This window comes from Heterodontus francisci, chromosome 6 (assembly GCF_036365525.1).
Source record: "Heterodontus francisci isolate sHetFra1 chromosome 6, sHetFra1.hap1, whole genome shotgun sequence".
NCBI classification, from domain to species: domain Eukaryota; kingdom Metazoa; phylum Chordata; class Chondrichthyes; order Heterodontiformes; family Heterodontidae; genus Heterodontus; species Heterodontus francisci.
In genome coordinates this window covers 47,876,365-47,937,312 of record NC_090376.1, presented here as the reverse complement: position 1 = coordinate 47,937,312, position 60,948 = coordinate 47,876,365, and the positions used below count along the sequence as shown (strand labels likewise).

Sequence of the window (60,948 nt, the reverse complement as noted above, 5' to 3'; positions counted from 1 at the left end):
AATTACGTGCTGTACCTGCATACTAACCTTTTGCAATTCATGCACTAGGACACCCAGATCCCTCTGCATCTCAGAGTTCCGCAATCTCTCACCATTTAAATAAATATGCTTCTTTGTTATTCTTCCTGCCAAAATAGACAACTTCGCATTTTCCCACATTATACTCCATCTACTAGATTTTTGCCCACTCACTTAACCTATTTATATCCTTTTGTAGCCTCCTTATGTCCTCTTCACAATCTACTTTCCTACCTATCTTTGTGTCATCAGCAAATTTAGCAACCATACCTTCAGTCCCTTCCTCTAAGTCATTTATATAAATTGTAAAAAATTGAGGCCCCAGCACAGATCCCAGTGGCACACCGCTCATTACATCTTGCCAACCAGAAAATTACCCATTTATGCCTACTCTCTGTTTCCTGTTAGCTAGCCAATCTTCTATTCATGGCGGATATTAATCTTCATATAGACTGGGAAAACTGATTTTGCAGTAATTGTGTTGAGGACAAGTTCATGGAATCAATACAAGATTGTTTTCTAGATCAGTATGTCAAGGAACCAACAAGGGAATTGGCTCTATTGGATCTAGTCTTGTGCAATGAGAAAGGGTTAATTAATAACCTTGTTGTAAAGGAGGCGTCAGGGCAGAAACACCATAATATGATAGAATTTTATACTGAGTTTGAAAGTGATTTAGTTAAGTCTGAAACTCGGTTCTTAAATCTAAACAAAAGCAAACTACGTAGGTGTGAGTGGCAAATTGGCTAAGGTAGATTGGAAAACTACATTAAAAGATATGACAGTCGACAAGCAATGGCATTTAAAGAATTAATACATAATTTGCAACAACATTCCTTTAAGGCACGAAAACCCTGCAGAAAAAGTGATCCAACCACAGTTAACAAGAGGAGTTAAAGATAGTATTAGATCAAAGGAAGAGGCTTATAATGTTGCCAAAAGACTATTAAGCCTGAGGATTGGAAGCATTTTAGAATTCATCAAAGGAGGAGCATGAAATTCATAAGGAAAGAGAAAAGAGAATATGAGAGTAGACTAGCAAGAGACATAAAAACAGATTGTAAATGTTTCTATAGGTAGGTAAATAGGAAGAGACAAATGAAAGTAAACATGGGCCCATCAGAGGCAGAAACAGGTGAAGTTATCATGGGGAATATGGAAATGGCAGAGACACTGAATAAATACTTTGTTTCCACCTTCACAGTAGAAGATACAAAAAATCATTTCTGAAATAATGAGTTTGAGGAACTTAAAGAAATCAGTATAAGTAAAGGAATAGTACTGGAGAAATTAATGCGACTAAGTAGCCACAAATCTGCTGGGCCTAACAACCTTAATCTTAGGGTTTTAAAAGTGGATGCATTGGTTTTGATCATCCAGAATTCCTTAGATTCTGGAACAGTTCCCAAAGATTGGAAGGTAGCAAACATAACCCCACTATTTAAGAAAGGAGGAGGAGAGAAGACAGAACTATAGGCCATTTAACCTAACAGCAGTAGTAGGTAAAATGCTAGAATCTATTATGAGGGAAATGATAACAGGGCACTTTATGATTAAGCAGAGACAGCACAGATTTATGAAAGGGAAATTGTGTTTAACAAAGCTATTAAAGTTTTTTGAGTCTTTAAATAATAGGATGAATAAGGGGGAACCAGTGAATGTAGTGTATTTGGATTTTCAAAAAAGCATTTGATAAGGTGCCACACAAGGGGTTGAATTTTATGAGCCCCTTGACGCCGTGGGTCACGGCGGGGGGGTCCCGTAAAATTCTGTGGGGAGAGGCCCACCTCGACACCCAACATTGAGAAGGGCCTGTCTCATATTACCAGCGGTGGGGGTTCTCGGTACGGCCCACGCCGCATGGCTTTGGGGCCTTCATCTACATATACAAATTAGCATAAACTAGATGCAAGTTCACTTACCTGCTGGCAGCGGACGTCCTGCGCCGATTTTATGGCCGCCGTGCGTCCCTCGCACACCTTTGGAACTCCGTACTGAGTTCTGAGGTGAGAACCTGGTGGGGAGGTGGGGGGAGGAATAAAATTTTCAGGGTAGGAGGGGTGGGGGAGTGGGGAAAACACTTTTGATTTATTGTGGGGATGATGGGAAGGGGTTGAAGGGCAAAAGTTAGAAGGTTGGGGGTAAAGTTCAGGAAGGGAAAAAGGCACGTTTTGGTTATCTCGGGCAATGAAATAACCATGGGGGGGTTGGGGAAGGGCCTCCATATCATTCTTATTTGCAATCAAAAAATAAATGCTTACTTTACCTTTAAAAATTAAAATTACTTATAAGGGCTTAAAACCTATTAAAAATGGCGCCAGCACCTGCGTGATGGTACCGGACGCCGTTGCTGGGGACGTGGCGACCGCCCCCTCTACATCATCAGGGGCAGCTGCTCCGCCCTCTCTATTTAAATCAGCCCCGTGCGCAATAGCGCAGGTGCTGTACAGCGGCCCTTCCATGTTGGAAGGCCGCCGAGTTCTAAGCACGCTGCCGCAGAGCACGGCACATGAATACAATCCAGCCCAAGAGGTTATTCCACAAAATTAGGACTCATGGGATTGGGGGTAATACATTAGCATGGATTGAGGACTGGTTAATGGACAGAAAACAGAGTAGAAATAACCGAGTAATTTTCAGATTGTCAGACTGTAACTAGTGGGATACTGCAAGGATCTTTACTTGGGCTTCACCTATTTACAATCTGTATTAATGATTTAGATGAGTGACTGAATGTCATGGATTCAAGTTCATGGACTATAAATATTAGGTGGGAAAGTAAGCAGTGAGGAGGATACAAATAAGGATATGCATTTAAATTGACGTAAGACTTCTTTACTCTTATACTCCAACTCCTTTGTAATAAAAGCTAACATAACATTTGTCTTCCTAATTGCATGCTGCCACCTGCCAAGAATGAGGCACATTAACTTCACCACATGGACATTAAATTTCAAATTGTTGCTGGGAGGAAGAGAAGGCCTGTGACAAGGGGTTGCCAGGCCTCTGGCTGGAAAGACATTTTTGTATATTAACAGACAGTGTTTGTAGACAAAAGACCATTCCCTGACACGCACATTACACAGAGAATAGACGTGGTCAAACCAGTTAGCCACATGACTAACCTGCTTGGCAGTCTGGGTTTTTCTGAATTGTAGAGTTTGAACAAAAAGTTGCAGAAAGCTGTTTCGCTCCTGGATTGAAAAGACCCCTCCTGGCTAGTTTGCCACAGCCTCTCCTGTCTGCTCCCATCTCTTTCTCACGTAACTCCAAAATCCGACTGAAGACACATGAACCCCAAGAGAGAAAAGTCTCTTACAGTGAGTAAGGTTTAAGAAGAATACTGGCCTCAAGGATAGGCAAGATCTACCTACAAAAGGATTCTACAGTGAGCTTGAAGAACCGTAACAACAACTCTTCAGATATTGCCTCAAATCCTTCCACTTGATTTTTTTTCCTGCTCTTTTCTGTCTCTATTTGGATGTGTGTATCACATATGCGTGCTAGCGTGGGCGCATCGTGAATCTGTAGGAGTCAACCGAATTAGAGTTTAAGTTTAATAAAATGTCACCTTTCTTCTTTAAACCTAAGAAAGCCTGTTTGTGCTTGTTTCTTTGCCTTATAATTGGAAAGCGGTGAACAAGGATTCACCAAAGGGGAGCTAAAAACACAGTGTGTTTAAAAATAAAACCCAGTTGCAGTAAGACCAGGTGAAGGCTGAAAGGGAACCCGAGACTTCTTTCTCACCTGGTACAATGCTGTACCTGAATGTTAATTTTCTGTGATTCATGTTCAAGGACACTCACTCTTTTCTCTTTCCTTATCAATTTCTTTGTCCTCCTTTGCTGAATTCTAAAATCCCTCCAATCATCAGGCTTGCTACTCTTTTGGCAACATTTTAAACCTCTTCCTTTAAATTAACACTATCTTTAACTCGTCTTGTTAGCCACGGTTGGACTACTTTTTCTGCGAGGTCTTTGTACCTTAAAAAAATATGTATTTGTTGCAAGTTATGCACTAATTCTCAAAATGCAGAGAGATATAGACAGGTTGGGCGAGTGGGTAAGAGCATGGCTGATGGAATACAATGTGGCAAAGTATGAAGTTACCCACTTTGGTAAGAAAAATTGAAAAAGAAGAATATTTTTTGAGTGGTGAGAGACTGGTAAATGTTTGCGTTCAGAGGGACCTGGGTGTCCTTGTACATGAATCACAGAAAGTTAGCATGCAGGTACAGCAAGAAACTAGGAAGGCAAATAGTATGTTAGCTTTTGTTAGAAAGGGATTGGAGTATAAGAGGAAAGAAGTCTGACTATAATCCTACAGGTGAGGCCACACCTGGAGTATTGTGTGCAGTTTTAGTCTCTTTACCTAAGGAAGGACAAACTTGCCCTAGAGGGAGTGCAACACAGGTTCACTAGACTGGTTCCTGAGATGAGGTGGTTGTCCTGTGAGGACAGATTGAGTAGAGTCAGTTTATGTACCCTGGAGTCTAGGAAAATGAGAGGTGATCTCATTGAAACATATAAAATTAGGGGCGGCACAGTGGTGCAGTGGTTAGCACCGCAGCCTCACATCTCCAGCGACCCGGGTTCAATTCTGGGTACTGCCTGTGTGGAGTTTGCAAGTTCTCCCTGTTTCTGCGTGGGTTTCCTCCGGGTGCTCCGGTTTCCTCCCACAGCCAAAAGACTTGCAGGTTGATAGGTAAATTGGCCATTATAAATTGCCCCTAGTATAGGTAGGTGGTAGGGGAATATAAGGACAGGTGAGGATGTGGTAGGAATATGGGATTAGTGTAGGATTAGTATAAATGGGTGGTTAATGGTCGGCACAGACTCGGTGGGCTGAAGGGCCTGTTTTAGTGCTGTATATCTAAATCTAAAATCTAAATCTAAAAATTCTTAAAGGGCTTGACTGGGTAGATACTGGGAGAATGTTTCCCTTGCTTTGGGATTCTTGAAGTAGGGGTCACAGTCTTAGAATAAGGGGATTGACCATTTAGAACTGAGCTGATGAGAAATTTCTTTACTCAAAGGGTTATGAATCTTTGGAATTCTCTACCCCAGAGAGCTGTGGTTGGTCAGTTGTTGTATATATTCAAGACAGAGGTTGATAGATTTTTGGGTCCACAGGGAACTAAGGGATATGGGGATAATGCATATACAATGTGGGCAGGTGGAGTTGAGGTCGAAGTTCAGCCATGATCTTATTAAGCGGAGCAGGCCTGAGGGGCTAAATAGCCTAGACCTGCTCCTATTTCTTTTGTTCTTATGTCCTACATCAGCACCATCCAGATTTAGCCCGGGGTTATGAGTGAGCTCGTGCTCTCTGATTGGATTCCCACTGGGCATCCTTCATGAATGCTTAATAAGCACCAACCAAGAAAACTAAGTTGGAGTCTTGGCAGGGTTAGGGAAGCAGTGGAAATGCCACCTAGACCCTGTATGGGGGATAAGAGGGGAATCCAGTACAAAATGACTACAAGTTTTGGCAAAATAAATTTTAACTTGAGCACTGCAAGGGAAAGGTATATTCAACTGTTCTGTGTAGAGGTGGAAAAAAGAGAGGAACTTGGTGAAATTACAAACACCGGGGAAGTAGCACTGACCAAACTAATGGAGCTGTGGACTGACAAGTCCTTGGGTCCTGATGGGCTTCATCCTAGGGTCTTAAAAGATGTGGCTAATGAGGTAGTAGATGCGTTGGTGTTAATTTTTCAAAATTCACTAGATTCTGGAAAGGTTCCATCAGACTGGAAAGTAGCAAATATAACCCCTCTATTCAAGAAGGGGGCGGGCTGGGGGAGGCAGAAAACAGGTAATTATAGGCCAGTTAGCTTAATGTCTGTCATGGGGAAGGTGTTAGAATCAATCATTAAGGAGGCTATAGCTGGGCACTTAAAAAAACTAAATGTAATCAGGAATAATCATCAGGAATAATCAGCATGGTTTTGTGAAAGGAAAATCATGTTTAGCCAATTTATTGGAGTTCTTTGAAGGAGTAACGTGCACTGTGGATAAAGGGGAGCCCATTGATGTACTGTACTTGGATTTACAGAAGGCATTTGACAAGGTGCCACGTAAAAGGTTATTGCGCAAAGTAGGAGCTCATGGTGTTGGGGGTAACATATTAGCATGGATAGAGGGTTGGCTGGCTGACAGAAAACTGAGAGTATGCATATATGGTTCCTTTTCTGTTTGGCAGGATTTGTCGTGGAGCCCCGCAGGGGTCTGTGCTGGGGCCTCAACTTTTTACAATTTATATCAATGACTTAGATGAGGGGAGCGAAGGCATGGTAGCCAAATTTGCAGATAACACAAAGATAGGTGGGAAAGTATGTTGTAAAGAGGACATAAGGAGCTTGCAAACCAATATAGATAGGTTGAGTGAGTGGGCGAAATGTGAAGTTGTTCACTTTAGCAGGAAGAATAAAAAAGCAGAGTATTTCTTTAACAGGGAACGACTGCAGAATTCTGAGGTGCAGAGGGATCTAGGTGCTCGAGTGCATGAGTCACAAAAGGTTAGTATGCAGGTACAGCAAGTAATAAAGAAGGCTAATGGCATGCTATCCTTCATTACGAGAGGAATTGAAAATAAAAGTAAGAATGTTATGCTACAGTTATACAGGACATTGGTGAGACCACATCTTGAATATTGCGTGTAGTTTTGGTCTCCTTATTTAAGGAAGGATGTGAATGCGTAGGAGGTGGTTCAGAGGAGGTTTACTAGATTGATACCTGGAATGAGCGGGTTGTCTTATGAGGAAAGGTTGGACAGATTGGGTTTGTTTTCACTGGAGTTTACAAGACTGAGGGGAGACTTGATTGAAGTTTATAAGATCCTGAATGGTCTTGACAGGGTGAATGTGGAGAGGATGTTTCCTCTTGTGGGTGAGTCAGAACTAGGAGCACTGTTTGAAAATTAGGGGTCACCCTTTTAGCACAGTGACGAGGAGAAATATTTTTCTCTCAGAGGGTTGTGCGACTTTGGAATTTTCTGCCTCAGAAGGTGGTGGGTGCGAGGTCATTGAATATTTTTAAGGTGGAGGCAGATAGATTCTTGTTAGGCAAGGGAATCAAAGATTATCAGGGATAGATGGGAGTGTGCAATTCAAGACAGTAACAGATCAACAATGATCTTATTAAATGGTGGAACAGGCTCGACAGGCTGAATGGCCTGCTTCTGCTCCTAATTCATATGGTCGTATCATCCATACACATAAACAAATCAACTATTAAAAAACTGGGTACACTTTTCAAACATCAACACCAGCAACAGTGTATGTGAAGAGGATAAAAGACTAGCACTTTCATGACTTCAGGACATCTTAAAGTGCTTTCAATCCCCTGAAGTGTAGTTACTGTTGTAATGTAGGAAGCAGGCCAATTTGTACACAGCAAGGTCTCACAAATAGCACTGAGACAATAACCAGATAATTTGTTCTTTCAGTGAGGTTGGTCTCCACACAAAATCTGAATAGCTACACTTCCAATGAAGAATGTCCAGTTTATTGCTTCTTTATTCAGTAAACAACAGAAACCCAGTAAAGACTGTATCATCATCAACGTCTGCAAACAGTCCATTAAAAGAATCCCCACCAATTACTTGAAGCCACACTTGATCCCCAGTTTGTAATTGCAACAATGTGCCTCCTGAGGCCTGATCCTCACTATTCTGATAACTATCAAATGTATTGAGAATCTGAATACCGTTCTTGTACAGGGACACTCTTACATGTTTGGCATAGACTGTGATATGATAAACAAAATAATAAACCCCAGAAAATTCACATGTAAATTTTCCTGTGGACAGATCATAGTGATTTTGGTTGTTGTATAGGATTTTTTCAAACTTGATTGGACTGCCTGAACGAGGCAACTTGGAAAATTCTGTCAAGCCAACACTAAATGCGCTATTCCTTATCATTGCATTCTCACCAGTGTTCCCTTTCTTCCCTATTTCTCCTTTACTTCCTCTTTCACCTTGAATTCCAGGATGCCCCCTGGGTCCTTCACCACCTACTTCTCCTTTGGGGCCTGGTATACCAGTAGGCCCAATGGGACCTGGTAAACCAATATTCCCCAGATGTCCAACAGCTCCCTTGTCCCCTTTTGGACCTCTAGGTCCTAAATTCCCTTTTACACCCTGCTGTCCTGGAAACCCTATTTCTCCCTTTTGGCCTTTGTGTCCAAGTGATCCAGGAATTCCTTTTGGTCCTATTTTGCCAGGTGTTCCTTTACTTCCTGGTTCACCTCGTCTTCCTTTTACACCAGGTGCACCAAAGGGCCCTAGAGTCATAAAAATAATGTAATTTTTAAAAATTTGTCATTTTTGCAGAACCAGAAATACATATTCATTTATTATAATTGACTTGTATATACAAATAATAAAAAGTATTATTATAATTGCATATTAAAGTTTTTATTTTAGTTCATGAATAGCATTTCTCCATCAAATTGACACATCTGGGTTTCCTTCAATCAAATTTATATCTCAAGATAATCTCACCTAGCAGCAAGTGGCCAATTAGCACTAATGCATATTGACAGACTTCTCAAGCAAGCAACATTAAACCTTAAACCAGCATCCGCAGTATTTTGCTTTTATTAAACCTTCTGAACAAGTTGTAAAAACAGAAAACCAAAATTCACAGGCATTGGTTGCTCATAACGGCCTAAGTTTTCCCAGTTTAGTTGCGATCATGACATTGGCCTCAATTCTGGGTTGGGAACCCAGACGTGGATGTGGCTGAACATAGATTGTGATCTTCTCAAGGGGGCCAATTAAGAAGCCAACTCCAGGAGGCCTGTCCAATTAGGGAAAGCAGGCAGACTGGGAAGCGGGAGGATGAATAGGAGGGTCTGCAGTGATGTCCGGCTGGCTGCCACACTAGGAGGCACTCTCTGCAGCATTGGGCAAAATTAAAAATCACGCATGACCACAGCTGTCATTGTGGAGGGGTGACTTGCGGCTGTGGCTGTCGTAACCCAGTGGTTCCATGCTGGGATGATTGAGTGGAGGTGTCGATGGCCCACCAGCCTGCCGCTGGGAGGCCACGTCCAGTTACCTGCTGGGCTCCGGCCTCACTGGGGGGGGGTCCATCTGCCATCGGGAAGCATGTGGCACCATCATTAATGTTCCCACAATTGGCCCATTAATGGGGCTAACTGGTTACCCACCACTGCCGGCAGGTAGCCTCTGTCACATTGAGCCCACCTCCGGCAAGATCGCTCAGAGATGAAAAAGCATGGGTAGCCAAGCCAACATGCTATTCTCCAACTTTGCTCTGGTTCCATTTCATAACCAATTCCACGGGACCAGAAAAATTCTGCCCAACATGTTAAAACAGCAATTCCCCCCTCCCCCCCCCCAACTGTTGTTGACAGGGCCTTCAACCGTGTCCGGCTCATTTCCCGCACCTCTACCCTCACCCCTTCCCCTCCCTCCCAGAACCGCTACAGGGCTCCCCATGTCCTCACTTTCCACCCCACCAACCTAGTCCAAAGACTTGCAGGTGATAGGTAAATTGGCCGTTGTAAATTGCCCCTAGTGTAGGGAGGTGATAGGGAATATGGGATTACTGTAGGGTTAGTATAAATGGGTGCTTGTTGGTCGGCACAGACTCGGTGGGCCGAAGGGCCTGTTTCAGTGCTGTATCTCTAAATAAAAAATAAAACCTCCACATCCAGTCGGTGACCTACTGCGGGTCCTCAGGCAGTGCAATGTTACAAATAAATTGGGGCAGATTCTGTATATATATATCTGTATATAACAGCTATATATAGTAAATTGATAGTAATTATAAGTCATTTCAGGCTTCCAAATTCAATTTTTTAGGAATCTAGAATTCACAGTGTAGACGTGTCAGCACAGGGTCACTGTTCTTTACTCTGATAGCATGTCTTGTAAATATAAATTATTAACTCCACCTGACAAGCAAATATCCATATACACCGGTATAAGCTCTTTACTAAAATATTGTCCAGCCCAAACAGCACTGATACTTTCTCTAAAGTCAATATATCCCAAGCATCCAGTGAACACAGGGATAATATTTTATTGGAAAACATCAGATGCTTACCTGGTTCTCCAGGTTCACCTTTTGATCCCTCGGGGCCTGGAGGTCCAACTTTCCCAAGTTCACCTATTGTTTTATCACAGAATCTTTACATTAGCTAAAAAGTTAGAATTCTGTGGGACTTAACACAACACTGAAGAACATTTTTCAACTTATTGAAAAGCTACTTTGTGGTGTTTATATGAGCAACTTTCTCCATATTAACACAGAGTTACATATCCACTTTCAGTGCTTGGGCAGTGATCACATTGCTCACCTCTTATAAAAACCATCTGATTTTCAGTCCTTTAATTTCAAAAGAAAGTTTATAGAAGGGGCAGCCAATCCTCTCCATGGGATTACCATGCTGGCAGTGAAGGTGTACATTTACTCAACTTTTGTTGTCCATGTATTTAGCTTCAAGTAAACAAATAGTGCTATATATATATATTTATATACACATCTAGGGCTGAATTTTACCGGCCCCTCGACGCCGTGGGTCGCGGCGCAGGAGCCGATACAATTCTGCAGGGAGAGACCTGCCTCGACCCACGACCTCGGTGTGGCACCCCCGCCACCTGGTAGCGGGCCCTTCATCTGCATATTTAAATTAATATTAATAATATGTAAATAAACTTACCTGCGGGCAGCGGCCGTCCAATGCCAATATTACAGCTGCCGTTCATGCTTCGCTCGCGTTCGGAATACGGAGTTCCGAGGCGGGAACCTGGTGGGGAGGGGGGGGGGAGGAATAAAATTTTCAGGGCAGGAGGGGTGGGGGAGTGGGGAAAACAATTTTGATTGGATGTGGGGATGGTGGGAAGGGGCTGAAGGGCAAAAGTTAGAAGGTTGGGGGGGCAAAGTTCGGGTAGGGAAAAAGGCATGTTTCAGTTCGCCTGGGCAATGAAACGATCATCGGGGGGTTGGGGAAGGGCCTCCATCACAAAAGTTTTTATTTAATAAAAATTTATAATGATGCACCTTTAAAAATTAAAATTCATTGTAAGGGCTTAAAGTCCTTTAAAAATGGCACCTGCGCCTACGTGGTGACGCCGTTGCCGGAGATGCGGCAGCCACCCCCAATGACGTAGAGGGGACGACCGCTCCGCCCCTCTATTTAAATGAGCCCCCACGCATAATATTGCGGAGGCTCAGGGACAGCGCCTCCGCGGGGATGCACACCACCATCAGAGTGCGACGTCGGGAACTGCAGTGCACTCGTAAAATTCAGCCCCTAGTGTTTACCCATAAAGGCACTATACTTTCTCACAGGTTGACTGGAAAATTTGGGAATAAATCTTCATTTTCACTGCATTGGCCATAATTTGGTGGAGCGGATGACATGCCAATAATAAAACTAAACCGAGATTCCATTGAAATCAATGGAATGAAAATTGGATGGGTTCCATAACAGGTGAACAATTCACTCCACCAGATTACCACCTATACAGTGAAGATGACCACAGTGTGTATTCTTCATATGAAGGAAATTGTAGGCAAGTCTGCATATTTGCGCCCTGTAATTAGAACATTACATCAAGTGGCTTACAAAAGTATTAAAATGTTGAAATTCCTTCATGTAATGCACTATGATCCCATCTTTTATAGTGTGTTATTGTAGAATGTAGTAAGGTCAACTGAAGTGATTACATTCAATATTTAATGTGTTACCGTGAATGGAGCATTTATTTTCATATTCAGACAATTGTTAGCTGTAAAAGGTAGATGAAAATAAAATCATGTAACTGAGACAGTGTTGGCAAAGTTGACTGATATCGAAAATATCATCATGATTTTCAGGAGCTTAAAAATCCTGATTCTTGATTCTGTAGGTGGTTATTCATAGATTTGAAGATTATATATTATAATGACTCGTTATACTGTGTACTGTTTCTTCAATTACAATTACAATACCGTCTTTAGTATATTGGCTGTAATTTACTAAAGAAATTCTGTCATTTTGCATCTGATATCAGCAGAGAAATCAGCACTGCAGAAAGGTCATCATTTCTGTTGAGAAAGCAGCTCAGTAAAACAGAGCTGTTCACATGTTACATAGTAAGTCATTTCTCTACCTAATATCGTGTTAATATGTTTATTTTATTTAATTAGGTTAACATTTCAGATGAGATTGATATCAGAATAGCTAGCTATAAAGAAATGTCTACGTTTGGTATTTCTAACTATGCAAAACAGTAAAAGTATGCCTTTAGATCACTCTACCTGTATCTCCTTTGTCACCCACAGAGCCATCTCTTCCATCCCTTCCAGGCATGCCATTATGACCAGGGTTTCCTGGAACTCCAGGATATCCACCCATGCACATCTCCTTTCTGAGCACCTCGGTGTTCACCAGAGTGACCAGCACAAATAGCGACCAAAGCTGCATTCTGGATTCAGATCCTCAGTATCAAGGTTTCACAGTATAATTCTAATGATATTAATCAGAACAATCTCATTACAGGGTACAGACCTAAAGAACCAACTGGAAGACTTAATAGAAATTATTATTGTAGAATTATTTTAAATGGCTTGCTATGTGAATAAAGGATTGTTGTGGGATTACTGAAATGCAAGGAGATATACTGAAACATATTTAATAGACCTAGTGATAGATGACAAAACCAGTTGCTAAACCAAGGAATGAAGTTGAGGCCAAACTGGGTGGGATCAACTGGGAAGGGAGCGCCTAAAGGTTTTGCTGGGATAAGGGCATCAAAAGTGGACATGAGGGGAAGGTTAAGCAGATCAATGGCTGCAGAGCTATTGTTGTGAATAGAGGACAAAGGGTAGGCAGTTGGGATTTAGAAAGTGCAGTTCTAAATAATTTAGGGGAAGATATTTCCAGAGGAGACATTGTAGGAAGTGAGGTTGGAAAGGGATAGGGGGATGTGGGTTTGAGGGTCACAAGGATCCAAGATCTTGTCCATCATAGAAACCATCGGAGTAGAGAGGCCATAGGAGATGGCAAGCTGGGAGGGGTGACCATGGCTATAGGTAGAGGATTTTTAAAAAATTCTTTCACGGGATGTGGCGTCACTGGCTGGGCCAACATTTATTGCTCATCCCTAATTGCCCTTGAGAAGATAGTGGTGAGACAGCATCTTGAATCACTGCAGTCCATGGAAGGAGAGGTTGAGGGAGGACGAGGAGTATAGAGAGCAGGGATACACTACCAATATCGTGTCCGTTTTGCGGTCTATATCGACAAACTCCCCCTTGGTGAGATAACTATTTAGCTAAAGGAAATTAATGACATTAAGCAGATAACTAAACTGACTGCATCTGTGTGTGTATAATGGAATTACTAATGGGTATTTAATTACCTAGATTATTTGCTTGTCTAAACTTTTTGGATAAGCAGTATCCAACAGTACTAGGCAATGACAATAGCTGAAAAATTGACTTGTTTCATTTATTGTTGTCGTCAGCTCTGGGCTCCATAATGTTTTGAAGAAAATACATTACAAAATGTGATTATATCCAGCTCCTAGAGTAATAAGTATCCATGGAGGAAGAAGTGTGTCACTGTTAAACCTATTCTGGCTTTGTGCTCTGTAACTGATAAATTGAAGCCTGCTGACCTCTGCTGGAGAACAGAGAAAACTGATCTAAGGTATAATCTAAAAATAACTACCAGACTTCTCATGGCATTACCACAGAATGAAAAAGAAAATGGTGTACAATTACTAACAGTTGTGTATGCATATAAACATTTATATATTATAAAATTTAAATCTATTTGGGCTATAAATTCCTGTTCCTTTATAGTGTTATTGGACATGGAGTAGGAATTTGTGATAGAACAAGTTCTCCAGCTCTTTCCGAACCTGATTGAAAAGGAGGAGAGTTGCTTTTTGATGATGACACTGGAAATTGAACGGGTAGGATGAAATCAGGCATTCTTAGGTCCACCAGTTCAATCTCAGTTGCCCCTGATGCACTGCACACATACAATAACCAAGTGTGTGCCGGGACACAATTCGTCTGGAAGTGGGCCTAGCAGTTTGTTTGATTGATGCTATCCACGTGACAATCAGTTGCTGCTTTCTAAAGACAAAAATTTAATTTATGTTCTGTGAACTTAATCTGTCTTGGCATTCCTCACACCTCCCCGCCACCCCAACCCCCAACCCCCCTCGCCCACAACCTACTCCCCGCACTTCCCTCCCCAACTTTTCCCCACCACCCCTTAGAATGGGTGACACATTTACACCAAAATGGAACATGCCAAAAATATGTTAATCACTGACCCCTATGCAGGGTCAGCATTAGGGACAGTTGCCAAAGCAGTCATGCCCTGCCACAATTCCAATAATGCAGCAGGAATTTCAGGACCAAAGTTTATATTTTTTATTATTCATTCTTGGGATATTGTCATTGTTGGCATGGCCCGGTGTTTATTGCCCGTGCCTAGTGGTCCATGAGGAGATAGTGATGGGCCTCCTTCTTGAATCACTGCAGTCTGTGTGGTGAAGGTGGTCCCACAGTGCTGTTAGGTAGAGAGTTGCAGAATTTTGACCCAGCAACAATGAAGGACCAGCCAAGTCAGGATGATGTATGGACGTGTCATAGCATTGATCTTAGGAAGTGGGAGGATGTAATATTAAGGAGGTGATTATAATGTTGTAATGGAGAATGAACTATTATAGTGGTACATTTCAGGTGTTGAGTATAAAGAGAATGCTGTTTAAAAATAGAAAATAACTTGAATGAAATGGTAAATGAATGTTTTTAGAAAATAAAATTAATGTAACTGAAAAATTCCATAAAACTGTCACTGGAAGATTTTATGATTTCTGAAATAATCGGAATCTGGACTATTTTCGGTCCTCCCATCACACGTCCACCAGAGTTGTTCTGGGAATATGTTTCTCTCCTTTGTCTCTCTCTCTCTGCCGTTCTACTTTCTTTTCCTTCACTTCTGTTTCTTTCTCTCTTCCTTGAACAACAACATTTTCATAGTCCTGCTCAACCAATAAAGACATTACAGGGTGAGGGAAAAACTGGTCACTGAGCAGGAGGAAAAAGGAGAAAATGGAAAAGTAGGGCCATCTAAAGGTAGAGTCAAAGACAAAGGTTTTTTTTAGGAGAGAGATGGCAAACTAGACAGATTTAGGGAGACAGTTCTAGAGGGTAAGGACATCATGGCTGTAAGAGCAGCCACCAATGGCAGAGCTGAGGGTTCAAAGAACGAGGAGCTACCGTATTTCAGAGGACCAGAATGTGGGTATGGAGACATATGGTGAAGCAGTGTGGGGCGAGGTCATGGAAGGATTTGAATATGAGGATGAGGGCTAGAAGTCAATTCACTAAGCATGGAAGAAACAGTGAGTTTGTGAAAGGGCAGGCAGAGCAGTGATTTGTGTGGGTGAAGATTCTGAATGAATTATAATCTGTGAAGGTGAAGGGCCAGCTAAGAAAGCATTAAGGAAGTGGAGTCATTAGGCAATAAAGACACGAATTGGAATTTAAGCAACACTGGGGAGGTATAGGTGGAGGGAAGTGATGTTACAAAGATGGAAAAAATCAGTTTTGTAATGGAATAGATGTGAAAAAGGCAGCTGAGCTCAGGATTGAGCAGTACACAATACTTTGCATTTCCAGACTTAGTCTGTGGTGGCAGCAGAATAAGTTGTTGGAGTCATGGTCAGAGGTACATAGATATTGGTGGAAGCCAAGCAAGATAGCTTCAATTTTAACGATATTAAGCTGAAGGAAAGTTGTCTCACCAAAATGTTGAAGTTGTCTTTATTATCTCCTTCCCTCTATTTCATTCTTTTGCTCTCTTTTTCTGTGTCTCTCCAACCAGGTTTCTTCCATAAACAAAAAAATTATCAGTTTATCAAAAAACAAGACTTATCCAGTAAAAAAGCAAAGCATTTACACACAGATTGAAATATGAAAGTTTCTTTTAAAATGCCCCACATCCAAATTCACACACACTGAAAAAAATGCAGAAATTCTCTCTGCAGAGCTCTGTTACAACAAAAAAAGGCAGAAAGGGATTACTTTGGTCAAATACTTGCTCATTCTTGAAGAAAAAAGAGAAGATATGGAAAGATGTCAGTTGTCCCTTTTGGTCTGGCATCCAGGTATACGGCGACGGGTCACTGGGATCTTTTCTGGAGCAGTTCTTTTCACGCGGTGTCGAGGATTAATCTGGCAGGCCTTCAAGGTGCATCTCAGGAGAAATGATGCTTCAGTTCTCTATTTCTTATGCTTGATTCTCAGGGCTTCTCAAAGAAATGGAAAAGGATGAGCTGGTGGTGGCTGCTGTCTGGTAGGCTTAGCTCCAATTGCTTTCAAAAACAGTTCACACCCCACCTGAACCAAAACAATATCCAAACCCCAAACAGTCAACCTCCTGACCTCCATAAACCTTGACATGTGGCTTCTCTGTAAACATCTCCCCTTAGTCCAAGGTTCCTGTTGTTTATTCATCTTAAGACAGGTGATCTCCAGTAAAGGTTGTTTTTAGCACTCCTTGATTCTTCCAGTAATTGTTTTCACAGTCAAGTGTCCTTTCAATGACACCAGTGAAAACAACAAAGTTCAGCATTTCTTCAGACTTCCAAATGTATCCATTTCCACAATTTAAATATGAGTCCATAAAAACATATTTTAACTAAAAAATAGAAGCACTCTCATAACACTTCCATCCTTGGAGAAATGAAACACCATTTTTAAATGTGCTTCATTACAAAGTGTGGAAAAAACAGAAGATGAAAAATATTAAAACACATTGACACACTCATTCTCATTCACTCTTTACCTGTAGCTAATATATTTCAGCTTTGTACCATCATTGCACTCAAATAAAGTTATATCCTAGACAAAGCATCCACAATTACATTATGTTGCCCTGCAATGTGGATAATCTTTAATCTAAGAAAAAAGTTGGAGCTAAGCCTACCAGACAGCAGCCACCACCAGCTCATCCTTTTTTATTCCATTGGAATAATCTGGCATTCTGGATTTTTAATTTTTCCACAAAGACTAGGGGGTAATGAGAGAGACCTCAAAATGCTTAAGAGCCATTAATAAGTCCAGGGTTTCTTTTCCCACTGTTTAATATCTTTTGGTGTCAATTTAGCTTTTTGTAAAAGTATCTCATTGGCCTTTCTATGCCTGATTCATCATCTTGTAACAGGACTTAGACCGGAGACAGACAGAGAGAGAGAGGAGCACAGTGGGAGCGGAGACCGGAAACAGAGAGAGAGAGAGCACAGCTGGAGTGGAGGTCTAAAAAGTGCGCCAGAAGCACAGAGTCGGCAACCGGAGACAGACAGAGAGAGAGAAGCAGGGGAAAAATCGAAAAGTCACATCAGAGTGGCGTCACAATTAACAGTGAGAGCAGGGAAACAGAAAGCAGGCGGGGTGAGTAAACAGGTAAGCTTTTAATTTAATTTAAATCAAACATGGCATAACACTTGATCGATTTATTAGTATATAAACTAAAAACTAAAGCATATTTAATAATTTATCATAGAGTGAGAGAGAGATAGAGACCAATAGGGAGTGTATTAGTTCAAATTAGGACAACGTAATACATAAGCTGTATTAAGTATTATTAGGGTTTATCATTATTTGTAAGGTTTACTAATAGTAGTAAGTTTTATTAGTATTGGCAAACTTTTATTATCATTGGTAAGGTCGATTAGATTCACAGAGTGCAGATTGCAAGCTGAGTGTGGAGATTCGAGTTTGGTGAGTGGCAAGTTCAGTGAAGGGGTGGAGGTGCTCCATTTTTCCTTTTTTTTGTGCTCTTTTAACTCTCCAGTATTTGGTTCTTTCTTTGGTGCAGTGGAAGAAGCTGGTTGGTGAGTACCTGGTAAGCTATTCTACTTATAATAAATAGTCTGTAAAGTTAAGGTATAGCAGGGCAGCTCGACTGAGTGGAATGTATAGCCTGCGGCATGTGGGAGGTCATAGATGCACCATGTGTCCTAGACGAACACAACTGCAGGAGGTGTCACCAGCTGCAGAAGCTTGAGTCTGGGTTTCAGAACTCGAGCGGCGGCTGGAGTCACTGTTGTGCATCTGTGAGGCAGAGGACTACGTGGATAGCACATTTAGGGAGGTGGTCACACCACAGGTTAGGAGCATGCAGGCAGATAGGAAATGGGTGACCACCAGGCAGTCTAAGAGAACCACGCAGGTAGTGCAGGAGTCCCCGATAGAGTTCACGCTAATCGCTTTTCCATTTTGAATACTGGCGAAGGTGATGGTTCCTCAGAGGAGTGCAGTCAGAGCCAAGTTTATGGCACCACAGGTGGCTCAGCTGCACAGGAGGGAAGGAAGAGGAATGGAAGAGCAGTAGTGATAGGGGATTCGATAGTCAGGGGAACAGACAGGCGTTTCTGCGGCACTAAGTGTGACTCCAGGATGGTGTGTTGCCTCCCTGGTGCCAGGGTCAAGGATGTCACTGAGAGGCTGCAGGACATTCTTCTGGGAGAGGGTGAACAGCCAGGGTCGTGGTCTACATTAGCACCAATGACATAGATAAGAAAGGGGTTGAGGACCTGAAAGCAGACTTAGGGGAGCTAGGAAAGAGTTTAAAAAGCAGGACTTTAAGAGCAGTAATCTCAGAAAGGGTGGTAAAAGGAGGAATGGGGCTGATTAGAGACCAGAAAGGGGATTTACACATGGAGGCAGAGGGAATAGCTGAGATATTAAATGAATAATTTTCATCAGTCTTTACCAAGGAAGAAGATGCAACCCAGGCAATGTTGAAAGAGGAACTAAGTCAGACACTAGAGAGGTTTAAAATTGATAAAAGAGGACGTATTAGATAGGCTGTCTGTACTTAAAGTGGATAAAGCACCAGGGCCGGAAGAGATGCATCCAAGGATACAGAGGGAAGTGAGGGTGGAAATTGCAGAGGCACTGACCATAATTTTTCAGCCTTCCTTAGGCTCAGGGGTGGTGCCAGAGGACTGGAGAATTGCAAACGTTACACCCTTGTTGAAAAAAGGGTGTAAAGATAAGCCCAGCAGGTCAGTCAGTTTAACTTCGGTGGTGGGTAAACTTCTAGAAAAAAGAATTCAGGACAAAATCAATAGTCACATGGACAAATGCGAGTTAATTAAGGAAAGCCAGCACAGATTCCATAAGGGAAAATCATGTTTAACTAACTTGCCAGAGCTGTTTGAGGAGGTAACAGAGAGAGTTGATGAGGACAATGCTGTTGATGTGGTGTACATGGACTTTCAAAAGGCATTTGATACAGTGCCACACAACAGACTTGTAAGCAAACTTGTAGTTCATGGAATAAAAGAGACGGTAGCAGCATGGATATGAAATTGGCTGAGTGACAGGAAACAAAGAGTAGTGGTTAATGGATGTTTTGCGGGCTGCAGGAAGGTTTGTAGTGGGGTTCCCCAGGGATCAGTGTTGGGACCCTTGCTTTTCCTGATATGTATTAATGACCTAGACCTTGGTGTACAGGGCAGAATTTCAAAGTTTGCAGATGATACAAAACTTGGAAGCATTGTGAATTGTGAGGAGGATCGTGTAGAACTTCAAAAGGACATAGACAAGTTAGTGGAATGCGCAAGAGAGGTGGCAGATGCAGTTCAATACAGAGAAATGTGAGGTGATTCATTTTGGTAGGAAGAACATGGAGAGACAATATAGAATAAAGGGGATAAAAACAAGAAATGCTGGAACCACTCAGCAGGTCTGGCAGCATCTGTGAAAAGAGAAGCAGAGTTAACATTTCGGGTCAGTGACCCTTCTTCGGAACTCATGTGACATAGAATAAAGGGGATGCAGGAGCAGAGGGACCTTGGTGTATATGTGCATAAGTCATTAAAGGTGACAGGACAGGTTAGAGAGTGGTTAATAAAGCATACAGTATCCTGGGCTTTATTAATAGGGGCATAGAGTACAAGAGCAAGGAAGTTATGTTGATCTTGTATAAGACAGCAGCTCAGCCTCACCTGGAGTATTGCATCCAATTCTGGGCGTCGCACTTGAGGAAAGACATGAGGGCATTGGAGAGAGTATAGAAGAGATTCACGAGAATGGTTCCAGGGATGAGCAATTTCAGTTATGAAGATAGATTGGAGAGGTTAGGACTGTTTTCCTTGGAAAAGAGGCTGAGAGGTGATTTGTAAGAGGTATTCAAAATCATGAGGGATCTGGGCAGAGTAGATAGAGAGAAACTGTTCCCACTCACGAAAGGATCGAGAATGAGAGGGCACAGATTTAAAATATTTGGTAAGAGAAGCAAAAGTGACGTGAAAATCTTTATCAAGCAGCAAGTGGTTAAGGTCTGGAATGCGCTGCCTGAGAGTGTGGTGGAAGCAGGTACAATTGAAGCATTCAAAAGGGAACTAGACAGTTATATGAAAAGGAAGAATGTGCAGGGTTATGGGGAGAAGGCAGGGGAATGGGCCTGAGGGAATTTCTCTTCCAGAGAGCTGGTGCGGACACGATGGGCAGAATGGCCTCCTTCTGTGTTATAACAATTCTGCGATTCTGTGACTGCACCAACCCTCAGGACATTAGCATCAATTGCTACCTTGAAGAGCTTAGTGAAATTTGGAGCAGCCAACATTGGTGCGTTGATCAAAATGGCTTTCAGCTTCTCAAAAGATGCTTGGCACTCTCCTGACCACACTATTTTGGCTTTCTTTCTTTGTAACAAATCCGTCAGTGGAGCAGTTATAGTACCAAAATTTGGTACAAACTTGCGATAGAAACCACACATTGCCAAAAACCTCATGATTTTTCTTTTAGTCTTAGGGGTAGGGAACTCCACCAATGCATGTACTTTTGCTGTTCTTGGCAACACGTGTCCTTGCCCTACTATATGCCCAAGGTAGGTTACCCTAGCTTTTGTAAATTCACTTTTGGCAAGGTTCATCACTAATCAGCCAATTGCAATTTTCTAAACAGAGCTTCTCGTTGTTCCAAGTGGTCCTTCCAAGTGTCACTGTATACAAGCACGTCATCAAGATTGGGCGGCACAGTGGCGCAGTGGTTAGCACCGCAGCCTCACAGCTCCAGCGACCCGGGTTCAATTCCGGGTACTGCCTGTGTGGAGTTTGCAAGTTCTCCCTGTGTCTGCGTGGGTTTCCTCCGGGTGCTCCGGTTTCCGACCACATGCCAAAAGACTTGCAGGTTGATAGGTAAATTGGCCATTATAAATTGCCCCTAGTATAGGTAGGTGGTAGGGAAATATAGGGACAGGTGGGGATGTAGTAGGAATATGGGATTAGTGTAGGATTAGTATAAATGGGTGGTTGATGGTCGGCACTGACTCGGTGGGCCGAAGGGCCTGTTTCAGTGCTGTATCTCTAGACTAGACTAGACATAAACCACACGGTTCAGAACACTAGGTACCACTGAGTTCATTAGTCTCTGAAAAGTGGCTGGGGCATTGGAAAAGACCGTCTGGTGTGACGAAGGCCGATATTTCCTTAGCTCGGGTGTTAAAGGAACCCGTCAGTATCCCTTTAACAAATCTATTTTTGTAAGAAACGTAGCACCGCCCACTCTGTCAATACAGTCTTCCAAGTGAGGAATTGGGTAAGAGTCTGCCTTTGTTACGCATTTCTGTAGTCTATGCAGAATCTAGATGAACCATCAGATTTAGGCTATAACACCACTGGGGAACCAATTGCTTTGACTGGGTTCAGTTAGGTGGTTTTCCAACATGTATTGGGATTTCTGCGTTTACCTGGGCCTGTTTCTCTGGACTTAAATGATAAGGATGCAGTTTTATAGGAACAGATTCCTCTATATCCACATCATGTGTGGCTAAGGTTGTACATCCTGGTTTGTCCCTACAGACTCCTTTAAATGCTGTGAGTAGTCTTGTTAGGTCTTCTCATTGTTCTATATCTAAATATCAAAGCATAGGGCTGAATTTTACAAACACCCCGACGTCAGGGGTCGTGGTGGGGAGCAGGCCCGAAAATGCTTCCAGGAGAGGCCCACCACAGACCTTGCGCTGGGAAGTCGCAGCCCCATATTGCGGTGGCAGTGATACCTCATGGCAGCCCACCCACCACTTAGCGACGGGAGCCCAATTTTAATATGTAAATACCTGAATTAATGACTGTCACACTCACGCTGTCCATCCCAGAGCAATATTGGTGCCTGTGGCTGGCACTCCCATGCCTTTTGGAGCCCTGTCCTGGGATCTGAGGTGGAATACTGGTGGGGAGGGGTGAGCAGGTAGGTTTTCCAGTGCGGGAGTGGGGGAGCAGGGACAAACTCATCTGATTGATGTAGGGGGTGGTGGGAAGGGTTACAGTGCAGTTTATGAATTTTGTTGGTGGGGGAAGGTCAGGTGGGCAGGGGAAGTGTTTTGGGGGGGAAGAGGGCAACTAATGCATTGCACGGTTATTGGGGGGGTGGGAGAGGGGCAAATTAAATGTTTAAAAAAATTTTTGTAACCTCTTTCTTTAAATATTTAAATTAAACGGAAGGGCTCGAAGCCCTTTAAAAATGGTGTCAGCGCCTGTGCACAAGCTGCCGGGGAGAGACAGCCCGCCCTCGGTATGTCATTGGGGTGGGTGGTCCACCCTGGCCATTTAAATGAGCCACCGCACTGAATATCACAGCGGCTCCATGACATATGGTCCACACGGACGGACGCCATTGTTTATGTCGGTGGCGGCACCAGAAATTTCAGCCCTTAGTGTCTAATCTCCCGAACAATTCAGTATTAGCTAACCAGATAGAAGGAGATTCAATTTGAGAATTGTGTAGGCCTTCCTCTGCCTCATCCTCACTCTCCCTTTCATCCTTCACTGTCCTTACTTCCTGACATGTCTGTGCTTGCTTATCCTCCTCCCGGCGATGATATTGTTTCAACATATTGATATGACACAGACGATTCTTTTCCCAGTGATCTGGGGTGTCAATCAAATAATTTGCTTTCCCAATTCTTTTGACCACTTTATGTGGACCACTGAACCATGCTTTCAATGATTCACCCTGTAAAGGCAGTAATACTAACACGTCATCCCCGGTTGAAATGTTCGGGTCTTGGCATGCTTGTCTGCCCATTTCTTCATGGTTGTTTAGGAAGCTTTCAGGTATTCCTGAGCCACTTTGCAGGCTCTCGTGAATTGCTCCTGGAACACAGATACATAATCTAACACAGGAGATTCATCCCTCTGTTCTAAAAACTTTTCTTTAATTAGTTTTAGAAGATTTCTTATCTCATGTCCATAAACTAATTCAAAAGGACTAAAACAGGTAGACTCATTAGGTGAACCCCTGGTGGCACAGTGGCGCAGTGGTTAGCACCGCAGCCTCACAGCTCCAGCGACCCAGGTTCAATTCCGGGTACTGCCTGTGTGGAGTTTGCAAGTTCTCCCTGTGTCTGTGTGGGTTTCCTCCGGGTGCTCTGGTTTCCTCCCACATGCCAAAGACTTGCAGGTTGATAGGTAAATTGGCCATTAGAAATTATCCCTAGGATAGGTAAGTGGTAGGGAAATATAGGGACTGTTGGGGATGTGGTAGGAATATGGAATTAGTATAGGATTAGTATAAATGTGTGGTTGATGGTCGGCACAGACTCGGTGGGCCGAAGGGCCTGTTTCAGTGCTGTATCTCTAAAAAAAAAAAGTCTCGCCCTTTATCCCAATCATGGGGATATTCATGACAGTATGCCCTGATCATCATTTTGAGGGTCTGATGGTACCTTTCTAAAGCCCCTTGTGTCTATGGGCGGTGTGCTGAAGACTTTAACTGTTATACCCAAATTACCCATAACTTCCTGAAAAATTTTAGACATAAAATTGGAACCTTGATCTGACTAAACCTCAATCAGTAATTTATATCTAGTGAAGAACTGGGTTAACTTCTCTACAACTACCTTAGCAGAAATTGTTCTCAAGGGAATGGCCTCTGGGAACCGAGTAGCCATATCCATAATAGTGAGTATATATTGGTGTCCCACTTCTGTTTTCTGTAAAGGTCCTACACAGTCTACCAACACCCTACTAAATGGTTCCCCAAAAACTGATATGGGAATTAGAGGTGCTGGTTTTATGGCAGGTTGCAGCTTTCCCACAATTTGACACGTATGGCAAGTTTTACAAAACTGCACTACGTCCTTACCTGACCAGTAAAAATGTCGACCTATGTGGAATTGGGTCTTCCGGATCCCCACATGTCCCGCCATAGGAATTACATGCGCTATCCTTAATATTTCCCGGCGATACTTTGGCGGTACTACTATCTGGTGAACAACCGTCCATTCTTTGTCTGCATGTGTGTGATGAGGTCTCCACTTCCTCATCAGAATCCCATTTTTAATATAGTAGCCTTCCGTAACTCCCTTTGTTTCAGCTTCCATTAGAACCGATTGTGCCACTTGATTTAACTCTGGACCAGCTTTCTGAGCCTTGATCAGAGGAGACTTGCTTAACGTTTCCTTCAGATTATCCAAATCCCCAAAGAAAGTTTTAGATATTAGGCTATCGGTCTGTGGTGCCAATTTGGCCGACAATGGAACTTGTTTAGTCATTGCTCGAGTCACTACACATGAGGGAAAAATTCTTGGAACCTTTTCCTGCAACTGTTCTGTCCCTTTAACATCACTTGGTTTTCCCATGACTACTGGAAAAGATATTACCTTTGCTCTGGCCAAATCATTCCCCAGGAGTAAGTCAACACAGTCTACAGACAAACTATGGACAACTCCTACAGTTATCATTCCAGACATTAGGTCACATTCCAGGTGCACCCGCTACAAAGGTACATACGACCATACGAATTAGGAGCAGGAGTAGGCCACTCGAGCCTGCTCCGCCATTCAATAAGTTCATTGCTGAACTGATTACTCCACATTTCCACCTACCCCCGATAACCTTCCACCCCCTTGCTTATCAAGAATCTATCTAGCTCTGCCTTAAAAATATTCAAAGACACTGCTTCCACCGCCTTTTGAGGAAGAGAATTCCAAAGACTCATGACCCTCTGAGAAAAAAATTCTCCTCATCTCTGTCTTAAATGGCGATTCCTTATTTTTAAAGAGTGACCCCCTAGTTTTAGAGTCTCCCACAAGGGGAGACATCCTTTTCACATCCACCCTGTCAAGACCCCTCAGGATCTTATATGTTTCAATCAGGTCGCCTCTTACTCTTCTAAATTCCAGTGGATACAAGCCTAGCCTGTCCAATCTTTCCTCATAAGACAGCCTGCCCATTCCAGGTATTAGTCTAGTAAACCTTCTCTGTACTGCCTCCAACGCATTTACATCCTTGCTTAAATAAGGAGACCAGTACTATACTAAACAGTACTCCAGATGTGGTCTCACCAATGCCCTGTATAGCTGAAGTATAACTTCCCTACGTTTGTATTCAATTCCCCTCATGATAAACAATAACATTCTATTAGCTTTCCTAATTACATGCTGTACCTGCATACTAACCTTTTGCGATTCATGCACTAGGACATCCAGATCCCTCTGCATCTCAGAGTTCTGCAATCTCTCACCATTTGGATATTATGCTTCTTTTTTATTCTTGCTGCCAAAATAGACAATTTCACACTTTCCCACATTATACTCCATTTGCCAGGTCTTTGCCCACTCACTTAATCTATCTATATCCCTTTGTAGCCTCCTTATGTCCTCTTCACAAGTTACTTTCCTACCTATCTTTGTGTCATCAGCAAATTTAGCAACCATACCTTCAGTCCCTTCATCTAAGTCATTTATATAAATTGTAAAAAATTGAGGCCCCAGCATTGAGCCCTGTGGCACATCATTCATGACATCTTGCCAACCAGAAAAGTTATGCCTACTCTCTGTTTTCTGTTAGCTAACCAATCTTCTATCCATGCCAACACCATGAGCTTTTAGTTTCTGCAATAACCTCTGATGTGAAACCTAAGTATAATACATCCACCATTTGGTTACCCTTTATCCACAGCACATGTAACTCCCTCAAAGAACTCCAATAAATTGGTTAAACATGATTTCCCTTTCACAAAACCATGTTGACTCTGCCTGATTACCTTAAATTTTTCTAAATGCCCTGCTATAACGTCTTTAATAATAGCTTCTAACATTTTCCCTAAGACAGATGTTAAGCTAACTGGCCTGTAGTTTCCTGCTTTCTGTCTCCCTCCCTTTTTGAATAAAGGAGTTACATTCACTATTTTCCAAACTAACGGAACCTCCCCCGAATCTAGGGAATTTTGGAAAATTAAAATTAACGCATCAACTATCTCACTAGCCACTTCTTTTAACACCCTACGATGAAGTCCAGGACCCGGGGACTTATCAGCCCGCAGCTCCAACAATTTGTTCAGTACCACTTCCCTGGTGGTTGTAATTTTCTTGAGTTCCTCCCTCCCTTCCATTTCCTGATTACAGCTAATACTGGGATGTTACTTGTATCCTCAATAGTGAAGACCGATGCAAAATATCTGTTCAATTCATCTGCCATCTCCTTATTATCCATTATTAATTCCCCAGACTCACTTTCCACAGGACCAACGCTCACTTTGTTAACTCACTTTGTTGACTTGGATGAGGAAGTGGAAGGCTGGGTTAGCAAGTTTGCCAATGACACGAAGGTTGCTGGAGTTGTGGATAGTGTGGAAGGCTGTTGTAGGTTGCAACGGGACATTGACAGGATGCAGAGCTGGGCTGAGAAGTGGCAGATGGAGTTCAACCTGGAAAAGTGTGAAGTGAGTCATTTTGGAAGGTCGAATTTGAATGCAGAATACAGGCTTAAAGACAGGATTCTTGGTAGTGTGGAGGAACAGAGGGATCTTGGGGTCCACGTCCATAGATCGCTCAAAGTTGCCACTCAAGTTGATAGGGTTGTTAAGAAGGCGTATGGTGTGTTGGCTTGCATTAACAGGGGGATTGAGTTTAAGAGCCGCGAGGTTATGCTGCAGCTCTATAAGGCCCTGGTTCGACCACACTTGGAATATTGTGTTCAGTTCTGGTCGCCTCATTATAGGAAGGATGTGCAAGCTTTAGAGAGGGTGCAGAGGAGATTTACCAGCATGCTGCCTGGACTGGAGGGCATGTCCTACGAAGAAAGATTGAGGGAGCTAGGGCTTTTCTCATTGGAGCGAAGAAGGATGAGAGGTGACTTGATAGAGGGGTACAAGATGATGAGAGGCATAGATAGAGTGGATAGCCAGAGACTTTTTCCCAGGGTGGAAAGGGCTATCACCAGGGGGCATAATTTTAAGGTGATTGGAGGAAGGTTTCGGGGAGATGTCAGAGGTAGGTTCTTTACACAGAGAGTGGTGGGTGCGTGGAATGTGCTGCCAGCGGTGGTAGTAGAAGCAGATACATTAGGGACATTTAAGCGACTCTTGGATAGGTACATGGAGGATAGTAGAATGAAGGGTAGGTAGTTAGTTTGATCTTAGAGTAGGTTAAAGGTTCGGCACAACATCGTGGGCCAAAGGGCCTGTACTGTGCTGTACTGTTCTATGTTCTATGTTCTTTTCTTTTTAAAATATCTATAGAAACTCTTACTATCTGTCTTTATATTCCTAGCCAGCTTTCTCTCGTACTCTAGTTTTACCTTCCTTATCAATCTTTTCGTCATTCTTTGCTGTTTTTTTATATTCAGTCCAATCTTCTGACCTGCATCCCATCTTTGCACAATTATAGACCTTTTCTTTAAATTTGAAACTATCTTTAACTGTTTTAGTTAACCACGGATGACGGGTCCCATCCTTGGAATTTTTCTTTCTCATTGAAGTGTATCTATTCTGTGTATTCTGAAATATCCCCTTAAATGTCTACCACTGCATCACTAATGACCTATCCCTTAACCTGATTCGCCAATTCACTTTAGCTAGCTCTGCTTTCATGCCCTCATAATTTCCCTTATTTAAGTTTAAAATATTAGTCTTGGACCCACTCTTTTCTCCCTCAAATTGAATGTAAAATTCAATCATATTATGATCGCTGCCACCTAGGGGTACCTTAACTATGAGGTCATTAATTAATCCTATCTCGTTGCACAACACCAGATCCAGTACAGCCTGCTCTCTGGTTGGCTCCAGAACGTAGTGTTCCAAGAAATTATCCTGCCGGTACCCACCAATACCATTCACTAAAACCTTGGCATTCAGTGTGCTCTCTGGTGGAAAAGTCATGCCTTTCCCCAGCAAAAGAGTTTGAGTGGCTCCTGTATCCCTCAGTACAACTATAGGTTTACCTGCCTCACTTGAGGGATAAGGAGTTACTTTTCCTTTTGACAAGAATTCCCTATAACTCTCAGGTATCTTATTCACAACCTCCGCACTCACAGCAGTTTTTGTACTTGGCCTTACAGCTGCAGTCAGAGCTATCTGTCATACACGCGGTCAGGGCCCCTTTCTCTACATTGGCTTTGTGTACCCCAGTAAGTCCAATGGGGATACCCTGCAACTTCCAGCATTCTGCATGAAGCCGTCCCACCTTGTGGCAGTGGTAACACTTAAGCTTTCGGACCTCATTTCCACTCTCAGCATCTTCCTTTCTGGCCTGAGGAGATCCCGGGGTGTTCCCAGCTGTCCCTTCTTGTCCCCGGCTACTTGCTTTCCTTTCACTCTCCCACCTTCTATCCTTCTTGCGTTTGTCGGGTGACGGCCAAAGGGTTTGGGCTTGTAAACAAGTTTGTAATCATCAGTGATTTCCGCTGCCTGTCTGGCTGTTGAAACCTTCTGGTTCTCTACATGGGTTCTTACTCATGGAGGGAGTGTATTTTTAGATTCTTCCAGGAGAATTAATTCCCTAAGGTTTTCATATGTAACCTCTTCCTTTGGTGCCCACATCCAACAATCAAGATTAATTTGCTTTACCCTCTGAAATTCTATATAAGTTTGCCCAGGCTGTCTCCTGAGGTTCTGAAATTTCTGCCGGTAAGCTTCAGAGACTAACTCATACGCACTGAGAATAGCCTTTTTAGCCATCTCATGATCTGCACAAGCCTCCTCAGAAAGCATGACATAAACTTCATGAGCTCTGCCCATCAACCTGCTGTGCATAAGCAGTGTCCAGCTTTCCTTCAGCCACTTAATCTGGCTGGCTATCTTTTCAAAAGAAATGAAAGATGCCTCTATGTCCCTCTTCTCAAACTTAGGGAGGGCTTGCAAAATTTAAACAGCTCTGCACTGGGTCCTCGGCTGCAGTCAGATCTTTCCTCACCAGAATCTTTACTGGAGTCAAGGCCACGCTTTTGTCTTAGTTCCAACTTTTTAATTTCAAATTCCCTTTCTTCTCTTTCTCTTTGAAATGTTGTCTCTTGCCCTTTCCTCTCTATCAAGTTCAAGTTTTTTTCATAGTCTTTCCTGTTCAAGCTTATGTTTTTCCAATTCTTTTCCCTGATCAAGCTCAAGCTTTTTTCAGTTCCAATTCTTTTTCTTTTTCCTATTCAAGTTCAACCTGCTTCATCTGAGACTGAATTTTAGCTAATTCAACTGCACTACCATCTGGTTCGCCTTTATCATCTTCCAGTTGCAAATGCTTTGCTATTACTCCAATTATGTTTGCTTTCTTACCACTGGTTTTAACTCCAACACCAGCTTTTCTGCCAATTTCTTTAGCCTAACCTTGGTTAAGTTTCTCAAATTATTCAGGGATAAAATCATCCCTCCCCAGATAGGTCGTAGCAACTGGCAAATACGTTCTGGTAATGCAAACTTTACTCCAATGCACAAGAAACCCAGCTTTTCCTTTTCCTTGTTATGACCAGGTGCAAGAGGTGTCTAGGGATCTCACACTACCTTCACCTGGCCTTATTGTAACAGGGTTTAATTTTAAACACACTGTGTTCTGAGCTCCCCTTTTTGTGAATCCTTGTTCACGGTTTTTCCAATTATAAGACAAAGAAACCAATTCACACAGGCTTTCTCAGGTTTAAAGAAGAAAGATAAAATTTTATTAAAATTTAAAACGTAAACTCTAATGCGGTTCATGCCTACAGAAATACGACGTGCCCACACTAGCATGCACATGCAATATGCACATGCAGATAGGAGAAGAAAAGATAAGGTGGAACAGTTTGAGGCAATATCTTGTTATGGTGCTTGGAGCTCACAGGTTAGTCCTTTTTGTAAGAAGTCTTGCTTTTGTCGGGGCCCAATAGTCTTCTTAAAACCTTGTTCACGTAGGAAACTTTTCTCTCTTTGAGTTTCACATGTATTCACAAGACTCGGTTCCCTGGGAAGGAGATGGAAACTGAAAGGAGAGAGTTCTGCTTCAGCTCCAACCGGGAGCACACGGCATTCTGATTTCAAAATCTGCTTTTCCAGTTTAAAACTCCCCTAGTTGGCCAGCAGGTGGTCACGTAACTGACTGGTTTGACTGGGTCTCTTCTGTGTATTGGGGGGCAGGGACTGGTTCCCTTTGTTTCCACATTGTCTGGTACTATGCTAATGTCTTTCTAGTCAAGGGCTTGCAATTTTTAAGTTTTTAATATTCATGTGGCGAAATAATGTGTGCCTCAGTCTTGGCAGGTGGGGGGTTTGCCTGACATCCTCTTTTCAATTATTATTACCCAACTTACGATTGCACGCCGTCGGCTTTGAGTTATCCCTGCACAGAACCCCCAGTTATTTGTTACGACCAAGGTGGGGGGAGTAAACTGTCTTTTCTAGTTCCACTTCTCCACAGGTCACAACATATATTTAAATGTTTACCCAGTTCCCGATATGGTCAATCATATACTCTACTTTTTATCCCAGAATAAAATACACCAACCAGGTTCCTTTAATAAACAACAAAATTATCAGTTTATTATAAAACAAGACTTATCCAGTAAAGAACCAAAGCATTAACACACAGATTGAAATATGATAGTTCCCTTTTAAAATACCCCACATACAAACGCACACACACTGAAAGATATACAGACATTTTCTCTGCAGAGCTCTGTTACAAAAAAAAAAGTCAGAAAAGGAATACTTTAGCCAAATACTTGCTAATACTTGAAGAAAAAAGAGAAGATATGGAAGGATGTTAGTTGTCCCTTTGGTCTGGCATCCAGGTATACGGTGACAAGTCACTGGGATCTTTTCTGGAGCAGTTCTTTTCAGGCGGTGTTGAGGATTAATCTGGCAGGCCTTCAAGGTGCATCTCAGGAGAAACGATGCTTCAGTTTCTCTATTTCTTACGCTTGATTCTCAGGGCTTCTCAAAGAATTGGGAAAGGATGAGCTAGTGGTGGCTGCTGTCTGGTAGGCTTAGCTCCAATTGCTTTCAAAAACAGTTCACACCCCACCTGAAACAAAATAATATCCAAACCACAAACAGAAAGTCAACGTCCTGACCTCCATAAACCTTGACATGTGTCTTATCTGTAAACATCTCCCCTTAGTCCAAGGTTCCTGTTGTTTATTTATCTTAAGACAGGTGATCTCCAGTAAAGGTTGTTTTTAGCACTCCTTGATTCTTCCAGTAAGTGTTTTCACAGTCAAGTGTCCTTTCAATGACACCAGTGAAAACAACAAAGGCCAGCATTTCTTCAGACTTCCAAATAAATCCATTTCCACAATTTAAATATGAGTCCATAAAAACATAATTTAAAAAAAATAGAAGCACTCGCATAAGAAATGGTAGATCCAACTCATCATAAACATTATAATGTAGTTAAAGGAACCACTGATGGAGAAAAACTACCATATGTATATGGATATTTATGATATACATGTGCAGAATTGTTTGTGGCAAGAGACGTCGAGAAGAGTACAATAGAGGAAATGTTTAACTGGCACTAAAAGAGTACTTTGGTTGTAATCAAAAAGGATAATAGAAGGTGTATGAAATCATCTTTGGCTAGAACAATACACCATCTATTGACTCTTCTCTTTATTAAAAAAGGATTATTGTTACATTCCCTACTCTGAATGTATCCACTTCATATCAAAAAACCTGAATCTTTGTTTAGTACAAAATATTAACTGATAATGGCACCTTTGACACAGAAAGAAGGACTTGAAAAGAGCTCATGCTATACAGAGGAAAAATTGAAAGTAACTTCCTTCTCATCCCTTTCTGTCCTGTTTACTCCTGTTTCATATCCATTTACACATTACAGTGTCCATCTAACCGATAGACTGTGATTAGTCTCATCTCACCTTGTGTTTCCTTAACTGATGTCTATCGGCTCCTGTGACCCTCCAACTAACAGCTGATATCTTGTTCCATGCTGTGTGTGATAACAATTGCTTCCTTCTTCTGCTAACTCACTCAATGTTGAAATATTAAAAATAATGAACCAGCTCCTGGGAAGTAGTTGATAATTGCTGATAAGCATCCAATCAATTGGTAAGGCTACATAACATCTCCACACTGCCATTTCAAGCTTTTATCTCCTGAACTCTGATATTTCTTTCTGGTGTATGATTTAAGTAAATCCATACATGCTGGGAGTTAAAGATAAGCCTGGTGATCATAAGTTCTAGGGAAATGCCTGTTAGAGCATTTCACAATATAAATAACAGAGGAATCTGAGTCAGAACGTTGTGGGTACAAACTTCACTCCAAAGACTTAGACTTGAGCCCAGAATCCAGACTGGCATCTTAATGTAGTACTGAGAGAGTGCTGCACTGTTGGAGTTGCCATCTTTCAGATGAGACATTAACCAGGGTCTCATCAGTCCTCTCAAGTGACTGTAAAGATCTCCTGGTATTGTTTGAAGGAGAGTTCTCCCGGTATCCTGGACAATATTTATTCCTCAACCAGCAGCAATAAAACAGATTACTTAGTCATGTATCTCGTTGCTGTGGGCAAATTGCCTGCCATGTTTCCCTATGTTACAACAATGACTACACTGCAAAAAGTACTTTATTGGCTGCAAAAAGCTTTGGGACATTCTACAATCATGGAAGGTCCATGTCCTTTCATTTCCTTTATTTGGTCTTCATTAACAATCAACAATCTAGAACTACTATCTTTCCAGAACACATCTTACACAAACAGCTTAGTGGTGAATTACTCAATAAAGGGGCACCATTGCCACTATCTAGTTGAAGATCTCTGTAAACTGTTGTTGAACATGGATACAAATTACAAAATAACTATCTCACTGTTATGAGACAGTTCACATCTCCGTGCACATGACACTATAACAGTGTCACTACCCCACTAACATCAAGCTGCTGTAAAAGCTCCCATGGCACTATTTCGAAGAGGAACAGGGGAGATATCCCTGGTGTCCTGACCAATATTTGTCCCTCAATTAACATCGCAAAACAGATTATCTGCCCATTATCATATTGTTTTTGCGGGAGCTTGCTGTGTGAAAATTGGCTGCCGTGTTTCCTACATTACAACAGTGACTACACTTTAAACGTATTTAATTGGCTGTAAAGCACTTTCAGACGTCCAGTGGTTGGGAAAAGCGCTATACAAATTCAAGTATTTCTTTTAGCAGTATGTTGGAGGACGTTATTACAATTTTCTCACCAAATGCAAACAGTGACCAGTAAGCTATATACCAATTAATATATCACTTATATTGTGCTTAATGTGAATTCTGATTTGTATTAAATAAGCTCTAATAATGAATTAATACTGAACTGAGACAGGAAAATAAATTGCTAATTGTGAAATTTACTCCATTGACTTAAAATAAGCACTGCCAACTTACCGCATCAGATGCCACCTCTGACTGGACACTCCTTAAAGCACAGAATAGTTTTCCAAATACAGATTGCATCTTTTCCAAGTATAATTAGTCAACCGGATTAGTTATTAATAAATACATTCCATCAAAGACAAACTAGAAACACTGGAGTGCCAACATATTCCTGGTAGCTGAGTAAAAAAATCTTACATTTTAATAAGTGATTAATAATTACCAAGTTGAATTCTCAGAAAAAAAACTAAATTATTGTTTGGTTCAGTGGATGTTAATTCACTTAATTAAGGCAGTTCCAACTGCCTTAGATTTGTCAAAGTTCCAGATTCACAAGTACCTCAGCTGAGAGCAGAACTTAAAAGAATCATGAAATGAGAAAGGACAATTAGCTCAATGGGCCTGCTCCATCCAACAACACATGCCAGAATTCCCAGCCTTTACACAACAGACATGAAATCAATGGAATATAAATTGAGCGTATTCTAGAATAGGATGGTGATGCATCCAACCAAATTGCAACCCAGGTGTCGAAGATGAAAATCCTATGTGACTGTGACAAAGGTAAACTTTCCCTCCTCATCCTTCTCAATCTGTCTGCAGCCTTTGACACTGTTGACCACACCATCCTCCTCCAACGCCTCTCCATTGTCGTCCAGCTGGGTGGGACTGCTCTTAACTGATTCCAATCTTATCTACCATATCATAGCCAGAGAATCACTTGCAATGGCTTCTCCTCATGCTCTGACACCATTACCTCTGGTGTCCCCCAAGGATCTATCCTTAGACCCCTCCTATTTCTCATCTACATGCTGCCCCTTAGCGACATCATCGGAAAATATAGTGTCTGTTTCCATGTACGCTGATGACACTGAGCCCTATCTCAACATTACCTTTCTTGACCCCTTCACTGTTTCTAAATTGTGAGACTGCTTGACATCCAGTATTGGATAAGCATGAATTTCCTTCAATTAAATAATGGGAAGACCGAAGTCAATGGGTGGAATCTTACCAGTCGCACGGAGGCAGTTTTGATGGCAGGCGGGGAGGGAAATTTTGAAAATGGCCCATCGAGTCAGCCAACTGACACATTCCTGCCTCCATGCGATCTTGCCAGAAATGGGTGAGCAATAGAAGAGGCTACTTGCCCAACAGTGGCGGATAGCCAATTAGGAACAATTAACCGGCCACTTGGAGATTTTCAGAGCCCTCTATGGTTTTGCCCATCGCTATCTCTGAAATCTCCTCCAACCCTTAAAACATCTGTGATATCTGCACTCCTCTAATTCTGGCCTTTTGAGCATCCCTGATTTTAATCCCTCTAGCAGTGGTGGCCGAAGTCTTCAGTTCTAAGACCTTAAACTCTGGAGTTTTCTCCCTAAACCTCTTCACCTCTCTTTCCACCTTTAAGCCACTCGTTAAAAACTTTCCTCTTTGACTAAGCTTTTGATCATCTAACCTAATAAGTGGCTTAGTGTCAGATTTTGCTTTGTATTGCTTCTATGAAGCACCTTGGGATGTTTTATTCAGAGAGCGCAAGGCTGAGAGTAGAGTAGTCAAAGAGGGTGAGGCCGAAAGCTGGGAGGTCAGAAAGGGTGAGGCCGAGAGCAGAGTGTTCAGAGAACTGAGTGTTCAGAGAAGGTGAGGCCGAGAGCTGAGTGATCGGAGAGCTGAGTGTTCAGAGAGGGTGAGTGTTCAGAGAGGGTGAGTGTTCAGAGAGGGTGAGTGTTCAGAGAGGGTGAGTGTTCAGAGAGGGTGAGTGTTCAGAGAGGGTGAGTGTTCAGAGAGGGTGAGTGTTCAGAGAGGGTGAGGCCAAGAGCTGAATGTTCAGAGAACTGAGTGTTCAGAGAAGGTGAGGCCGAGAGCTGAGTGATCAGAGAGCTGAGTGTTCAGCGAGGGTGAGTGTTCAGCGAGGGTGAGTGCTCAGAGAGGGTGAGTGCTCAGAGAGGGTGAGTGCTCAGAGAGGGTGAGTGCTCAGAGAGGGTGAGTGCTCAGAGAGGGAGAGTGCTCAGAGAGGGTGAGGCCAAGAGCTGAGTGTTCAGAGAGCTGAGTGATCAGAGAGGGTGAGGCCAAGAGCTGAATAGTCAAAGAGGGTGAGGCCAAGAGCTGAGAAGTCAGAGAGGGTGAGGCCGAAAGCTGAGTGTTCAGAGAGCTGAGTGCTTAGAGAGCTGAATGTTCAGAGAGCTGAGTGTTCAGAGAGGGTGAGGCCAAGAGCTGTGTTCAGAGCTGTGTTCAGAGAGGGTGAGGCCGAGAGCTGAGTGATCAGAGAGGGTGAGGCCAAGAGCTGAGTAGTCAAAGAGGGTGAGGCAGAGAGCTGAGTGTTCAGAGAGCTGAGTGCTTAGAGAGCTGAATGTTCAGAGAGGGTGAGGCCGAGAGCTGAGTGATCAGAGAGGGCGAGGCCAAGAGCTGAGTGATCAGAGAGGGTGAGGCCGAGAGCTGAGTGGTCAGAGAGGGTGAGGCAGAGAGCTGAATGTTCAGAGAGCTGAGTGGTCAGAGAGGGTAAGGCCAAGAGCCAAGTAGTCAGAGGGTGTTTATTATAGACCCCCAGATAGTCAGCGGGAAATTGAGGAGCAAATATGTGCGCAATTCGCAGAGGTGTGTAAAAATAATAATAGGGTAATTATATTAGGTGATTTCAACTTTCCCAATTAATTGGGATAGTCATCGTGTTAAGGGCTTAGATGGAGTGGAGTTCTTAAAATGTGTACAGGAGAACTTTTTAGCTCAATATGTAGAGGATCCAACAAGGGAGGGTGCAGTGCTGGACCTAATTCTGGGGAATGAAGCCGGACAGGTGGTTGATGTGTTGGTGGGGGAACATTTTGGTGATAGCGACCACAATGTGGTACAATTTAACCTTGTTATGGAGAAAGAAATAGACAAGTTGCAAAAAAAGGTTTTGGATTGGGGGAGAGCGAATTTTAGTAAAATAAGGCAGGATCTGGCCAAGGTAGACTGGAAAGAGTTACTTGTCGGAAAATCTACAGAAGAGCAGTGGGGGGCATTCAAAAAGGAAATGGGGAGGCTCCAGGCCCAACATGTTCCCTCTAGGGTAATAGGTAGGAGCAACAAGCCCAGAGAACCATGGATGACCAGAAACATTCAGGGTACAATGAGTAGGAAAAGAGAGGCTTTGGGCAAATACAAAGAGAGCAAATCAATGGAAGCATTAGTGGAGTACAGAAAGTGTAGGATGGAGCTTAAGAAAGCAATTAGGAGAGCAAAGAGGGACTTGAGAAAGCTCTGGCTGGTAAAAGTAGGGAAAATCCCAAGATATTCTCTATATATATCAATGGGAAGAGGATAACCAGGGAAAGAATAGGACCCATTAGGGACCAAGGGTGAAATCTGTGGGTGGAGTCAGAAGACATTGGTAAGGTGTTGAACGAAAACTTCACATCTGTCTTCACGCAAGAGAATGAGGATGTAGATATGGAACAGAGAGAGAGAGACTGTGAGGTTCTTGAGCAAATTGTCATAGGGATTGACAAGGTATTGGAGGTTTTGGCAGGCTTAAAAGTGGACAAATCTCCAGGTCCGAACGATTTGTGTCCCAGGGTGCTGTGGGACCAAATGGAACCATTTTGCAAAGATGTGCAGGTCATCAAAGAAAAAGACTTCATCGGTTTGGCATGTGGGGGAATCTCTTCCTGAGAGTGAGGTTCAACATCTATCTTCTTTTGGGCCTCCTTATCTCGAGAGACAATGGATACGCGCCTGGAGGTGGTCAGTGGTTTGTGAAGCAGCGCCTGGAGTGGCTATAAAGGCCAATTCTGGAGTGACAGGCTCTTCCACAGGTGCTGCAGAGAAATTTGTTTGTTGGGGCTGTTGCACAGTTGGCTCTCCCCTTGCGCCTCTGTCTTTTTTCCTGCCAACTACTAAGTCTCTTCGACTCGCCACAATTTAGCCCTGTCTTTATGGCTGCCCGCCAGCTCTGGCGAATGCTGGCAACTGACTCCCACGACTTGTGATCAATGTCACACGATTTCATGTCGCGTTTGCAGACGTCTTTATAACGGAGACATGGACGGCCGGTGGGTCTGATACCAGTGGCGAGCTCGCTGTACAATGTGTCTTTGGGGATCCTGCCATCTTCCATGCGGCTCACATGGCCAAGCCATCTCAAGCGCCGCTGACTCAGTAGTGTGTATAAGCTGGGGATGTTGGCCGCTTCAAGGACTTCTGTGTTGGAGATATAGTCCTGCCACCTGATGCCAAGTATTCTCCGAAGGCAGCGAAGATGGAATGAATTGAGACGTCGCTCTTGGCTGGCATACGTTGTCCAGGCCTCGCTGCCGTAGAGCAAGGTACTGAGGACACAGGCCTGATACACTCGGACGTTTGTGTTCCGTGTCAGTGCGCCATTTTCCCACACTCTCTTGGCCAGTCTGAACATAGCAGTGGAAGCCTTACCCATGCGCTTGTTGATTTCTGCATCTAGAGACAGGTTACTGGTGATAGTTGAGCCTAGGTAGGTGAACTCTTGAACCACTTCCAGAGCGTGGTCGCCAATATTGATGGATGGAGCATTTCTGACATCCTGCCCCATGATGTTCGTTTTCTTGAGGCTGATGGTTAGGCCAAATTCAACATCTATCTACCTTCCCAAAAAGTCAAGCAACAGGTCACTTTCAGGAGTGTTCAGTTGAGATTGCAGGCATCTCCATGTCACCTCTTATCGATGTTGGTGCGAAAGTATCTATTTTGAGTGACAAACTCTACCATCGGTATTTTTCACAATTCCCTCTCACTCCTGCAACAGACGCTCTTCTATCTTATGACAAAACTATCATTCCAGTTTCGGGGATGATCACAGTTCCAGTATGCTATAAAAATGTCACCCTAGTAAGGTTCACTTTCTATGTAGCTAAAGGCCGAAACCTTATGGGGGTAAACCTTTTCGATAGGCTTGGATTCAAACTCGCTGACCCCACCAGAGCACACATTAATGGAATTGATGATGCAGATTATACACACTAGCATCTTTCCTTATTTGGGAAGATCAAAGGGTAGCTGTGTCGACACATTAATCCTACCAGTTTTCCAAAATTTGAGATAGTTGCCGTTTGCAATCCATGCTGAAGTGTCACAGGAGCTGAAACGACTAGAAGCAGCCGGTATCATTGAATGAATTGATTCATTGCCATGGATATGAAATCTAGTCATTGCACAATGAAAAAATGGTGAACTTAGACTATGCATTGATCTAAAGGCAGTCAACAAAGCTATCATACCGGACACATATCCACTTCCTACAATTCAAGAACTGTCAGCATCATTTCATGACTCCACAGTCTTCACAAAGCTTGATATGCGACAAACATATCTTCAGATACCTCTAGCAGAACAAAGCTGATAACATACAGCTTTTGTTACCCATGAAGCTGTGTTTCAGTATCGAAGAATGCCATATGGACTAAGTTCAGCACATAGTGCATTCCAGAAGATCGTTTCTTCAGTCTTGTCGGATGTTGAGGGGACGTTCAACCTACTTGACGACGTCATTGTCCACAGACAGGCCAAGGCTGAATATGATCAGCTACTATCAGTAGTGCTCACTCGACTTACAAAACACAATTTGACGCTAAACAAGGACAAATGCACATTTGCGGCACCTGAGATTGACGTTCTAGGTTACAGAGTGACAGCGCCTGGAGTAAAGCCTACACAGTCCCTGACTGGAAAGACACCAGCTGAACTTATGATAGGTGGTAACTTTCGCACGCCACTGACCAATCTTAAGCCATCACTACCAGTTAACAAGGATATCAGAGCGAAAGCAGATGAAATTGCAAAGCAACAAGGTAAAACAAAAGCTACTTTGACAAACGTACAGGAGCAAGAGAACAACAATTTAAAGTTGAAGATTGGGTTCCAATCAAATGGCCAAATCGCGACCACAAACTTGCTTCATCAGTATCAGGCCCAAAGCAGATCAAACGTTTGCTCGGTACCAATGCTTATCTATTGGATGACGATAGCAAGTGGAATGCGAGATGTTTGATAAGGAGCAGAGCAGGATATTTTGAGAATAGTGGTTATGAGAATACATTTCCTTTTCCTATGAGTGATACTGATCATCCGCCTCATCAAGCTGATCAAACAGATCCACAACCTCAAATTCGTAAATCTAATCGTAGACCTCAGAGACCTTCCTATCTCAAAGACTATTTCTGTACTTAAAGCAAACATACATGTTGAACACTAAGAAATTACTTGATGTATATATGTTTGTTATTTAGAATACTTTAAATCAAAAATAATGTCTTTAGTCAAAAGGGGGAAAAAGGTAGTGTTTGATTGATCTGGGGTTGATTGTATTAGTCTGTCCACTTATCTGCATTCACAGTGTTTGATTGCTTAAGAGTTAAAATTGAAACTAAAAGACACAGCTGGAATCTTCTAGAGAAAACACACACATCGTCTAAGAACTATTATATTTTAAATTGCTGTAAATAAACCAATTGGTGATTTAATACAAGTATGACATCTGCGTTACTCTGAGATAAATCAAATATATGTACTATATCCAGCAACCCGGCGTAAACATACAAGACTGAGGGCTGAGTGGTCAGAGAGGGTGAGGCTGAGAGCTGAGTGCTCAGAGAGGGCAGTACCTCTCTGTGAGACTGTGAACGGCACAGGAGGGGAAGAAAACGCATAATGATGTCACCTCACGAGGAGATGCTCTGTGGTAAGTCTGCAGGTATCGATAGGTTAATTTTATCAACCTATAAAGTAAGCTACATCAATTAATTATTATAAACACTAAAAGTAAGCCAATTTGATATAATACCTAAACTTTAACTTATGGTATTTTATACATTATACATTGTATACTGCTTTGCCTGTGCTGGGATGAGGGAGCAGTACCACAGGACATGCGCGATGCCAATATCATCACCCTCTATAAGAACATGGGTGACCGCGGTGACTACAACAACTACCGTGGAATCTCCCTGCTCAGCATATTGGGGAAAGTCTTCGCTCGAGTCACTATAAACAGGCTGCAGAAGCTGGCTAAGCGTGTCTACCCAGAGGCACAGTGTGGCTTTCGAGCAGAGAGATCCACTTTCGCCAGCTACAGGAGAAATGCCGTGAACAACAGATGCCCCTCTACATTGCTTTCATTGATCTCACCAAAGCCTTTGAACTCGTCAGCAGACGTGGTCTCTTCAGACTACTAGAAAAGATTGGATGTCCACCAAATCTACTAAGTATCATCACCTCATTTCATGACAATATGAAAGGCACAATTCAGCATAGCGGCACCTCATCAGACCCCTTTCCTATCCTGAGTGGCGTGAAACAGGGCTGTGTTCTCGCACCTACACTGTTTGGGATCTTTTTCTCCCTGCTGCTCTCACATGCGTTCAAGTCTTCAGAAGAAGGAATTTTCCTCCACACAAGATCAGGTGGCAGGTTGTTCAACCTTGCCCATCTAAGAGCGAAGACCAAAGTATGGAAAGTCCTCATCAGGGAACTCCTCTTTGCTGACGATGCTGCATTAACATCTCACACTGAAGAGTGTCTGCAGAGACTCATCAACAGGTTTGCGGCTGCCTGCAACAGATTTGGCCTAACCATCAGCCTCAAGAAAACGAACATCATGGGACAGGACGTCAGAAATGCTCCATCCATCAATATCGGCGACCACGCTTTGGAAGTGGTTCAAGAGTTCACCTACCTAGGCTCAACTATCACCAGCGACCTGTCTCTTGATGCAGAAATCAACAAGCGTATGGGAAAGGCTTCCACTGCTATGTCCAGACTGGCCTGGACAACGTATGTCAGCCAAGAACGACGTCTCAATTCATTCCATCTTCGCTGCCTCCGGAGAATCCTTGGCATCAGGTGGCAGGACCGTATCTCCAACACAGAAGTCCTCGAGGCTGCCGACATCCCCAGCATATAAACCCTACTGAGCCAGCGGCGCTTGAGATGGCTTGGCCATGTGAGCCGCATGGAAGATGGCAGGATCCCCAAGGACACATTGTACAGCGAGCTCGTCACTGGTATCAGACCCACCAGCCGTCCATGTCTCCGCTTTAAAGACGTCAGCAAACGCGACATGAAGTCCTGTGACATTGATCACAAGTCGTGGGAGTCAGTTGCCAGCGATCGCCAGAGCTGGCGGGCAGCCATAAAGGCGGGGCTAAAGTGTGGCGAGTTGAAGAGACTTAGCAGTTGGCAGGAAAAAAGACAAAAGCGCAAGGGGAGAACCAACTGTGTAACAGCCCCGACAACCAATTTTAGCTGCAGCACCTGTGGAAGAGTCTGTCACTCTAGAATTGGCCTTTTTAGCCACTCCAGGCGCTGCTTCACAAACCACTGACCACCTCCAGGCACTTACCCATTGTCTCTCGAGACAAGGAGGCCAAAGAAGAAGACGACATTGTATATTGTATAATTAACTGTATAATTATGATCAGTGATTAATTAATCAGATCTAGAGGGATAAAGTTAAAATTAAGTAAAGAGTGAGAACAACATTAAAGGATTCCTAATTTTTAATTAAATTAAAATCTGAGATATATAGATAATAAAAGTTAAGTAAAACATTTAAGTTAACCTAACTTTAAAATAAAGTGATTACAACACAAGGGAAGGAGTTGAATGGTGAGCAGATGGAGAATGTTTATTTAAGTCTTAAATTTATTTCTCTTAATTTAATTGTCTAATAAATAGAGTAATGGCAGGCGTATCAGTCCTGTGGAATGCACATCCTGCTCCATGTGGGAACCTCAGGATGCTTCTCATGTCCTGGACAACCACATGTGCAGGAAGTATTATCAGCTGGAGGGGCTCAAGATCCAAGTTTTGGAGCTTGAGCAGCAATGTGTCATTGTGGTGCATCTGTCAGGCTGAAATTTTCATGGATAGCTCAACCTACGCCCCCTTCAATTCAAAACCAAAATCATTGCAACCTCAGTTGTCGATCTTCAGTAAGCATACGGGCTTGCCTATGCACTCACTCTGAAACTGTGCTCCAGATCATTGTCGACTCCTTCTCCGAAGCGTATGAGAAAATGGGTTTTTCACTAAACACTCAGCAAATGAAGGACCTCTTCCAATCAGCTTCCACAGCGCAACACCATCCCCCTCCCCCCCGCATAAATTAAGATCAGTGGTGAGATGCTTGAAAATTTGGACCATTTTCAATATCTTGAGAGCCTCCTTTCGGTGAAGGCAGGCAGAGATGATGAGGTTCTGTGCTAGCTCAGCCTTTGGCTGACTGAGGAACAGAGTATTCGAGGATCAGGATTTCAAACCTGAAACTAAGATCATGGCTTACTGGGCAGCAGTGATCTCTGTCCTTCTAGATGCTTCAGAAACTTGGAGAACCTCCAGCAGGCACCTCAAAGCACTGGAGAAGTACCACTAGTTGTGCTTCCACAAGATCCTCCAAATCTGGTGGCAAGAAAGGCATTCCAACAGCAGTGACCTCCCCCAAGACAAACCGCCCAGCATCGGGGCGCTAATCAGCCAAATCTCGCTCCGCTGGGCAAGACATGTCATTCACATGCCTGAGACCAGACTTCCGAAGCAGCTGTTACCTAGAACTGAGTTGCAGCAGGAGATTCTCAGGAGGACAGTGGAAATGCTTTAGAGAAGTCCTCAAAGCATCCCTGAATTGATCAAACATCGCCATGGATTCATGGGAGTCCCTGGCTAATGAACATCATGGATGGAGGAAGCTCATTCAGGAAGGCATCGTACACCTCGAGGCATTTTGTCGGGAACATGTGGAGGTGAAGTTGAAGCATCGGAGTGAGCGCACAAACCTCCAAACTACTCATCTGCCTGACCCTTCAAGCACCATCAGCCCCTCAGGTGGCAGAGTCTGCAGATCATGCATTGGACTTATCAGCCATCTCAGAACCAGAGTGGAAGCAAGTCATCCTCAATCCCGAGGAACTGCCTAAGAGAAGAGAGAAGAGATGTGGTCACCCTGCACCTTAAGGGCTTGCAGGCAGAGAGCAAATGGGTAACTGCCAGACAGTCAAGGAGGACCAAGCAGGTTTTGCAGGAGTCCCGAGTGCAACCTGCTCTCCAACTGGTATTTGGTTCTGGATATTGGTGGGGGTGATTGTTCCTCAGGTGAGTACAACCAGAGCCAAGTCCACAGCACCACAGATAGATCAGCTGTGTGGGCTGGGGGGAATGGAAATTGGAAAAGCAATAGCGATAAGGGATTCTGTAGAATCTAACCATCTCCCCATGCCATTCAATGGCATTATCATTGTTGAATCCCCCACTATCAACATCCATTGACCAGAAACTGAATTGGAGTAGCCATATAAATACAGTGGCTACAAGAGTAGGTCAGAAGCTGGGAATTCGGCTGAGAGCAACTCACCTCCTGACTCCCCAAAGCCTGTCTACCATCTACATGACACAAGTCAGGAGTGTGTTGGAATACTCTCTATTTGCCTGGATGAGTGCAGCTCCAACAACACTGAGGAAGCTCAACACCATCCAGGACAAAGCTGGACGCTTGATCAGCACCTCATCCACCACCTTCAACATTCACTCCCTCCACCACCGATGCACAGTGGCAGCAGTGTGCATCATTTACAAGATGCACTGCAGCAACTCACCAAGGCTCCTTTGACAGCACCTTCCAAATTCTTGACCTCTTCCCCTAGAAGGACAAGGGCAGCAGATGCATGGGAACACCACCACCTGCAAATTCCCCTCCAAGTCACACACCATCCTGACTTGGCAATATATTGCTGTTCCTTCACTATTGGTAGATCAAAATCCTGGAACACCCTCCCTAACAGCACTATGGGTGTACCTGTACCACATGGACTGCAGCAATTCAAGAAGGCAGCTCACCACCAACTTCTCAAGGGCAATTAGTGATGGGCAACAAATGTTGACCTTGTCAACAATGCTCACATCCCATGAAAGAATAAAAAAAAGTTAGGAGAGCAGACAGACTTGTCTGCAGCTGCGGACAAGATTTCAGGATGGTATGTTGCCTCCCTAGTGCCAGGGTCAAGGATGGCACCGAGTGGCTACAGAACATTCTGAGGGGAGAAGGTGAACAGCTGGAGGTCACGGCCCATATAGGCACCAATGGCATAGGTAGAAAGAAGGATGTGTTCCTGCAGGCAGAATTTAGGGAGCTAGCAATGAAACTAGCAAGCAAGATCTGAGGTTGTAATAGAAAAATTTGAACCATAGAAAAATTACAGCACAGAAGGAGGCTATTCAGCCCACCTTGTCCGTGCCAGCTGAAAAATCTAGCTGCCCAATCTAAATCTATCTTCCAGCACCTGGTCCATAGCCTTGCCAGTTACAGCACCTCAGGTGAATGTCCAGGTACCTTTTAAAAGAATTGAGGTTTCTGCCTCCACCATCATTCCTGGCAGTGAATTTCAGACACCCACCACCCTCTGGTGACAGAGGTTTTCCTCATGTCCCCTCTAATCCTTCTACCAATCACCTTAAATCTGTGCCTCCTAGTAATTAACCTCTGCGCTCAGGGAAACAGGTCCTTCCTGTCTATTCTATCTGGGCCCCTCATAATTTTGTACACCTCTATTAAGTCACCCCTCAGCCTCCTCTGTTCTAAGGAAAACAACCCTAGCCTATCCAATCTTTCTTCATAGCTACAACCTTCAAGCCCTGCCAACGTTCTTGTAAATCTCCTCTGTACTCTCTCAAGACCAATTATGTCCTTCTTGTAATGCGGTGATCAGAACTGTACAATACTCCAGCTGTGGCCTAACCAGTGTTTTATACAGTTCCAGCATTACATCCCTGCTTGTCTATTCTATACTTCAACCAATAAAGGAAAGCATTCCATATGCCTTCTTCACCAATTTATCTACCTGTCCTGCCACCTTTAGAGACCTGTGGACATGCACTCCAAGGTCTCTCATTTCTTCTAACCCCTCTCAATATCCTCCCATTTATTGTATATTCCCTTGCTTTATTTGCCCTCCACAAATGCATTGCCTCACACTTATCTGGATTGAATTCCATTTGCCACTTTTCCTCCCACTAAACCAAACCATTGATATTTTTCTGGAGTCTACAGCTATCCTCTTCACTATGTGGGGCGGCACAGTGGCGCAGTGGTTAGCACTGCAGCCTCACAGCTCCAGGGACCCGGGTTCGATTCTGGGTACTGCCTGTGTGGAGTTTGCAAGTTCTCCCTGTGTCTGCGTGGGTTTTCTCCGGGTGCTCCGGTTTCCTCCCACAAGCCAAACGACTTGCAGGTTGATAGGTAAATTGGCCATTATAAATTGTCCCTAGTATAGGTAGGTGGTAGGGAAATATAGGGACAGGTGGGGATGTTTGGTAAGAATATGGGATTAGTGTAGGATTAGTATAAATGGGTGGTTAATGGTCGGCACAGACTCGGTGGGCCGAAGGGCCTGTTTCAGTGCTGTATCTCTAATCTAATCTAATCTAATCTACACGACCAATGTTTGTGTCATCAGCAAATTTCTCAATCATGCTTCCCACTTTTCAGTCCAAATCATTAATATATACCACAAATAGCAAGGGACCCAATACTGAGCCCTGTGGAACGCCACTGGAAACAGCTTTCCATTCACAAAAACATCCATCGACTACTACGCTTTGTTTCCTGTCACTGACCCAACCTGCCACATTCCCCTGTATCCCATGGGCTTTCATTTTACCGATCAGACTGCTATCAGGACCTTGTCAAATGCCTTACTAAAATCCATATAGACTACATCCACTGCACTACCCTCATCAATCCTCCTTGTTACTTCCTCAATTAAGTTCGTAAGACATGACCTTCTCTTAACAAATCCATGCTGACTATCCCTGATTAACCTGTGCCTTTCTAAATGGCAGTTTATCCGGTCCCTCAGAATTGATTCCAATAATTTACTCACCACCGAGTAATTTACTGACCAGCCTACAATTATTTGGCTTATCCCTTGCACCCTTTTTAAACAATGGTACAACAGTCACAGATCTCCAATCCTCTGGCACCTCGCCTGTATCCAGTGAGGAGTTGAAGATGATCCTCAGCGTATCCACAATTTCTTCCCTGGTTTCCTTTAACAACTGGGATGCAATCCATCCAGCCCTGGTGATTTATCCACTTTCAAGGATGTCAGATCCTCTAGCACTTCCTCTCTCCTTATGCTAATCGTATCTAATATTTCACACTCCTCCTCTTTTACTGCATCATCCCTCTCCTTTGTGAAGACAGAGGCAAAAAACTCATTAAGAACCCTTCTCACATCTTCTACATCCATGTGTAAGTTCCCTTGTATATCTCTGATAGGCTCTACCCTCTCCTTAGTTATCCTCTTGTTCTTAATGTACTGATAAAACATCTTTGGGAGTTCCTGATTTTAGCTGCCAATAGTTTTTCATGTCCTCTCTTTGCTTTTCTAATATCTTATTTTCCTTCACCCCTGCACTTTCTATACTCCTCTAGGCTTTCTAAAATATTAAGTTTTTTGTGACCATCATAAGCTTTCTTTTTCTGCTTCAACTTACCCTATAAGCCTCTAGATAACCAGGGGGCTCTAGATTTGGCCATACCACCTTTATCTTTGTGGGGACATGCCTACACTGTGCCTGTAGAATTTTGCTTTTCAATTCGCTCCCGATGGTTTGCCACTGATTTTCCTTCAAGTAGCTGTATCCAGTCCACTTTCGCCAGATCACCTCTCAGTTTCGTAAAATTTGCTCTCCCCCAATTTAGAACTTTAACTGCTGTTTTATCTTTGTCCTTTTCCATGATTATGCTAAAACTAACTGTATCATGGTCGCTATCGCCAAAATAGTCACCCACTACTACTTCATCTACTTGCCCAGCTTCGTTACTGAAGACTAAATCTCGAATTGCACCCCCTCTAGTTGGGCTTGTTACTTGCTGGCTAAAAAAGTTCTTTTGAATGCAGTTCAAGCATTTTGTGCCCTCTGTGTCCTTCACACTTTGCATCCCTCACACTGTTTGTATCCCAGTTGATATTAGGGTAGTTGAAATCCCCAACGGTTATTGCCCTATAGTTTTTACACTCAGAAATTTGCCTCCATATTTGTTCCTCTATCTCCCTCTTTGGGGGTCTATAGTACACTCCTAGTCGTGTGGCTGCCCCTTTTTTATTTCTGATCTCCACCCATTTGGCCTCATTTGATGATTCATTTAGCATATCACCCCTCCTCATAGCTGTTATTGATTCCTTAACCAATAATTCTACACCCCCTCCTTTTTTATTGCCCTTTCTATCCCACCTGAAATCTCCGGATTACTCCAAGTGCCTACGTTGGTGCATATAGAAATAGGATACAGCAGATGAATGCATGGCTGGAGAGATGGTGCAGGAGGAAGGGCTTTAGATTCCTGGGACACTGGGACCAATTCTAGAGGAGGTGGGACATGTGCAGCTGACAGGTTGTACTGAACAGATTGGGACCAATGTCCTCACAGAGCAGTTTGCTGATGCTGTTGGAGAGGGTTTAATTTAATTTTGCAGGGGGATGGGAACCAGGATGTAGCATTAGAAAGGAGAAACAAAGTGCACAAAGCACTAAAACAAGAAATAGTAAGGTATTACGCAGGGACCACAAAGTAGAAATACAATAAGATCTTATTCAGATTTACAGTGCATGTGTATTAATGCACTAAGTATGGTAAATAAGGCCAGTGAGTTGCAGGCGTAGACAGCCACATGTCATGATGACAAAGGAGACCAGGCTCAAAAAAATGGGTAGAACTGGGTACTAAATATTCCTGGATACAAGGTGTTCAGGAAAGATAGGGAAGGAAAGAAAGGACAAGGGGGTGGAAATATTGATTAAGAAGAATATTACAGTGCTGGAAAGAGAGGATGTCCTGGAAGAGTCAAGGACTGAGGCTATTGGGTTAGAGAGTTACGAAACAATAGAAATGCCATTACACTATGGGTACATTCAGTTGGCCACCAACAAGTGGGAAACATATAAAAGGAGCAAATTTGCAGGGAAATTACAGAGGCAAAAGAACCGTAGAGTAGTGATAATAGGGGACTTCAATTATCCTAATATAGACTGGGATAGTAATACTGTAAAGGACAGAGAGGAGGAAGAGTTTCTGAAGTGTGTTCAGGAGAATTTTCTTGAGCAGTTTGCTTCCAACCCAATGAGGAAGGAGGCATTGCTGGATCTGATTCTGGAGAATGAGGTGGGTCAAGTGGATCAAGTGTAATTTGGGGAACATTCAGGGAACAGTAATCATTGTATCCTAAGTTTTAGATTAGCTATGGAAAAGGACAAGGTGTAACCAAGAGTAAAAACTTACTTGGAGGCGGGCCAATGTCAATGGGGTGAGATGGATCTGTCCCATGTCAACTGAAATCAAAGACTGGCAGGCAAAATTGTAGGCAAAGAACGGGTTACCTTTAAAGAGGAGATGGTTTGGATACAGTGAAGATATTTTCTCACAAGGAGGAAAAGTAGGGCAACCAAAACCAGAGCTCTCTGGATAATGAGAGCTAGAGAGTAAGATGAAGCAGAAAAAGCGTGCATATGACAGCTGTCAGGTTGATAATACAGGTGAAAAACAATATTGCCTGTAAGCTGCTTGACCATGGGAAGTGAAAAAAGGAAATAAGAGTGGCAAAGAGGGAGTATGAGTAGAGACTGGCAGCTACCATAAAAGGGAATCCAAATAATGCATATAAATAATAAAAGGATAGTAGGAGCAGGGGTGGGGCAAAATAGGAAAAGGAGATCTATGCATGGAGGCAGAGGGCATGGCTAATGAATGCTTTGCATTTGCCTTTACCAAGGATGAAGATGGTGCCAAATTCATAGTGAGAAAGAAGGAGTTGAAATACTGGATGGGCTAAAAATTGATATAGAAGAGGTATTAGAAAGGCTGGTTGTACTTAAAGTTGATAAGTCACCAGGACTGGTTGGGATGCATCGGAGGATACTGAGGGAAGTAAGGGTGGAAATTGTAGAGGCACTGGCCATAATCTTCCAATCCTCCTTAGATACAGGGGTGGTTCCAGAGGATTGCAGAATTGCGAATATTACACCCTTGTTCAAAAGAGTGTGAAGATAAACCCAGCAACCACACCCAATCAGCTTAACCTTGGTGGTTGGAAAGCGTTTAGAAATGATAATCCTGGACAAAATTCTCCGTCACTTGGACAAATGTGGATTAATTAAGGAAAACCAACATGGATTTGTTAAAGGCAAATCATGTTTAACTAACTTGATTGAGTTTTTTGATGAGGTATTAGAATGAGGGTAATGCAATGGATGTGGTGTATTTGGCCATCAAAAAGGCATTTGAAAAATTGCCACATAATAAGCTTGTCAGCAAAGTTCAAGCCCATGGAATAAAGGGGACAGTGGCAGCATGGATATGAAGTTGGCTAAGTGACAGGAACAGGGAGTAGTGTGAACGGTTATTTTTCAGACTGGAGGAAGGTATACAGTGGGGTTCCGAGGGATTGGTACGAGGACAATTTCTTTTCTTGATAAATATTATTAATGATTTAGTCTTGGGTATACAGGGTACCATTTCAAAATTTGCACCTGACATAAAACTTGAAAGTAATAGTGAACTGGAAGATGACAGTGATATATTTCGAGAAGACATAGGCTGGTGGAATGGGTGGACACGAGGCAATTGCAATTTAGTTCAGAGAAGTACAAAGTGATACATTTTGGTAGGAAGAATGAGGAGAGGCAATATAAACTAAAGGGTACATTTCTAAAGGGAGTGCAGGAGCAGAGAGTTCTGCAGGCATATGTGCAAAAATCACTGAAGGTGGCAGGGCAGGTTGAGAAATTGGTTAAAAAGGCATATGGGATCCTGAATACGGGATTATAAATAGAGGCATAGAGCACAAAAGCAAGGAAGTTATGATGAACCTTTATAAAACACTGGTTTGTTCTCAAATGGAATATTGTGTCCAATTCTGGGCACCATGCTTTAGGAAGGATGTGAAGGCTTTAGGGAGGGTGCAGATAATATTTACAAGAATGATACCAGGGATGAGGGATTGCAGTTATGTGGATGGATTGGCAAAACTCGGGTTGTTCTGCTTAGAGGAAAGAAAAGAAGGTTGAGAGGAGACTTGATTGAGATGTTCAAAATCATGAGGGGTCAAGACAGAATATTTAGAGAGAAACTGTTCCCATTGGCAGAAGGGTCAAGAACCAGAGGAAGACGACTTAAGACGATTGACAAAAGAATCAGAGGTGACATAAGGAAACACTTTTTTTTAATGCGAGTGGCTAGGATCTGGAATGCACTGCCTGAGAGTGTGATGGAGGCAGATTCATTCATGGCTTTCAAAAGGGAAGTGGATAATTATCAGAAGGAAAAAATCTTATGGAGTAGGACTAGCTAAAGTGCTGCTGCAGAGAGCTGGCACAAATGCAATGAGCAGAATGGCCTCCTCCTGTATAATAAGTGCTCTATGATTCTATTATTTGCTATAAATACAAGTTGTTGTCGTTGGTGTTATCTTCCCAGCCCTCTCCATTTCTATTCTTATCCCTCTGTTTCTCCACTGCCTCTCTTTCTCATTTGCTTTTTTTGCTTTCCCCTCTTCTACCCCTTTCCTTCTCCAGTTCAGCTTTCTTTCAATCCATTCTCATTGCTCGTACTATACCACATGGTAAATTTATTCACTAAATCATTTGACGAGGGTACAGAAGAGGTTTACCAGGATGTTGCCTGGTCCGGAGGGCATTAGCTATGAGGAGAGGTTGGATAAACTCGGATTGTTTTCACTGGAACAACGGAGGTGGAGGGGCGACATAATAGAGGTTTACAAAGTTATGAGCGGCATGGACAGAGTGGATAGTCAGAAGCTTTTTCCCAGGGTGGAAGAGTCAGTTACTAGGGGACATAGGTTTAAGGTGAGAGGGGCAAAGTTTAGAGGGGATGTGCCAGGCAAGTTCTTTACACAGAGGGTGGTGAGGGCCTGGAACTTGCTGCCAGGAGAGGTGGTGGAAGCAGGTACGATAGCAACGTTTAAGAGGCATCTTTACAAATACATGAATAGGATGGGAATAGAGGGATACGGTCCCCGGAAGTGCAGAAGGTTTTAGTTTAGGCAGGCATCAAGATCGGCGCAGGCTTGGAGGGCCGAACGGCCTGTTCCTGTGCTGTACTGTTCTTTGTTCATCAGATGGTAACTGTTCACTACAATGTAAGCAATTACATCTGTTCAAGGATATCTTGCATATACTTTCAGCAACACCTCCAAGCCAGCAATGTGGATGTGATTTCAGAGATGAAAACGAGGTAACTAGTTTCATTGTAATTGTGAGATTCTAAAGTTTGTGATACATTTAATGAGAACATTTCCTTCTAAACAGTAATACAATACAGAAATGTACAGGAAGTCCTGCTATTCAGGGAGTGTCGAGTCAGCAATAAATAGGCTAACCTTAAACAAAATAATAAACATATTCCACCTGAGCCCCACTTTATAGAACTGCTCAGTATTTAGCTGTTTGTGAGACAACAGATGCTCAAAAACCTATTAAGGGAAAAGATTTACTAGAATATAGAAGGCAGTGTGAAGTACTTATAATATACAACTTGACACGTTCAATATTTAACAGCTTATGAGGCAGGAATTCTCAATATAAATTTGATAGATTTTAAAATTTTAGAATATTGCCATCTCTAAGCTATCAATTAATATACAATGCTGCAAATTACCCTAATTTTCAATAACTTTTAATGGTAAATGAATTACTCTCAAGAAACTGTTGGATCAATCATGTAGCCAATAAAAGGAGGATTTTGTGGAAAATCTATTTCTAGCTGACAAAACCTGTCTTGCTCAGTCACTTGTGAACATTTTTTGTGAATGTTAGTTTGGATTTTTTCTTTAACCATAACTACATTATATACCATGCCATAGATTTTCAGCCTGCTGTCTGAGAATGAAAAACTGGGCAGTTTCAATAATGGGTGAGTGGAAAGTTGAAAATCTTTCCTTGTGTGTCTGACAGCTCAGATTAGAGGTCCACAGGAGACTAATAGCTGGGTGTGTTTGTGCCCTGACTATATATTATTGTAATGGTTTGTTGTGTTGCCTTATTGTTTGACTGCAGCTGCCTTCAAGAGGACATGAGGCAATATTTGTGATACAACTCTTTTGGAAAGTTACTTCAGTTCTCCTCAGGGATGTGGTTATTTTCCACTCAGCCTGGCCGAACTGCCGCATTGCCATTTTTTACAGTTTAGATGAACAAAGCAGTGATCTCTGAGAAATTACCCTTTAATCAAATTAATAAGTGAAGAATATTTTTCTAGCTTTCAATTTTTATCATTGCCTTCAAAATTATATGAACACATTCTCATGATAATGCACAACAGCATAGTAGTTGTGGAGTGGTTATTCCATATACATTTCCTTGGGCCAAAACTCTCCACTGAGGTTCATAGCATCCCTTCTTAAATGCACTAGTAGATTACTGAGAAAAGACAACATGCTCCAAATCATTGTACAGCACAATGCTCATAGATTAAGACCAGACTTTTCTTAAAGACTATGTATTTTATGTTTATTTTTAGTGTAGTGGGAGGGATGGGGGAGAGAAAGAACACAATAAAGCAAGTATTGGTGGAACAACCTACATAAAAAGAGAAACATGAGATTGTTAGAGGCTGAGATAATCTCAGTATTAAACAGTGAAAGAAAGTGAAAGTGCTCTTACCTCTTAGCCAGGAGGTTACGTGTTCAAGCCCCACTCCAGAAATTTGAACGCTAAATCTAGGCTGACAATTTACAACAGATTGCATTTATAATGCCCCTTTAAAGTAGTAAAATATCCCAAGCTACTTCACAGGAGCATTATCAAACAAAATTTGAAACCAAGTCACATAAGGAGATATTAGGTTAGATGACCAAATCCTTGGTCAAAGAGGTAGGTTTTAAGAAGCATCTTAAAGGAGGAGAGAGAGGTAAAGAGGCGGAGAGGTTTAGGGAGGGAACTCTAGAGCTTAGGGCCTCAGCAGCTGAAGGCACTTTAGTGTTGTAGTGTTTTGAAACTGCAATTGCATTGTGCACTCTAGAGGCAGCTGTAGAACATACATGCTAGCAAAGAGAAAGTGAAACCAAGACAGAATAAATGAAGAAGTCTTCATGTTCAGCTCCTGCAGTCTTTGTCTCTCTGTCTTTGCCTCATACCTTATACTAAACTCAGCTAAACCTCACAAATCCCAAGGACATCACAGGCAGGGCCAGCCATAGTGGGGTGATTAAAATTGGGGTGGCGCAAGAATTGGAGGAGTGCAGATATCTCTGAGCGTTGCAGATTTGGAGGAGGTTACAAAGATAGGAAAGGGCAAAGTCTTAGCGAAGCGGTGGTGAGGAAACTGAGTTTGTGATGGTGACCAAAGGCAATGGCTTTAGTCTTCCCAATACTTGGTGCAGTACTGAGAAAGTATTGCATTTTTGAAGGTCTTTTGGGTGAGATGCTAAACTGAGGCCCCACCTGCTCTCTCAGGTGGATGTAAAAGATTCCATGGCACTATAAGGGGGAGGCGGTGACATAGTGGTATTGTCACTGGACTAGTAACCCAGAGACCCAGGGTATTGCTTTGGGGACATAGGTTCAAATCATGGCAGAAGGTGGAATTTGAATTCAATTAATAAATCTGGAATTAAAAGCTAGTCTAATGATGGCCATGAAACCATTGTCGTAAAAACCCATCTGGTTCACTAATCCCTTTTAGGGAAGGAAATCTGCTGTCCTTACCTGGTCTGGCCTATATGTGACTCCAGACCCACAGCAATGTGGTTGACTCTTAATGCCCTCTGAAATGGCCGCCTAGCAAGCCACTCAGTTGTATTAAATCACTACAAAATCCATACTGAATGAAACCAGACAGACCACCCAGAATTGACCTGGGCACCAGAAATGACAACGCCAAACGCAGCCCTGATGACCCTGCAAAGTTCTCCTTATTAACATCCGGGAGCTTGTGCCAAAATTGGGAGAGCTGTCCCACAGACTAGTCAAGCAGCAGCCTGACATAGTCATAGTCACAGAATCATATCTTACAGACTATGCCCCAGACACCACCATCACCATCCCTGGGTATGTCCTGTCCCACTAGCAGGACAGACCCAGCAGAGGTGGCGGCACAGTAGTATACAGTCAGATGGGAGTTGCCCTGGGAGTCCTCAACATTGATTCTGGACCCCATGAGGTCTCATGGAATCAGGTCGAACATGGGCAAGGAAACCTCCTGCTGATTACCACCTACTGCCCCCCCACCCAATGCCTTCAGATGATAAATCAGTACTCCTCCATGTTGAACACCACTTGGAGGAATCACTGAGGGCAACAAGGGCACAGAATGTACTCTGGGTGGGGGACTTCAATGTCCATCACCAAGAGTGGCTCAGTAGCACCACTCTGACCGAGTCCTAAAGGACATAGCTGTTAGACTGGGTCTGCGGCAGGTGGTGAGAGAACCAACAAGAGGGGAAAACCTGCTTGACCTCGCCCTCACTAGTCTACCTGCTGCAGATGCATCTGTCCATGATAGTATTGGTAGGAGTGACCACCGCACAGTCCTTGTGGAGACGAAGTCCCGTCTTCACATTGAGGATACCCTCCATCATGTTGTGTGGCACTACCACTGTGTTAAATGAGATAGACTTCGAACAGATCTAGCAACTCAAAACTGGGCATCCATGAGGCACTGTGGGCCATCAGCAGCAGCAGAATTGTACTCAACCGGCATAACCCCCACTGTACCATTACCATCAAGTCAGGGGATGAACCCTGGTTCAAAGAAGAGTGCAGGAGGGCATGCCAGGAGCAGGACCAGGCATACCCTTGCCATCTTGCGCCAACTTACCAGTATGTACCTTGTGCTGCTACATGAGTCTCCTTATCTTCACTAAGAGGATTTAATATACACTGCATCAGACCAAGACACAAACTACTAACCAGCAGACAATTTATTTAAATAAAAGCCAAGAAATATAAGAGCAGCATTGTGGGAGCACCATCACCTCAGTGTTCCCTTCCAAGTCACACACAATCCTGACTTCTTGTTTGCTATTGCTGGGACAGTATCCTGTAATTCCCTACCTGATGTTACTGTGGGAGCACCATCATCACAAGGAGTTCAAGGAGACGGCCCACCACCATATGTTGGAGAAACTAGGGATGGTCGAAATAGAATAAAAGAGCTTGCATTTATATGGCATCCTTACATGACCACAGGACATCCTAAAGCGCTTTACAGCCAATGGAGTACTAGCAAAATTAGGCAGCCAATCTGCACACAGCAAGGTCCTACAGACAGCAATGAGATAAATGACCAAAGAATGGGAGCTTATTTGGCTAGCCCCCAAAAACAATCACAATGCATGATTATTCCATGCCCTTTCAATGAAATGCAGGTAACACATTACTTTTGTGTTGCCTATTCGTTATAATCATTGCTCTGTGCAACAAGCACTAACTGTGCTCTTCATTGGCCTTGCGCATCAGCAGACAGCCCAGTATCGTTACTTGCTGGTGCTACTTCAAGCATGCCTGCACCTCTTAAGGGGGAAATAAAAACAGAAAGTGCTGAAAATATTCAGCAGGTCCGGCAGCATCTGTGGAGAGAGAAACAGAGTTAACGTTTCAGGTCTGCAAGAGCATTTCCAGCACTTTCTATTTTTAATTCAGATTTCCAGCATCCACAGTATTTTGTTTTTATCCTCTTAAAGCGGAGCGGCTGGTATCATTTGGAATAGTGCTGTGCAACTAACAATAATGGCTTTGTGTTGGCTTTTATTTTTGCATTGTGGCCAAGAGGATGACGTGACGGTCAGCGTCAGAGAGAAGATGAGGTGAATGGGGCATTGGGGTTGACGTTCCTGGTATCACACTTGAAATAGTTCTTCAAATACAGCCTGGGCAGAGAGGGGCTGTCTAGGTTGTAGCCTCCCTTCCTCTACCTTCTCTTCCACCTCCTCCTCCTCCTCTTGTTCCACAACTTCTCGCCTGATAGGTGGTAGCAAGGGCTACTCCTCCATGATGGCATGATTGTCAGCATGGTGCATACCACCACAAATCTTGAGACCCGCTCATCTGAACACTGCAAGACTCCTCCAGAATGGTCCAGGCAGCTGAATCATTGCTTCAGCATGTTAATGGTCAGCTCTATCATATTTCTTGTGGCAACATGGATCTTATTGTATGCATGCTGCACGTGTGCAAAGTTATGAACCATCTCGGCAGCAGATAGCCCTTGTTGCCCAGTAGCCAGCCCCCGTTTCAGCTTGCCATGGTGGCTGAACTACAGACTGCCGCAGAATGAACGCATCATGCCTTCTGCCAGGCTACTTGCTCCCTGAATACCATGGGTGGATATGGCCTACTTTTGAGCGCCTTTCTCCCGTCCTCCTCCTACCTCTTTTAGCAGGACATCCTATTTATTCTATTGTAATGTGTTGGCAACCCTCTGCCACTCCTTGCGAATTCAAATATATTAGTTTTTTCTCCTGCTGTTGTATTCGTACAGCTCATTCAGTATTGACACAGTTTTCACTTGGACATCATCCAACAGGAAGGCAGGACAAAACAAATCCCTGCCTCTATAGTTGCTTAAAACTCATTAAATGTCTAACGTTTTCTAGTTCTGACATAAGCGCATTGATCTGTTTCTCTCACCACAGATGCTGCCTGACCTATTACCAACGTTTTCTGTTTTTACATTATATTTTATATTAAATGAGCTCCCTCCATGGTATGGCTGACTAAGACAGTTAATAACTGAGCCATAATAGGAAGCAAAGACTCAGGCTTGAAACTGGCCTGTGCGGAGTTAGCAGATCTTAGTGGAGCTCAGGTGTGATGCCTTGCCTTCCCTCCAGTTAACTGCTGCTAGCATTGTTAGTCTCATTCATGAAGGGGACGAGCAGCCTGGATGTTCGAAAGATAAATGTAAAAGTCATTCTGCTCCAAAGATGTCAAACAGCATGAGATGAACGATCAGTCAATCTGTTTTTAAGGTGGCATTGGTTGAGGAAATAATGTTGGCTAGGATGCGTGGGACTGCCTGTTGTTCTTGCTGTTGGCTCTTTCGTGGTGAACTGAATAAACAAAAGATCGATACCTATAAGGCAGCTGTCAGTCAATACTACACTGGCTTATCAACCTAGCTTGTATCTCAAATCCGGTGGTGGGAATCAACCTTCTGATCCAGAGTTGAGCATGCCAATAACTTAGCCAAGCTGACGGAGGAGGAAGTGGTAGGAGAAAATTGGTGCAAAAAAAAGGTCAAAAAGACCAATGCATTTTTTTTAATTCATTCATGGGATATGGGCAATGCTGGCTAGGCCAGCATTTATTGCCCTTGCGGTGGTGGTGGTGAGCTGCCTTCTTGAACTACTGCAGTCGTTGGGATGTGGGTACACCCACAGTGCTGTTAGGAAGGGAATTCCAGGATTTTGACCCAGCGACAGTGAAGGAACAGAATATAGTTCCACGTCAGGATGGTGTGTGGCTTGGAGGGGAACTTGCAGATGCTGGTGTTCCCATGTATCTGCTGCCCTTGAACTTCTAGGTGGAAGTGGTCGCAGGTTTGGAAGGTACTGCCGAAGGAGCCTTGGTGAGTTGTTGCTGTGCATCTTGTTGATGATACACACTGCTGCCACTGTTGATGGGGTGCCAATCAACTGGGCTGCTTTGTCCTGAATGGTATGGAGCTTCTTGAGTGTTGTTGGAGCTGCAGTCATCCAGGAAAGTTGAGATTATTCCATCACACACCTGACTTGTGCCTTGTAGATAGTGGACAGGCACTGAGGAATCAGGAGGTGAGTTACTCACTGCAGAATTCCTAGCCTCTGACCTGCTTATTGCCACAGCATTTATGTGGCTACTCCAGTTCAGTTTCTAGTCAGTGGTAACCCCCAGGAGGTTGATAGTGGGGGTGCCATATTGCTTGCACTGTCAGCTTGGATTGGGCCAGTCCCATGAGTGACCAAGGGCACATTGGTCACAATATGCAAGTGATCGCTCTATACAGAACCCTATGCAGCAGTGAGAAGGTCAAGACAGGCTCAGAATCCTCAACTGTTCTTGCAGAATCGACGAAGTTTGAGGAGATGGTGCACTCTGTGCATACATTTGAGTATGCATGCACCGAGCTCCATCCTTCCCAACTTTAGAGTTTGGGCTGAAAACCAACTTTTAAATCGACAAATTTTCCTTCTTTAATACAGTCATACATATTTGCACCATATTTACTCTCTTCCAGGTAGGCATGCTAATCAACATGCACTTTTTTAAACCCCCTTTACACCAATCTTCACTCCTCACCTTCATCTAAATGAAAAAGCTGATTAATCAGTAATCACTTCCTAGACTCCAATATCTATCGCGCAAACTACCTTCTATCTTATCTATACTGCAATGGTAAGTGTTCCTTTGAACTCTCCTCTCACTGCAAATATGCTTTTCTCTCCCCTACCTCCTTAAAGTGTTGAAATCAAAACTTATTGCAGTTCCCTATTTGCATTCTTCCCCAAGCTCCCAAAACTATGGAACTTCTTGCATCTCCCAATCTTGCTTCCTCAGGCTTAAATGCAAGTACTTTCCTTTTAGACAAAAGCTTGGTGTCACTTAGTTACTACCTCACAATTTATCTCATCTTCTCTTTTACTCTTTCCAATCTTGCTGGTGCCCATCAGGCCTCGACTCTTCACCTTTGATTAACAAAAAGTACTTGCTGTCTGAACAATTATGGACAATACATTGAGACCAAATTAATATTAGGAGTCAGTGAACAATCCCACTTTTATGTTCAGCTTATCAGATATATCCACATTGCAAAAAGAAGTGCATGGATCCTAATCTAATAAATCAGCAAACTCTATGTAAATTTGTAGAAAAATACATAACAAATAACAGCATATAAACATATACAAAATGCTTTCACTATTGTATGTATCTCCCTCCATTATACATGGTGAAATAGCATCTATCCCACCAAGACTGGAATTATGGGCAAAGCAATCCCAAATTCAGGTAGAACAGGTAAGAAAACAGCAATTTTTAAGAAAAGACACCTCTGAATAGCCTGGTGAGACATCTGGTAAGCACTGGATTGGACCATTACGCGACCCTCCACAGTCCGATATCCCATATCTACAGTATTAGCGGTAGCTCAGTTGGTAGCACCCTCACCTCAGAGTCAGAAGGTTGTGGGTTAAAGTCCAGCTCTGGGAACTTGAGCAAGAAAATATAGGCTGACACTCCAGTGCTGCACTGTTGGAGGTGCCTGCCTACCTTTCAAATGGATGTAAAAATCCTCGAAGAAAAGGTGAGTTATCCCTGGTGTCCTGCCCAATATTTATCCCTCAATTAACATCACAAAAACAGATTATCTGGTCATTATCACACTGCTGTTTGTTGGAGCTTGCTGTGCACAAATTGGTTGCCGCGTTTCCTATAATATAACAGTGTCTACACTTCAAAAGGACTTCATTGGCTGTAAAGCACTTTGGGAAGTCGTGGGGTCGTGAAAGGCCTTATATAAATACAAGTCTTTCTTTTCTTCTTTGCTGGCACTCCCTATCTAGATTCATATAAAAATGGCCACTTGCGGATAGCTAGTGATGAGGTGCTAGTGCTCATTCCAGCAGGGGACAGGCATTCAGGAGAGAAGGAAAGAATAAGGGAGAAAAAAAAAAGATGCTACAATATGTCAAGGTACAATTTAGGTAGCTGTGGACTCATCTGTTCTGTGTAATGCAGGTGGACGCACTGTTGCTTGAACATAGTCAGTTTCTTTTTTAAAAAAAGCAGCCTTTTTTGTACTGTGTTAATTAATAAACACGCATTATTTGGAATGAGAAAATCATATTTATTTCACCAAAATAAATGACTTTTTAGCAATTGTTTTATTACATCAACAGCAGATAAATCATTTACTGCAACATAATAAAAATTAAACTAATCTACAAAAAATAGTTACATTAGTTATGTACATTTACGCTTGAAATATCAATATTGTACAGCAGCCAGTTACATGGTTTTGAAGCAGTCATCTGCCCATAAGACTGCACAGAAATGTAACAGTATATACCAGACATCACTATTGTATGAGATGCTAAATGTCATAAAAGGAAATCCAGTCTTGACAAAAGTATCAGACAAATAAACCGTTACTATGTACAAAGCAACTCATATTACAGATAATTTGAAAGAATCTGTTTACTGGATATTTAAAAAACCTGTAAATGACAGGGGAAGTAATGTAATATTCAGTAATAAGTAGTTACTATGGCTAATGCTCTTTGGTTCACAAACCCTGCACTGCACTTT

General features: G+C 43.0%; 2 protein-coding genes across 18 annotated transcripts in view; both read right to left on the bottom strand.

Moving 5' to 3' along the window:
• Positions 1 to 7,504: 7,504 nt before the first annotated feature.
• c1qtnf9 (C1q and TNF related 9) lies at positions 7,505 to 33,739 on the bottom strand. Of its 3 annotated transcripts, none has more exons than XM_068033628.1 (6): positions 33,655 to 33,737; positions 18,970 to 19,108; positions 15,808 to 15,891; positions 12,299 to 12,506; positions 10,100 to 10,162; positions 7,505 to 8,306 (listed from the first exon to the last, which is right to left on the bottom strand). In XM_068033628.1, the coding sequence occupies exons 4-6, from the start codon at positions 12,462 to 12,464 to the stop codon at positions 7,537 to 7,539; spliced, it is 999 nt and encodes a 332-aa protein (XP_067889729.1). In that variant the 5' UTR covers positions 12,465 to 12,506; positions 15,808 to 15,891; positions 18,970 to 19,108; positions 33,655 to 33,737; the 3' UTR covers positions 7,505 to 7,536. The 3 variants fall into 3 exon arrangements, with proteins under 3 accessions (XP_067889729.1, XP_067889731.1, XP_067889730.1); XM_068033630.1 differs by having other exon boundaries at positions 12,299 to 12,465; XM_068033629.1 differs by lacking the exon at positions 18,970 to 19,108 and having other exon boundaries at positions 33,655 to 33,739.
• A 26,759-nt stretch (positions 33,740 to 60,498) lies between these two features.
• LOC137371289 (spermatogenesis-associated protein 13-like) overlaps positions 60,499 to 60,948 on the bottom strand; it is a 413,876-nt gene continuing 413,426 nt past the window's right edge. For all 15 annotated transcript variants that reach the window (XM_068033612.1, XM_068033614.1, XM_068033620.1 and 12 more), the window contains one exon: positions 60,499 to 60,948. This exon is cut by the window's right edge and continues 1,530 nt beyond it. The gene's annotated coding sequence lies outside the window, so the exon portion shown is untranslated.

Bases quoted from the DNA above. Each gene is read 5' to 3' on its own strand.
- c1qtnf9 (XM_068033629.1), bottom strand. From the start codon at position 12,464: ATGCAGCTTTGGTCGCTATTTGTGCTGGTCACTCTGGTGAACACCGAG. The intron at 10,163-12,298 runs GTAGAGTGATCT...ATAAAACAATAG, and splicing joins GGGTGACAAAGGAGATACAG to GTGAACTTGGGAAAGTTGGA. The intron at 8,307-10,099 runs GTAAGCATCTGA...TTATGACTCTAG, and splicing joins AGGTGAACCTGGAGAACCAG to GGCCCTTTGGTGCACCTGGT.